General features: G+C 36.6%; 1 protein-coding gene across 4 annotated transcripts; it reads left to right on the top strand.

Annotated features, from left to right (window-relative positions):
- Positions 1 to 12072: 12072 nt before the first annotated feature.
- SREK1 (splicing regulatory glutamic acid and lysine rich protein 1) lies at positions 12073 to 53980 on the top strand. 4 transcript variants are annotated; one of them, XM_081053439.1, is made up of 13 exons: positions 12073 to 12403; positions 21280 to 21307; positions 21385 to 21413; positions 27045 to 27160; positions 31853 to 32017; positions 32160 to 32338; positions 33541 to 33671; positions 34529 to 34643; positions 39608 to 39727; positions 40096 to 40458; positions 44531 to 44626; positions 50583 to 50727; positions 51816 to 53980. In XM_081053439.1, exons 4-13 carry the CDS (start codon positions 27098 to 27100, stop codon positions 51963 to 51965), a joined length of 1527 nt encoding a protein of 508 aa, XP_080909565.1. In that variant the 5' UTR covers positions 12073 to 12403; positions 21280 to 21307; positions 21385 to 21413; positions 27045 to 27097; the 3' UTR covers positions 51966 to 53980. The 4 variants fall into 4 exon arrangements, with proteins under 4 accessions (XP_080909565.1, XP_080909562.1, XP_080909564.1 ...); XM_081053436.1 differs by having other exon boundaries at positions 21280 to 21413; XM_081053438.1 differs by lacking the exon at positions 12073 to 12403 and adding an exon at positions 26635 to 26758 and having other exon boundaries at positions 21281 to 21413.
- Positions 53981 to 72089: the final 18109 nt, after the last annotated feature.

The raw sequence follows: 72089 nt of genomic DNA, 5'->3' as shown, positions 1-72089 counted from the left end.
CTTATTGATTTCATAATGTTATGTGTATTATTTAGTCTCATTTCCCAAATTATTAGAAACTCCTTGATGGAAGACTTATGTCCATTCTGGCAGGCAGTAGGTACTCAACACAGTAGGAAGGACCATTTGTTCCCCTACAATGGAATTTTACATTTCATCCACACATGAAGAGAGAGAGAAAGAGGTGCCAAGACGTCAGAAATACAAGGGAAGTTTGTCTAGGGTCTGTGAGGCTATTGTAAGGATGACTTTGGTTTTTCCTCTGCGGGGGAGAGGATAAAATGAAAGTGGTAAATGCCAGGAAGAGGTGCGGGAGTAAGAGTTATGCTGACCCGCGGCATAACCAGCTTTGAAAACAAAAGATTTGTTATGTACATATTTAAGCACTCAGCATTTGAGTTCAATAAATACTTCTGGATGATGAATACATTATACATGTGCTGTTCAGATGGTGACATAATACCATCTGAATAGTAACATTTCACATTAGCAATATTCCCAGGCGTGAACATACATTCATTGAAAAACTGACATCAGCTGACTGTCAAAAGGGAATCCTAAATTGGCTGCTTGGCACCATATGAGGTTATAATGAAGTTGCTCTTGCTTTAAGAAGTAGTTAAGATGTCTTCTGACTGGCAAATCCTGCATGGCACTTATTTGATTGAGGTATTATCAGCACTGTGTGCTAAAACGTTAGCCAGCTCCTGCTGCTGACAGACTTGCCTGTTCTTTGCCAAAAATCCCATCTGCTCTCTAATCTTAGTTTCTTCACAACCCAACAGCATGTTTGTTATCTTTAGGAACAAAATCAAAATTATCTCTTACGTTAATCACCGTATTCGTGATTTAAAAATGAATTGGACTTATAACTGGTTAAGTTTTTCAAGAATTATATATGGATACATTAGGCAACTGTACAAATGTCAGGGTACAGAAAATCTGCTTTTCTACCTCTGTTTTTGAAAACTTTCTTGCTACTATGTTAAGGAAATGGTATTTAGCTGTACATAATCTTCTGTTTTTAAATATTATTTGTGCTACAGCTTTGGAGATACTAATTTATCAAGCATGAATTTTATTATAAAATATATTGGCAAAATCCAGTTTGTATCAAAACATTTAAAAAGAGAAAAAGATTCTACTGGATTAGTACATTAGGCAAAATCAAATGTTCATTTTTCCATCACTGAAAATCCAGAAAAAGCTTTCTATAAAAATAACTGGATATTACTTAATTATAGACTATTTCTAAAAGTCTGTATTGTCTAGTTTGCTTTAAATACTGCTAACTATAAAAGAGGATACAAATCAGAATATTGACTTTAAAATTGGTTGTCATCAGACAAGGATTACTGACGTCACTGAGCCTTACAAAGTTATTTTGATGTTCATGGCAGTATTACATGTAAAAGCAAAAACTGGTAGCAACCCAAATGTGCAATAATATAAGAATAATTAAATCAGATACTTGGTCTACTCTATAAATCATTAAAATGATATTTAGGAAAATAAGAAGGGAACAGAGGAAAATAGGGTGGCAACATAGATGAACAGAAATTTTGGAGCTGAAGAAATAATGACTAAACTAAAGAATTCAATAGCGTCAAGAGCCTTCTTAATCATTCAGAAGAAAGAATGAGTGAGCTAATAGACAGATCAGTTGACATTATCCAATCAGAAAAGCAAACAAAAAAGAATGAAAGGGAATGAAGAAAGAAAGTCATTGCACTTATGGGATACCATTAAGAGAAACTACAGATTATATATATATATATATATATATATATATATATATATAAAATCTGTAGTTTTATATGTATACATATACATACATACATATATATATGTATGTATGTATATGTATACATATAAATATATATTTATTAATTAATATATATTATATATATTATATATCATTAGCGTCCCAGAAGGAGAAGAGGGAGCAAAGGGTAGAAAGCTTATTTACAAAAATAGTGGCTGAGAACTGCCCAAACCTGGAGAAAGATTTGGACATCTAAGTTTATAAAGCCAGTAGATCTCCCCATATTTTCAATACCATAATTTTCTCCAAGACACATTATAATAAAACTGTCTAAAATCAAATACAAAACATTTTAAAAGCAGCAAGAGAAAAAAGAAATATTTGAGATGGGGCAATCCCCTTTTGGCTACCGGCAAATTTCTCATCAGAGAATTTGAAGGTCCAGAGAATGTAGGATGATATATTAAAAGTGCTGAAAGAAAGAAACTGCTAACCAAGAATACTATAACCAGCAAGGCTTTCCTTCAGAAATGAAGAGATTTAAAAAATTTCTAAATAGAGATCAGAGCAGAAATAAATGAAATGGAGACCAGAAAAAACAATAGGAAAGATCAAAAAAGCCATGGCCTGTTTTTTTTCAAAAAGCAACAAAATTGACAAACCTGTAGCTCCACTAAGAAAAAAAGAGAGAAGACACATAAATATCAGAAATGAAAGAGGAGGCATTACAACTGATAATAAATTAAATACAAAGGATCATAAAAGATAATGAACAACCATATGCCTACAAATTGGATAACCTAGAAGAAATAAATTTCTAGAAACATACAACCTAGTAAGACTGAATCATAAGGAAATAGAAAATCTGAACAGACCTATAACTAGTAAGAAGATTGAATCAGTAATCCAAAACCTCCCAATACATAAATACAGATGGTTTTACTGGAGAATTCCACCAAACACTTAAAGAAGAATCAACACCAATCCTTCTCAGTCACCAAAAAACTGGACAGGAGGGAACACTCTCAAACTTATTTTATGAGGCCAGAATTATTCCTGGTGCCAAATCCAGACAAGGACACTACAAGAAAAGAGAATTACAGGCCAATATCCCTGATGAACATAGATGCAAAGTTCTCAACAAAATATTGGTAAACTGAATTCAAGAGCACATGAGATCCTACACCATGATCAAGTGGATTTATCTTTGGAATGCAAGGATGGTTCAAAAAATGATAGACTACATTAACAGAATGAAAAGATAGATATATGATCATCTTGATAGATGTAGAAAAGTCATTTGACAAAATGTAGTATCTTTTCATTATAAAAGCACTCAACAAATTGGGTATAGAAGGAACATAACATAATAAAGGGCATATGTGACAAACCCACATCTAACATCATACTTACCAAGTACGGTATCAAGTAGGACTGAAGTCCTGAACAGAGAAATCAGGAAAGGAAAAGAAATAAAAGGTATCCACATCAGAAAGGAAGAAGTTAAATTATGTTTATAGATGATATGATCTTATATATAGAAAATCCTAAAGACTCTACCAAAAAACTTTTAGAACTAATTAACGAATTCAGTACAGTTGTATACAAAGTCAGCATACAGAAATCAGTTGTATTTCTGCTCACTAACAATAAAACATCTTTTAAAAAATGAAGAGACCAATCCCATTCACAATAGCATCAAAAACAATAAACTACTTATGGGGATAATTTAAACTAAGAAGATGAAACATCTATGCATTGAAAACTACAAGAATTTGGTGAAAGAAACTGAATACACACAAAGAATGGAGAGAGAGGTATCTTGTGTTCAGTACCAGAAAAATCAATATTGTTTAAATATCCATACTACCCAAAGCCATCTATAAATTCAATGTAATCCCTGTCAAAATTCTAATGACTTTTTTTCCCACAGAAATAGGATGAAAAATCCTAAAATTTGTATGGAACCACAAAGACTGCAAATAGCCAAAGCAATCATGAAAAAGAAGAAACTAAAGGCATCCCACTTCCTGATTTCAAACTATGGTCATGACCTGCATAACAATGTTTTTGTCAATGATAGACCATATATGTGATGGTGGCCCCATGTGATTATAATGGACATAAAAAATTCCTATCACTTAGTGTAGCCATTCTAACATCGCAGTGCAACACATTATTTACAAGTTGGTGGTGACGCTGGTATAAGCAAACCTACCGCACTGCCAGTCATACAACGGTATAGTACCTACAATTATGTACAGTACATAATACTTAATCATGATAATAAATGACTACGCTACTGGTTTTGTATTTACTATGCTTTCTATATTTTGGAGTGTCATCTTTCTACTTATAAAAAAAAAGTTTGCTCTCAAAAAGGATACTGTTACAGCAGCTACCTCATACATCTTGTGTTTATCACATCTCTTGATTGTATCATTTTCTCTTGTGCTTGATTTAATTTCATGTTGTTGTATACATTTACTGTGGTCTAAGTGTACAGTGTTTACAAAGCCTACAGCAGTGTCCAGTCATGTCCGTGGCTATCCCATTCACTCACCACTCATTAACTCACCCAGAGCAACTTCCAGTCGTGCAGCTCCATTCATGTCAAGTGCCCCATACAGGTGTACCACGTTTATCTTTTATGCTGTATTTTTATTTATTGGGGTGACAATTGTTAGTGAAATTACAGAGATTTTAGGTGTACAATTCTGTATTACATCATCTATAAATCTATACTGTATTTTTAACCATACCTTCTCTATGTTTAGATATATTTAGACACAAGAATACTTACTATACTAATGACATTTCTCAGAATGTATCCCTGTCATTAAGCAGCGCATGACTCTATACTACAAAGCTATTGTAATAAAAACAATATGATGCTAGTGTAAAAATAGACACATAGACCAATGAAACAGAATCAAGCACCCAGAAACAAACCCTTACATGTATAGTCAACTCGTACGTGACAAGGGAGCCAAGGCTACTCAGTAGGGAAAGAGTATTCTTTTCAATAAATTGTGTTGGGAAAACTGGTAACCACACGCAGAAGAATAACATTAGATCACTATCTTATGTCACTCACAAAAATTAACTCGAAATACATTAAAGACTTAAACATAAGGCTTGAAACCATAAAATTCCTAGAAGAAAGCATAGGGGAAAAAAACTCCTTGACAAGAATCTTGAGAGTAATCTTTGGATATGATACCTAAAGCACAAGCAATAGAATTAAAAATAAACAAGTGGGACTACATCAAACTAAAAAGTTTTTGTACAGCAAAAAAAAAAAAAGAAAAAAAGCGGTCAACAAAATGAAATGGCAACCTACAGAGTGAGAAAATATTTGTAAATCCTATATCTGATAAGTGGTTAATATCCAAAACATATAAGAAATTCATATAACTCAATAGCAAAAAACCAAAACCAACAGAACAAAAAAGGTCTGATTTTAAATCAGACAGAGGAACTGAATAGATACCTCTCCAAAGAAGACATACAAATCGCCAACATGAAAATGTACATGAAAAGGTACTCGATAGTAGTAATCATCAGGGAAATGTAAAGAAAAACCACAATGAAATATCACCTCACACCTGTTAGAATGGCTTTCCTCGAAAAGACAAAAGATAACTTGTATTGACAAGGATGTAGAGAAAAGGGAACCCTTGTGCAATGTTGGTAGGAATGTAAATTGGCACTGCCACTATGGAAAACAGTATGGAGCTTCCTCAAAAAATTAAAAATAGAACTACCATATGACCCAGCAATCTCAGTTCTGGGTATGTACCCAAAGGAAATGAAATCAGGATCTTAAAAAGATATCTGCACTCTCATGGTCATTGCAGTATTATTCACCATAGCCAAGATATAGAAACAAACTAAGTGTCTGTTAATGGATAAATGGATAAAGATGATAGAGATAGAGATAGAGATATATATAAAATTGAGTATTATTTAGCCACGAGAAGGAAGAAAATCCTGCCATTTGTGACAGTATGGTTGGACCTTGAGAGTATTGTGCTAAATGAAATAAGTCAGACAGAGAAAGACAAATACTGTATGCCATCACTTATAAGTGGAATCTAACAAAGCCAAACACTTAGAAACAGAAAGAAAATGGTGAAGAGGTGGGGTAAATGGGGAAATGTTCGTGAAAGTGTACAGACTTCCAGTTACGACAAATAAGTTGTGGGGATCTAATATATAGCCTGGTGATCCACGTTAATAATACTGTATGTATTACATACCTGAAGGTTTCCAAGCCTTTTTTAACGCTCAGTTCAAATGGACTTTTGATAATACAAAAAAGTAATCACTGAAAAACATAATACTCATCAGAAAAGAGCACAACTTAAACAGCTGTATTACATAACTGTTGCAAAGTTTGGAAAAAATGCAGACTTAGAACATACAGTTATTTAAAAAAAAAAGAAAGAAAGAAAACCCTACATGTAAAAAGAGTACATGTGTCAATGTTCTCACCACAAAAAGAAATGGTAATTATGTGAGGTGATGGAGGTGTTAGCTAATGCTATGGTGGTCATGTTGGAATACAGAAGTGTATCAAATCAACACCTTTAATTCCTTTAATTCACACAATCTTTTATGTCAATGAATATAAATAAATATCTCAAAAAGGTGGCAAAAAAATTGAAAGCAGGCATTGCATATGATTGAAAACCAAATATGATATTTAAGATACAGTTCTTTTGAAAAAGATTGCAATATTTCTATAAATATGCTTTTGAATTCACTATGCAAGAAAGAGAATTATTTTCCATACTAAATTTTTTCTTTTAATTTTCCTAATATTCTTTATATTTTCAGTTTGTGAGTTCATCAACATATCCACTTTGTAATTCAACTTGCTCACCTTGAATGTTTGCACAAACACCCTCTGTGACACATAAGGTGACATTTGGTTTATTATGGTCTAATTATAAGCCTGAAGGGCTCTGCCATATGTCATTGGAAAGTTGTTTTTCCGTAGAGTTCCATTAGATCCCAGGTCCTATCTGAATTGTTTGTGGTAAAGATGTTCCTGAGGCAGTTTCTAAACTAAAAGAAAATGTAATTTAGCTTGTTTTGTGCTTCATCAGATTCTAGAATAAAGTTAAATATTAAACATTTTATGAAGTCTCAGGTTGGACACTGGTGGGTTAAATCAGAATGTGGCCCTATTCCATCTCTGATACAGTGGTCAGCATGTGTGCAGGACGGCCATAACCTTCACAGGCATCTAGACTATATGGAGTCTATTGTCATTTTTAAGTTGTCAATTTAATAATCCAATAATGAGATGACAGTGACTACAACTTCCTTGTGTGGCATTTGGTAAAAGATTTTCTGAGCTTTCCTTACTTTTGTTCACTTTGGTAGGTGAGTTTTCAAATATAATAAATTTCTCATTCCCAGAGATTTCCCCGCTTTGCTTTCTCCCACCCCCTTGATCTACAACCAATGGATTTCATGTAACCTTCCTCCTTTGATTCTTTTAAAACAAATTTACTGAACTAATAAATAGTGAGTCCTTTAAGATCAGAGAGTTATCTTATTCATTTTTGTTTTTTGCTGGCACCAAACATAGTATGTGTCTTATATGAAAGGATGAATTAATACTGTTAAATTGAATTGTGTCTTTAAGAAAGGATTGTCTCCTTAAAAGTATTTTATTGTCGAGGCCAGCACTGACCAATAGGACTTACCGAAATGATGGATATGCTTTATATCTGTGCTGTGCAATATGGTAGCCAATGGCTACATTTCTTCCACTCCCTGAATTAAACTTGCCATTATTGTCTACTTTCCTTTCTGTTTAAGCTAAGTAAAATAATTTTTTAGTAATTAAAAAAAAAGTTAGGCCAGTGTTGAGGTTCCAGAGCTAGCCTACTAGAGATATCATTCTGGATACTGAAAGAGGGTGATGTGCTTTAGCACAGGAAAAGACTAAGAGTGTCTCCTTCATTTCTGCATGAGTTCTGTTTTGAAACACACTACACACATGCACACATACTCGTATACACATACACTAGTACACTCATGCATGCACAGTTCTCACTCCTTCTCTGATTCTTTTTATTATAACCTATTAACCTTTCTTCCAGTGCTTTCTTGTCTTTGGACTATAATCAGCACTCTTCCTTCAAAGATAGGGCCACTAACATATCCTTCCTAACCTGAAATTACTTTTAAATTATTCTCTATCAAAATTCCCTTTAAAATTCCATAGATTCTTAGCAGATCTCACTTGTTCAAAAAGCAAAACAAGAAGACTAAACAAAGGCATCAAAACCGTTTCTTGTTAGTACAGACTCACCTGCATACCTCCACAGCTCAAGCATTCCCTTCCTGTCTCTGTACTTCACAGGAGTGCTGTCTTCAAAGTTACCTCATGGTTCTAAATCTGATAATTGCATACATTTTAAATGCATATCTTTTTCCTTTTTTGCTGTTAATTTATTTACTGGAGTTTATCTTTCTTATTTTTTGGGTTCTGGTTTATCTTATGGGTCTGAGCCTACTTGTGAGATGCCCCTCTCTTTCTGCACTGAAACTTTTATCACTGCTTGTCTTATTGTTTTAGAAGATGTTGGTTCAGTCAGTAGGCAGATGAAACCAAGAGGACTAGTAGAGAAGAAATATATGCAAATTGGGGCCATGAAAGTGATTACAGAGGTTGCAGCTCTAAAATTTATTTCAGAGGAGCAGGGTTGAGCAGTCTGCAATTGGCCAGGGTGGCATGGCTAAGTTAGGCCCAGGGTTGGGAACTCTTGCTGGGAGATTCAGAGAGGCATCAATGGAAGTAAAGCTACATGTATCAGTTTAGAGAAGCAAATCAGTTTAGAGACAGTTTAGAGAAGCGGCCTTTGCTTCTCTAAACTGATTCATGTAGCTTTTTGTCTCAGTAAATCACATTATGTCTATCAATAGACACATTTTATCCCTGATTTTGGCATCTTTGCAGAATTTGACACCCTCCTCATTCTTTCCTCCCGACTCTTCACTTTTTCCTTAAAACTTTTCTTCCCTAATTTTTTGTGACTATCCTCCCTCCTGTTTTCCCTCCTGGCTTGGTTTTGTTTTTGGCTGTTTATTGTATTTGTCCCTTTAATGTTGCTCACTGTATTTCTCCTACTGCATGTGTGGCTAGAATAACTATGTCTATTCTCAAGCTTAAATCACATACTATTATCTTAGTGCTAGACAATTTCCCTACATTTTTATTTCAGGAACTTGTCTGTAATAGATCCCAGTATTTTCTGCTCCTTCCTCAGAAAGCTGCTCTTCCTTCTCATGTTTGGTGCTAAATCATGGCACAATCCTCCAGGCCAGAAACATAAATTCCTCCTTCTGCTTTACCATCAACAGAAGATTACTAAATTTACTATGTACTGCTTTTAGAACTGTGGACGGAAAAGGGCCCACATGTTAAACCTGAAAAGCTCAGGAGACTGAAAATAACCACATAGAATGTTGTGAACATAAAAATTCCTAACTAAGGTGGGCCTTGGAGGGAAGTCATATCCTTGGCCTGTAGCTTTCTTGACAAAGGTCAATTTTTACCTTAAGTGAGCCTGTCTGTTGTCTTTTTGCTTCTAAGATAACATACCCTTGGAATGTAAGAGTAATCCCTTTCCAGACCGCCCAGGGGACACAACCCACCACACTAGAGCAGAAAACTACAAAATCCCTCAATATTATCTTGTTCCCCCAATACTATCTCTCTGTCCTATTAACTATCCTGTACCCACCAATGTAAAAGAAGTGTGTCTCTCCATTTTGCTTTTTATCCAATCCCAGAGATTCTCCACCCCACCCCCGACCCCCGCTTTGTTTTCTCCCACCCCCTTAATCTACAACCAATGGATTTCATGTAACCTTCCTTCTTTGATTATAATGTATAAAATAAGTTGCAAAACAGCCATTTTCCATAGCGTTTTTTTAATCCCTTGAGACTTTGCTTCCTGGCAATTGTCATCAGCTTGGCTCAAATAAACTCTTACAAGCTTTCTCTTTGGCTGGATGTTTTTTTACAGAAGCTTCTAAACCAGCGATTTTCAAGGTGGGGTTCTCAAATCACCACCAGCAGCATCACCTGGGAACTTGTTAAAAATTAAAATTTCCAGGCCCCACTATAGACCTAGTAAATCAGAAACTCTGGGGATAGAGCCAGCAATCTATTTTAATGTGTCCTCTAGGTGATTTTGATGCAAGTCTAAGGATCAGTATTCTACGTTAACCTTAGGGATCCATGGTAGGGCTTCAGGAGGACCAAAAGCACCTATAATAACGATTATAGGATTCAGGATTCAGGTGTCTGGTACCCAGAGATCATGGTCTCACATAACCGAAGAATGAGAACGCCAACTCGGAAGGAGAGGTAGAGGAGGAAAGATTTTTATTAAAGCGAAAGTGCAGCTCCCTTAGGAGAGGGAGTCCCCGAACCTGGGATGCCCACTGGCTAAGGCAAAAAGCTCTTATTTTTATACTTTCTCTTGCATGCTTGGGGAAGGGAGTTGGTGGCCTTCTAATGGATTTTGTCTCAGATTCCCTTTGTTGCACAGCCTAAGGGGATTTACGAGATAACCCATTACCTCCTAGAGTGCAATTACATTTTTGCCCTGTAGTGAATGAATCATTTCAGATCTTGGAGTTCCAAGATAAGGCTGCCTTTGTTTATTCTATCAGGGACTTCTCTATTTACCTAACAACATGCTAGCTAACCTGTCTCAATTATGTCTAAAACTGAATGTGTATATATATATGTATATATGTATGCTCACTATTCTTTTTTTTTTTAAAAAAAACTTTTATTTATTTGTGTTTTTCCAGGACCCATCAGGTCCAAGTCAAGTAGTTTCAATCGAGTTGTGGAGGGTGTAGCTCACAGTGGCCCATGTGGGGATCAAACCAGCAACCTTGTTGTTGAGCACTGCACTCTAACCAACTGAGCTAACAGGCCACCCGCCATATATGTATTTTTTGAGTCGAGAGCTTTTATTCCTTTTACTTTTAAATGGGTTCAAGGAATCCCACATTTGAGACTGTTCCTTGCTTTCCGTTACTACCATCACTTACCCTTTGAACCACTTGTACGTTGAGTTGCAGAGATCTTCCCAGTGTTCACATATTTTGTTTAATGTCAAAAATACATTTGTTAACATCACTGATATTTTTAGCAGAAAAGTCTTTTAAGTACTGGAAAACTGTCAAGATGATGCATATGTTTTACAAAATTTGGATTTTTCCAGGAAAAATTCATTTATAACAAATGTTTTTTTTGGCAGACAACCATTTTACTTGGGCACGGAGCAGAAGTACTCACCATTACTTCACACATGTGAAAACGACAGGTATGCTAGGGTGAAGACTTAATAAATTTTAACTCCTTTGTCAAGGTCATTCTTAAGTTAAACTAATTTAGTATAAAAATCTTAAATTTTGTGTGCTGTGAGTGCAAGGAGGTGAAGAATACAAAGTCCTGCTAGGTATTAGTGCAGTTTGGTGCCACTACCTCGATTCTTGCTAGGGTGCCAGCAGTCTAATCGACTATTACTTTTATGCCGTCAGTACAAGCGTTCACAACGTGAAAAAGGTAAAGTCTTAGTTTTATTATAAAAATTGGCCTTGCGGACGCACTGAAACTTGCCTCCAGGACCCTCAGAATCCTGCAGCTGGCACTCGGGGCGCAGCCGGCCTGGTTTCACATACTAGTTACTTGTCTCTCACTGGATAGCAAGTTCTATGTGGACTGTCTGTAACTTGCTTTCATGTGCCCTCGTCTAACAGCGTCTGGTGTATAAAACACTGAATAAATGTCAATACCTGCGGAATGAGCGAATAACTGACAAGTTACAAAACAATGATCGCCCCGTCTTCATCTTACTACCTATATCTTTAATAAGTCACATTTGGCAAAGTTTTCCAAGTTTTTTCACAACTGTGACGCTGGCCAATTTCTTAATGCTTCCAGCTGCCTGGATGCAAGAATGACGCGTTCTAGTTCACCGTATCTGTGATACCCGGGAGTCATTCCTCCTTGGAAGCTCCGCACCAGCAGCAGGTCAGGCCTTTCCGTTCCCCAGTCCTCCTTCAAGATCAAAAACAGCTGAGTCTCCCACGTTTACTGGAGTACAAGCATTCGACCAAGTGGCAGCGGGGTGCAAAAAAAGATAACCGTAGAGAGGAGAAGAGGAAAGCGCAAGAACTACAGCTCCGGGGACCTCGCCCCCATCGCCCCACCGCAATCTCGCGAGATCCGCCGGGTTGCCGGAGCGACGCTTCCGGCTGGCGCGCGCAGCCCCGGGAGCAGGAGAGTTGGGAAATGGGCGGCTAGACCTGCCCGTCGCCGTGAATCCGCCTGCGGGAGCGCGCTCGCGGCCGCGCGTGCTCCGCTCTCCCGGCTCCGTCGCTGACGCGTCGTAGACGTTGGGGAGTGGGAGGGAGCGGCAGAGGGGTCGGGATGAACAGCGGCGGCGGCTTCGGTTTGGGCTTAGGCTTCAGCCTCACCCCTACGGCGGTGATTCAGGTGACCAATCTGTCGTCGGCGGTGACCAGCGAGCAGATGCGGACGCTGTTTTCCTTCCTAGGAGAAATCGAGGAGCTGCGGCTCTATCCCCCAGAGTAAGTGCTCGAGCCCGGTTGGGGGAGGGGCGCGGGCGCCATAGAGATCTGGGGGACCGAGGCGCGGGGGAGAGCGTGGACGGCGGCGCGCGGTGCTCGCCACGTGACCGCCGGGGCTGACCTCGGTGCCCACGTTTGATTTGGGCACCGAAACCCGGAGCCCGTCGGGCGTGCCCTCCTTGTTCGTCGGACCTCAGGGGTCCTACCGCTGCACTGAGCCCTTACGCAGGTTGCCTGCTCCGTGCCTCCCCGACCTGCCGCCGCCGAGGTCTCGAATTCCCTGCCTCCCGCGACGATTTTTTTTCCCGCACTTAAGATGGCCGCAGGTGGGCCCCGAGTAGTCCCGGCGCGCGCCTGCCGGGCCGCGGGAAAAGCGCGGAGGCCGCCTGAGAAGCTGTGCGGTTGTTAGGGCCTCGTGTCCGGCCGTTGTTGCCGAGGAGGACCCCTGGACCCAGCGCCGCGCTCGTCCCCAGGGCGGTGTCCACACAGGCAGCATCCTTTTGGTTAATTTGACCCGAGCCCATCCGCGGTATTGAAAGATCATGTCCATTCACCCTTTTGGCCACAGATCACAATCTCCTCCCGGAAGGTCACACCGTCCCAAACCTTCCAGAAAACGCGTCAGTAGGTGCGGGATTGTCTGCCGCACACCTTTCACACTCTGGATTTCGACTGGCGTTCGCCGGTCGCCGCCACTTCCCAAGCGGTGTGTTTGGAAGTTAAGACGTCCCGTGTACGGTGCTGTCTCCCCACGGACTTGCAGGGGGGTTGCGGGTTCAGAGTCCTACAGGCATAAACTTTTTTTAAAAACAGAGTTTTCAAAATCTTAAAATCCTGAGTATTTTGTTGACGGTGTCTAAATCCTTTGAAAGGAGGAGAGTAATTGGTTGCCCAAGATTTTTTTTTGTTTTGTTTGTTTGTTTGTTTTAAAAATGTGTATTTGACTTTTTTGGTTTCTTTCGTAGTGATACGTGTAAGGGGGTGCTTTTTAATTTTCTGTCTGAGTATATCTCGTGGCTGCTGCCTAGATAGTATAGTGATAAAAGTTGGCGTTGGGATTTAAACATTTTACTGTTTAAGTGTTTCCCCTCTACTTCTTGTTTTGAAGTAATTCACGCACACAGAAAAGTTGAATGAATCCCCATATTCCCGGCAGCTGCGTTCATCGTTTGCCACAGTTGGTTTCTATCTTTCTCTGTCCCCCTCCATCTTTACACGCACACACTGGTCCTCCTTCCCATCCGTTTGCAAGTATGTAGTTGCAGACACTGACTGTTCTTCCTTCAGCACTTAAGTATAAGAACAAATAAATTCTCCGAAATACCACGAGAAATTTGATGTTGATAAAATAGTATATAATGTAGTGTAGAGTTAAGTTTTGCCAAATAGTCTGACAATTGCCTTTTTCCCTTTTCTCGGTCTAGAATGTAATGAGAGACCACCCACTGCATTTAGTTATCCCCTTACTCTGGAACAGCCCCGCCATCACCTTTTAAAAAGTCTTTTATGACATCGATACTTTGTCTTGTAGTTTGCTTTGTAGAATGACTCATGATCTGGTTTTATATACATTGTTTCTACATGGTTAGATTCAGGTAATACATTTTCGTCAATACTACACAAGTGAGCGCACATAAATCATTGTTGACTAGCTGTGTCATATAAGCTTTGAGTATCTTTTCTTTTGAAAATGCTTTCAGCTGTCTTTTCAATTAAACACTCAGAACATTTTTTTCTTTTTTTTAAATACTAGCATCTTTTTTTTTTTTTTTTTTTTAAGATTTTACTGGGGAAGGGGAACAGGACTTTATTGGGGAACAGTGTGTACTTCCAGGACTTTTTCCTAGTCAAGTTGTTGTCCTTTCAATCTTAGTTGTGGAGGGTGCCGTTCAGCTTCAAGTTGTTGTCCTTTTCAGTCTCAGTTGTGGAGGGCGCAGCTCAGCTCCAGGTCCATTTGCCATTTTCTAGTTGCAGGGGGCACAGCCCACCACCATCCCTTAACGGGAGTCGAACTGGCAACCTTGTGGTTGAGAGGACGCGCTCCAACCAACGGAGCCATCCGGGAGCTCAGAGGCAGCTCAGCTCAAGGTGCCGTGTTCAATCTTAGTTGCAGGGGAGCCCACCATCCCTTGCGGGACTCGAGGAATCGAACTGGCAACCTTGTGGTTGAGAGCCCACTGGCCCATGTGGGAATCGAACGAGCAGCCTTCAGAGTTAGGAGCATGGAGCTCCAACCGCCTGAGCCACGGGGCTGGCCCAGTAATGGGCTGTTTTTTGAAATCAAATGTTAATTTCAGTTTAAAATCAAAGAGAATAAAAAGCTCTTAAACATGGTGCATTAATATGTAGTGAATGTGTCACAAACTGTAATATATTTTGCAAAATTGTAACATAAATATAACATATATGGGCCAGACAAAATCCTTAACCGGGTTTTCTTTCCACAAGTTCAGTCCCTTATTCCTGTTTTTCAAAGATATTGACATGCTTTACTAACCGCATGTTTTCTGCTCTGTAATGAAGCTGTTATAACGCAGTCCTTATAATAAGGATGTATTTGAAAATTTGGTCCGAAATGGATAAAAATGCCATACTGTGTTTCCACAGAAATAAGACCTAGCTGGACAATCAGCTCTAAAGCGACTTTTGGAGCAAAAATTAATATAAAACCAGGTTGGCATGGTCGTATGTAATGTGAGACCGGGTCTTATATTAATTTTTGCTCCAAAAGATGCATTAGAGCTGATTGTCCGGCTAGGTCTTATTTTTGGGGAAACACGGTATTTAGTAGTTGTACTTAAGACAGATAATTGTTTGCAGTGTTGCGGAAACAGTATTTTATGATTAATCTTTGGAAGCTGAGTAGAAATTCATTTGTTTTAAATTTGGAAATATATTTCTTTAATAGAATGGAAAATAGTTTCTCATTAACATTTTAATAATTCAGTTGCTAATGTGAAAATTCAGTATTTAAATTTAATTCTTTTGCATGAGGCAGTGATTCAGTTCTTAACCATTAAGAATTAGTGTAAACGTTCATTGTAAACAGAATCTTGTTTGTCATCTTTTTTTGTGCAGCCAGATGATAAATATCCAGAATTTCTTTAACTTTTTCCACAATAAATTAATTTCGTATGTTCTGAAAATCTTTTTATAGCAGCAAGAAATCTTTGTAGTTTTCCATTAAGCTTTTTATTGAGGTAAAAGACGCATACAGAAAAATGCATGGGTAAGTGTAGAGCCCTACGGATTTTCACAAAGTGAGCATAGCTGTGTAACCAGCATCCAGATCAGGAATTTCAACACCCTAGCTGTGCCCCTGGGCCTTCCTTTAAAGCAGGGGTGTCCAAACTGCGGCCCGCGGGGCCAACTGCAGCCCATGATCCATTGTTAATTGGCCCACAGCAAATTCCAAAAATATATTTAGTTTACTTAAATAAACCAGGTGAGGGAATACATACTTCACCTCGAGTGAGTGGCCCGGCTGTTTGTGTATTTTACCGCATATGGCCCTTGGTGAAAAACGTTGAAAAAAGTTTGGACACCCTGCTTTAAAGGGTGATCATATTCTGATTTCTAACACTATGTTTAATACCAACACCAGTGTTGATTTTTTTGCTTGGTTTTCTTCTCTGGTCTTCAGAAATAGTCATAAGAAAGGCAAAATCTTATTTAAGTTTAGTTAAAAATATTAATGTAGTCAATGTAGTTACTTTATGAGAAATAGAGAAAAACACCATTTGTGATCCTATCCCTCTATCAAAACCTTTGTCCATTTCCATACCTTTTCCTCCAGCTGTTTTTATATATGTTTATTTTAATACGGTATAATCAAAGGATTTATAAACCGTGATTATAAACTCTTCTATGTTCAACTTGTAATAAGCATTTTTCATATTGCTGTTTGGTGTATAATAATACTTAAAAGACTGTATCAACTGTCCTAACTGTGTTTTTGAAATTCTGTCATTGGAGATATATTGGTTGCTTTTTTTTTTTTTGGTGTGTGATACAAGTCAGTGAATTTTAGAAGCACTTGAAAATGTGTCCTTTTTTGATTGTCATCAGTGATTTGGAGAGCATTCTGGCATTTACTGGGTGTCAATCATTCATAAGAAAGTCTTATACAAGGAAGAAGTGTGCCATCCAGAGTACCTCTGGAGCCCTACTGAGAAGCCCTGTTACAGTTTGTGTCAATATTTCCATACATAAAACTACATACTTTGTCCATATTTTGGATTATATCCTTTTTGATAGATCCTCAAAGGGTGTATATTAATATAATATTGAACATGTTATTTCCACATTGATTTTTAAGAAAATTGTGCAGTGCCATCACCATGTTTAATGAAAAAAATAACCAGTTAGGGCCCAGGAAATTTGAAGTTCATAAAATTGATTCTGTGATTTCTGCATTAAACTCTCAGAATTACTGATTATTTTGAAAAATGATTGGTGGAAAGTTTTATCTTTAAAAAATCAAAACTTGATTCAACAAATGAGATCAAAGTAAAATCTGCTTTCTTTAGAGGCATACATTTGGACAAATGGAATATGTAACCCCGACTTTTAAAAATTAGAACTTTAATTCAAAAATACATTTTAAAATGATAATTCTATTTAATTAAAAGCATAAATCTATTTAATAGCTTAGCGGTACTAGAGAGAAAGCTCTAAATGTAAGATTTGGAAACATACTGATTAATAAATAAAATACACATTTGTTTACTGAAATTCATCATCTGCATTTAGGCTTGTGTCATATTTTAGCCTATAATGTTCAAAATAAAGTAATGTTACTGCCTCTCCTGAAAAGCTCAAATGTTTACATTTGTATAAACTAAATATACGTTGATCTTTGCTCTCTCTTTTCAGGAAGGTAATTGGAGACGAAGGTGAAGACAGTTGCTTAAAGCAGTGGAATAGCCATGTCTAGTATCCACGCTCCTATGATAATGCTGTTCAGCACAGACCATAATTTTTTCATCAGTTTCTGGGTTTCTCAAATCTTGCTTTGCTAACCAGGCTCACATTTCCTATACCTGTTTTAAATTTAAAATACCGGTTTTAAGTAGGGGTATTTGGAAATGTAGCTTCAGTGGTGGCTTATCAGATTCTGGAAGATTTCAGTGTTAAAAGAGAGTACATTTGTTGGAATTGCTAGGGCTTTAGTAGTTCATTGTAATCATAGATATTTTTGGTTCAAAAGACAGAAACAGTGCTATCCAACTTAGCTTAAGGAGAGACATTATTGAAAAGATGAAGATTTTTCTAAATTGGAGAATAAAGACTACATAGTACAGCCGGGCCTCATGGGACCTGGGACTGGGAACCAGAAGGGTGTCAGAATACAAGGTATAAGGCTTCTCAGAGGCTTTGTCAACTCAATTTATTTCTGTGTATTTGTTCAGTTTCTTTATAGATCTATTCTGTACTCATCTAGCATCTGGCTCTTAAGTGACTTTCCCGCCCAAGAGAGAGAATCTGCTTGTTCACCCAGTTCGTTTGGTCAAGCCAATCAAATTACAGATTGCTACTTAGTCAGTGAAATGGGCCCTGGTGTCATGTGGCTAGTCACTGGCTAGCAGCTTACAAGATCTGTTGAGGGTTTCGCATAAGACAACTGGTAAGGCCTGCACTAAAAGTATATAGAGTGTCTTGGTAGCACATGTAGGAGAGGTACCAAATCACTTTGATATCTTAAAATGGCTTTCCAGAAGACTTGGAAACTTGATCCTTGAAAAAAAATGGAATTAACATCCAAGAAGAGACTTAAAGAGGACATCTTAAACAAATGGAACAACATGTATAAAGATGGCCCAGATGTTCTGGATATGTTCTGGGAACCATAAGTATTCTATGCCTGGATTTGGGGTGCATTTAGGTGATAAAGCAAGAACAGAAGGGTGCCTTGAGGAAATTGAAGCAGTGGCAAGACATGATAAAATTTACAGTTTAGAAAGATCACTCTGGCAGCTTTTGTAGAAGACCCTTATTAAGGAGTTGAGATTGGAGGCAATGTGGTTAGGAGCCATTGTAGTAGTAATACAGATGGGAAATGATGAGGGCCTGAATGAAGGCGTTGATAATGGGAATTATGAAAGAATTAATGAGACAAATATTTGAGGCGCAGTCTTCACAGGATTTAATAAACAGTGGAATTGAAGATGGAAGGGTTAAAGACGGACTCCACATCTCAGAAGTTTAGTCAAAATGGATTATTTCTTAATACTAAACTGGTAGGGTAGGAAACTACGGTGTATGTTCATTCTCTCTGGGATCAAGCTGATGTACGCATCAGCCACCCATCTCTGGAATGTTGTCGATCACTATGGCAGATAAAAAGAGCTCAGCAAAGGCCCTTAAAGCTATGGAATAATGACACATGTCAGTTCTGCTCGTAGGTAGCCAAAGCAAGTTGCGTGGCTATATTTCAAGGAACAAAGAAGTGGAATTTTTACTGTGTAACCAGAAGATTTGGAAATGTTTGGTGAACAGTACTAATGGCGGTCACATTAGTGGCTGCCAGATTTCTGACTTGGGTAATTGGGTGGTGTCTTTAAACTGAGATATGACATATAGGGCAGTGGGCAGGACAGGTGAAGACGAGTGTTGAATTTAAGACTTAAGACTGGGCCCGATGACTTTCAACTTGGATCTAAAAGTCTAGAGCTCAGGAGAGGCCTAAATTGGAGATTTGGTAATGTGAAGGTGGGTTAAGTCTGGATGCGAATGTATTTGCCTCGGTGACGAATACAAGTGCTTGACTTGTGCTTGATGTTGAGTAGGGGGATAGTTGGAGTGGTCTGGCCTGAAGCCTGAATTGATGGCCTTAGAGGTGGGTTGAGTTGGATTGAGTGAGGAAGAGATAGAGTTTTATCTTTATTTTTGCAACTTTAATTAGCCCGACTAATTATGTTAACAATAACAAATAATTGGAAGTTTTAAATGCAGATATATTTCATTATCAAATGTTGGATCGATAGTATAAATATGTATATTTAGCCGTTATCAATATGGGTTTTTTGCTATATGAAAGATTTTCTTCAAAATATTGAATATTTGTGGAATTACTGATTAAATAGTACATTAAAATTGTTTTAAAATTTTTATCAGCTTCAGGTGTACGAAAGAACATAATGGTTAGACATTTACACACCTCACCAAAAGTGATAACCCCACCAAATCTACTATCTCTCTGACACCATACATAGCTATTACAATACCATGAACTGTATTCCCTGTGCTGTACTTTACATCCTATGAGTGTGTGTGAGTGTGTGTGTACACACATACACATAAAATTATAGTTGACATTTAGCATTATTTTATATTAGTTTCAGGTGTATAGCGCAGTGGTTAAGCATTTGTATAATCTATGAAGTGATCCCCTGATAAGTCCAGTACCCACCTGACACCCTACATAGTCTTTAAAACATTATTGACTATATTCCTGATACTCTGTTTCACATCCCTGCGACTATTTTGTAACTCCCAATTTCTATTTCCTAATCCCTTCACCTTTCTCACTGAGCCCCCAACCCCGTCTCATCTGGCAACCATCAGTTTGTTCTCTGTATCTGAGTCTATTTCTGTTTTATTTGTTCGTTTATTCTGTTCTTTAGATTCCACATATAAGTGAGATCATATGGTATTTGTCTTTCTCCGACTGACTTATTCACTTAGCATAATATTCTCTAGGTCCATCCATGTTGATGCTTAAACTTCTTGATTAATTGATAAAGTTTGCATTAGATTTGGAATTAGATGATTATACTTTAAGTCCCATCTTTGCCATTTACTAGATCTAGGATTATGATCAACTTCCTTGATCTGTTTTGTAAACTAAATTACTGTTATTGCACAAGGCATATGTGATATTTTTCAAATGATCTCTTTTAGTATGAAAAATATTAGTGTTTTAAAGTATTGTACAGTTATATATTAGGTATATATTTAGTTTGGGCTTTTTTTTTCCTTACTAAAGGCAATTAAAGACTTTAATTGAAAGTAATTATGGACTGGTTGACAAAATGATTGTTCTTGAAGATAGCATATTTTGGAATCTTAACAAGATGGATTCACATTATGCAAAAATTGCTTTCATCTGTGCTGTGTGGTTTCTATTTACTGTTGGCCTGCCTAGACTGAACTGAATCTAGTTGGACTTGTAAGAGTCTTTTCTCTTTTGCATATATAAAATATGCAAAATTTTGTTTGTGAAATCTTTTGTCTGGAAAATCATAATGCTCTTGCCTAGCCTGAAGTAGTCTAGTATATGTAAAAGACCTTAATTTTGATTCCATGTTATCTCATTGTTTCTAAGAGCGTTAAGAAGTTTTTAGTGATTTAAATGTGTCAGGGAATCACATTAGGGAGGGTTAGAAGTGGTTACAAAATTTGAAATCTTGGGGTGGCTGTTTAGCTCAGTTGGTTAGAGCCTGGTGCTAATAACACCAAGGTTGCCGTTTCTATCCCCGCATGGGCCACTGTGAGCTAGCCCTTCTTTTTTTAAAAAAAATTGAAGTCTTGAGGATTGGGGCTTTTAAAAAGGGATTTTTGCCTGTTGATAATGATACAGTGGTTGAACATCTTTGGGTTCAGTCAGCTGTTTTCACTGAGATTAAGAATTTATTAATTTAAATTTCAAATTTTTGCAAATAAGACTATAGGCCTGCCTAGATTGCCTTCAGTCATTGTATACAAATCACCATTAAAAGAATGTTTTGCTGTTTCATGTCATACTGATCCTTAGCAACAGAAATTCATAAGTCTTGATTATGTAAGAATATGGAAAGGGCTAAGAAAAATTAGTGGAAATGACAAAAACCAACCAAATGTTTATTAGCCTAACTGTTTTTCTTTTTATTTTGCAGCAACGCACCTCTTGCTTTTTCTTCCAAAGTATGTTATGTTAAGTTTCGTGACCCATCAAGTGTTGGCGTGGCCCAGCATCTAACTAACACGGTTTTTATTGACAGAGCTCTGATAGTTGTTCCTTGTGCAGAAGGTTGGTATCTCACATGTTTTTTTATTTTAATCTCTGTCCTGTCTATTACTACCTTTGGCTTTTCTAGAAATTGGCAAGTAGATAGTACTCTGGTGTGTGTGTTTGTGTGTGTGTGTGTGTGTGTATGCATGAGAGAATGAACTCTGGAGAAGGAAAGAATTTTTAATCAAATATATTAAAATGGTTTATTTATTAAGTTTGAGGAATAGGTAAACATTTAAAAATTTATAAATGACTTCTGGTTTGCTTTGGCTTTCTGTAGTCAATGTGCAAGTTATAAATAAAGCTTTCTGAAATTAAAAAAAATTAAGGTCGTAGGGGAAATTATTTTAAATGTGTAAATAAGCATTTACCTTGGTGTATACAACATTAATATTATATAAATAACAAGTGTACACATTTTGCCAGGTTGGGGTTAAGTGATATTTATGTTCATAAGAAGAATATTCATAATTTAAGCTTTAAAGTATCCTATTAAGGTAATTTACCTTAATTGTCACTGAGAGTATTACTTCATATTCAGTGTATATATTTACTGTGCAACTGGAATTTTTTTCTCTTAACTGGCTTTTTTTGGGGGGAGGATTGTAATTGAAGAAAAATCATGAAAAACAAATTTCCTTCATCCGGAGAAAGTTGTTGAAGATGTGAACATGGCCAAAGCCTTGTAGTTATTTGTTAAATTTTATTACTTAACCTGCTTTAAGAGCTAATTATTACTAATAATTTATTTTTTTAGTAACTTCTATTTACAGAACCACTCATATAATAGGCTGTGCCGAATTTGACAGTTCCGGTGTGTAATTAACTTTTATTCAGAGTACTGACTATGGCATGTGTACATGGATTTTAGAATTGAGTTATAATTAAAATGTCTTTAAAATATATTTTCACTAGTGGATGTTTTTTACAACATAAAATTACCTGAAACAATTTAATGTGCTTTCATATGTAATGTTTTAAAACCTCTTTTAGAAATCAAGTTAATATTAAAATAACTTAGTGTATAATAAAGTGTGTTGCACTTTCAAGATTTTATGCTTATTTCAGAATGCCTATTCTGGGATGTCAAAAACATTACCATTAAGACAGTGAGTATCATTCTGTTATTTTTAAAGTCCCAGAATAGGACATTCTGGATTTTTTGCAGATAAATTTGAAAGTATTTTTCTTATGCCTGGGGTTTAGAGTGGGGTAGAGAGAATAAAAATGGATTAAAGTTAATTACCTGCTAAATCTGTCCTTATCTACTCATCTGTAAGGGGACAGTGAGCCCAGAATTGGAGAGCAAGGTGAGAGAAGAGCTGGTAATGGTTTATTTAGTTCTGCAAACCAAGTTCATACCAATTTCATACCAAGTAAACTGCACGGGACAAAAGAAATCAGGTAGTTGTATTAAATGGGCATATTATTTATATCAGAAAATTATGTCACCAGCAGCACAGAATCTTGTAATATGTTAGCTTATTACTGAATTGGAAGGAAGAATTTCTATCATTGTTGCTTTGTTGGAATCTTACTATATTCCCATAGAAATTTTATATAGTATTTGAGAAGCCCTGACCATAATTTATCATAAATATTCAAAGTTATGGTCATGTAGAGGTTCTTTATTTTGTTTGTTTTACTTGATAGAGATGAGTAAATGCACATAAATTACAGGTTTTGAATATTTCTAATATTACTATTTTGAGATGAAGTTTTGCTAGTTTTGAACATGAAACTGTAAATATTTTTATTGCAGTTCAGTTGTAAGTATTTTAGAACACTTACCTATAAAATAATTGAATATTAGAAAAACATTCTAATATTCATTCTAATATTCTAGATACACATTTTTCATTACACTAAATACAACGGATAAATTTATAGAACATAAAGAACGTCGTAGTGCGCTGTTAAAGATCTGATTATGCACTGCAAGCAAAGTAATAATGTATTATATTCCTATATTGTACCAAAAAAGATAGCAAAGTGAGTTTGAAATAAACCAAAGGAAAGAGTTCCAGTGTAGTAAATTCTATAAGAGAAATGTGCTGTGGTGCTGTAAGCAGTCGTCTGTTTACTTCACTGATTGCATTCTTTCTTGATGTTATAGGAACAGCGTTATGAAAGAAATGAGAAAACCATAGAAAAAATTTAAGTTTTTTCTTTTCTTTCAATTGCTGTTTGGTTTTAATGCAGGCAGTATTGTGAGAGGATCCTAAACTATAGAAGTAATGTTTGATGTGTAAGTTTCATGCATATTAAGTATTAGCTATTGTCAATAAAACATGCCATTTGAAAATAAAATATATTTTCATTTTACTTGTCCAAATATGACTTCTTTTTGTTGTTGCGTGCATCTCAGATTTATTTTTTATAAATGTTAACACTTATAAAAAGATAAGGTCAAACATAACAAGGGTGTCAACTTAACCATCAGTCATAACTTTATGTCCACATTTTCTGGTAGATGGATTTTGACTATTAATTTGGTTTTGTATGTTTTCTCTATGTGATATTTGTGCATTATTAGATGACTAGACTGGCCAAGGCAGACCTGTTACACTTGCCTGAGTTAGGCATTGTTTGCCATGCCACTAAACCTGCCGTCAAGTGAAACCTTCATTGGGGAAATGAGATCGGAGTCTGAACCGCAGAAGATGGACGCCCTGTCTCTGTTTTTTATTGTTTTACTTTCATTTCTTTTTCTTTATTTTGTCCCTTTTTTTTTTTGTTTGTTTTTGTTTTTGTTTTGTTAAATCTATTTCACTTTAACTTGTGAGCTGGTTTTCCAGTTCTTTGTAAATGGTATTCCATTAAGGGTTCATAACATTGCATTGCAAATTATATTGGGAGATGATCAGCAGAGCTCAACCTTAAGATAAAATAAATTATTCCCAGTACATTAGCATACAGTGTTGTGAGGCCCAATGTGAATCTTAATTGGTGTTTACAGACTGATGAGGTACATTTTATTCTTGAAACACTAAAACACTGATAAGATTCTTAGGAACACTTTCTGATATCAGTGCAACATTTTTGCAGTTTTTCTCCCAACAAAAACCAAAACCCCCTGATAGTATCTTTCTCCCTAGAATTTTAGACATACAAAATCAAGGAAAATAAGTACATTTCTTATAAAAATCTGGGGGTAGAAGACAAAAAGAGACTTTCACTTTTGTGGTAGTTATTCATTATAGAAAATAACTTATTTCCTTGATTTATAAAGACTTGTAGTTACCTATGTGGGGAATGGATATTTGAGAAACTGTTGAATACTTACTTGCGTGTATGTTTCTCTGCTTGAATTTTTTTTGTTGAAAAACATTCAGAGGTTACTAGATTTTAAATGGATTCTGAGATTAGAATTCGTACTTTCACTCTGTGAGAGACATTGTTTTTCCTCTCAGTTGCCAAACATAGTTTGAGAAAAATGTTAAATGCTTAATTTATACACTCAGATAGTATTTAGAAGGTAAATTTGATAGAGTTCTATCTTGGAAATTAAGCAATGAAACTTCTTTAAGTATCTTTAATAATAGTTGGAATAAGGAAAAAATAGTGTGCTTATAGTTAGACTTAAAATTTGTAATAGTTTTTTACTACTGTGAGAGGCAGTGCGAGTCAAAAAACCTACTGATACTTTATTTTTAAAGCCGAAAGTGAAAGGCTTTATAATAGTAAGTGATCAACTTTTGGCCTTTGTGGAATATACCCTTTTTGTTTGTGTAGTCTGTTATACTCTCTTGTATGAATAGTTTTGCTTATTTAAGTGATATTATTTTAAATTAGGACAATATTAGATTGGAAACCTTAATTTGTTTTTTAGGTGCGTAAATTAGGCTAGCAAAGTGTAGTGTTTGTACCTTAGGACCTCAGTTGATTTATTATATGTGTTCAGGTTTTACAAATGTTTAAAAAATAATACCTACTTATAACAAAACAGGTCTTATAGCAATATAAATAGTTTAGTATATATGTGGGTATACAGTTACATGTGTTAATATTAGTAACTAATAAAATTAATTATTTGATGTCTTCAGTAAGGCCTACTTACCTTTTATCTATATGCATGTTAAAGTCTGGGCTTATGCAGAATTTACAGAAATAAAATGACTTTCTTTTTGAAATTAGTAACAGATTTAGATGTTGCAAAGCTTAGAAAAAAGTAGGCATTTGCTAAAGCTAATAAAATGTAATTTTTCTGTTCCTATAAATAAGGTAACCATTATTTAAGGCAAGTTTTAAAGTCTGTCTTGCATTCCATTCATTTTTAGAGATATATTTAGATAATATTGTTTAGAAGTTTATACCTGCACATCTGGTTGTTACAGAATTTTACCCCTAAAACCCAGCATGGTGCTTTTGAAAATTTACTCCATATGCGATTTTCATTTTAGCGTGATTTTGTACCCTGTGTTTTAAATTATTTTTGAAGAATTTGTGATGAAAATGTATAGCCAACTAATACGTAATTATGAATAGTTCTTCTAGAAAAGCTTATATGTAGACAACTTTTTTAGAAACTTTTTTGGTTAGGGGGAATAAGAGAAGATCAGGAAAAATGCATTAAAGTTGCAGTCATTATCAAAATTAGTTGAGTAGAATTCAGTAATTAAACACAGCAAATTCATGTAGTTATTTCAGATTTCATTTTTAAGTTTTTAATTGTAGCAATTTTTTTTCTTAGTGTTTAATATTATTTTAGTGTTGTTGTTATTAGGCAGGTAAGATGTTTATAAGCAAGTATTGAGGCATTAACTACCCGTCTTCAGATAAGTATACATAAAATTGGTTCTAAAAGTCAAGGGTTTGAGAAGTTTCCTGAGACTAGGGAAACTTTTATGTTAGTTATTGTCACAAATTTTAGCAGTTTCCGAAGGCATATTTGGAACTGGATTCTTTTGGGCATCTCTCACGTTGATGAGGTGCTGCCTTATTAATGGAATGGATGTAGGCTTCCTTTTAAATTGAAGTTGATTATATGCAGTAGGTTTTTGTTTTTTTCCGTCTACTTGAAATTAAATGAAATTTATTGGAAGGTTTATCAAAATTGTTTGCATCACAATAGGTAGTTTCAATAACAAGATAGGGGCACTCAGGAACAAATTTAAATTCGCACATATTTGTTTTTTCTTTTTCTTTTTTTTGACTAATTTGGTTATTTGCCATTTCTGGGGATTAAACTTTAAAAAATGTTCTTCTTTTCTGTATCTGATGTTCTGTGTGCTATTAGTGATGCAGCCAACACGAACGGTTGTCATGTGTAACACAACTTTCGATCAGCGCGAAAACACCGTCCTGGGAAAGCGTCCATGCTTGATATCGTTTGGTTCATGAACATTAAGTTTCCAGTACAGGTGACCCATAGCTCAAAGTGTTAAATAATTGTCTACATTATTCAATTTTTAAAATAATATTCCATTAATGAGATTGTTAGTCTTTGAAGTTTTGCTCACTTTTATTTTTCCTAGTAGAGCAGGATAAAAGGAAAGACTTAAGTTCTAATTTGTTTCTTTATACGGATCTGATAGATAGATTCATTTATTATTATTATTTTTTAAGTGCAAGGGTAATTGTAAAATCATAGTGTAAAGTTTATGTGGTGTTTCTGCTTTCTGTAATGTTTGGAACTTGCCTCTGCAGGTAAAATCCCCGAGGAATCCAAAGCCCTGTCTTTATTGGCTCCCGCTCCAACCATGACAAGTCTGATGCCTGGTGCGGGCTTGCTTCCCATACCGACTCCAAATCCCTTGACTACAGTAAGTACTACACACTTTCTCCTATGAGGGGTAAATGTTCAACTGTGCCATCAGTTGACTAAAGAACCTAGAAAATTCTTATTTTAAATCTTTTTTTAAATGGAGAGGATTTGAAATGTCTACTTAATTTTTTGTCCTCACTTTGTCACTGACTTAAACTACCTTTTGGAATTCCTTCTGAAGTAATGAGATTGATTTAAATTTGAGAACTAAAGTTGATTATTCACTAGAAAATCAGTTACTGAAACAGCATTTTAGATAGCATGGTGAATTGGAGAATCCAGGTAACTATTTCCTGGTTCATGAGGACTAAATTTATTTTTAAAATATGAAATGACGCACAGCTGTGTCTCAGAAGCATTTGTCTGATTAAGAAAACAAGGTAAAAACATGGCAAAATTTTTTTTGATTAAGTCTCTGAAGTTATCAAAATTGTTTGCATCACAATAGGTAGTTTCAATAACAAGATAGGGGCACTCAGGAACAAATTTAAATTCGCACGTATTTGTTTTTTCTTTAATGCCGCCTCTGATTTCTTCTTTAATGCCGCCTCTGATTTCTGAGTGGGGTTAAGAGATTTTGCTGTTACTGGACTCGTGGTTTTTATGTAAAAGACTGGTCATATTTATTTTAAAAGAAGGGTCTTTTTTCTTCAAAAATAAATCCAAGACAAAACATAAAACTCAACTGTAATTGAAAGTTTTGTTTAGCTTTGTGATACTGGATTATTAGGGGGTGAGCTGATGAGCTTTACGATTGTAGTTAATTTATCCAAGTTACAAGAGTGGTTTCTGAAACTTTGGAGTGCAAAATTTCAGGTCTTTTAATTTTTACATTACATTGTTTTGCTGGAGACCTGCATTGTGATCCAAAGAGGAAATGCTTTTTAATTGAATATTTGATCATTTGAATTGAGCTTTCCTGAAATTTTATTTTCGGTACGTTCTGGTATGTTTTAACATGTTAATTCCTGGGTCATCACCCCTTCAGAAAAATGTTTTCTTGATGTCTTGAAAATTCTTAAGGTTTATGAAGTTTTACTGTTTGTTGCCCTAAGGGGGAAATGGTTTTCTCTTAATTCAGCTGTAGATAGCTGTTATAAAATTTAATTTAGGAGGAATAACGTCAAGTAGGCAACAGGCGAAAGGTGGCCCACTGTGTTTTGGCTCCTGGCTCCCTCCATGACCTGTTTTCCTACCTGTTTCCCTAGCTAGCCCTACTTCAGCGACATTATATTGGCTTTGTCGATTCTTCGATATGCCGGCATATTTCTGCCTTACAGCTTTTGCACTTATTCATCCCCTGCCTAGAACTTTATTTTTCAGACATTAAAAAGGTTCACTTTTAAACTCTTTCACATGGGTGAAACTGTTTATCAGGTTTCTATTTAAAAGTCACATTTTCAGGGAGGCCAGTTTCTATGTCAGAGGGCAAAAGTTTTACATCTGGAGTCCAGATCATCTAACCTACCAAAGATGAAAAGGGCAGCTAGGCAGCTAAATACTTAGGTTTCTTAGACCAGTACTAGAAGTGGATTAATCTGAAGGAGGGTAAGTGTATTGTTACAAAGCTGCCACATCCAACACAACTTTCTGCTGTGATGGAAATGTCTGTATCTGTACCATTGAGTATGGCAGCCACCAGCAGTGGAGCTAGTGAGCACTTGAAATGTGGGTAGTGTGACTGAGGCACTGAATTTTAATTAATTAAAATTCAAATAACCATATGTGATTAGTGACTACCATATTATATTAGCACAGGTTTAGAAGAATGAAAAGAAGAGACAGGAAAAATTATGTAGAAAAGAACTGAATGATCTTTAAATTTGAAAAACAAAGGGATTGGATTAGGTGATTTGAAAAAGCTCATTCCAGATCTATAATTAATATTTCTAGTGGAGAGATTTGCAGATCAAAGGGGTTGACAGTTGAGAATACCTGGAAAGGCCTGTTTAATGTTTTAAATCCATGCAAAGCTAACAAATAGTAAGACTCATATTTGTGATTTAGCTTAACTGTATATAATTCTTTTTCATAGTAAAAATAAAATTAAGGTATGGTCCTCAATTATCTGTGTACATCAGACCATAGAAGACAAAGTGGGGTTGGAAAAGGAGTAATTGTAGAATCAACATGTGGATAGAGGCCAGGCTCAGAGGGTGGTAGCCTTGACTTTCATAGATTACTCACCCTTTTGGAACTAAGATGTTTTCTACAGCTTTATGATAACTTGAGATGGTGATAGTGAGCAACAAATCTAAGATCTGTTAGTAAGAAGATACAGATTATAATAAATACTATGAGTAATGTTTTAGAGACTAAATGAGATTTCATATAAGGTCAGGGAAAGCCTCTTGGAGGGGATGATTGATCTGATGATGCTTCAAGGATTCAGCTGGTAGAAGCAGGGGGAAGAGCTTTCTAGGCAGAAGGAGCACCATGTGGAAAGCCCTAAGGTGGGACATACACCTGTACAGAATGGCAGTCAGTGTGGTGGAAGCATAGAGAGGGGAGGGTAGTATGGTTTTGAGATTGGAGGGTTGGTTGGGCACTGATCACATTGGTTGGTTGGGCTTTTAGACCATAGAAAGGAGTTTGAATTTTATTCTAAAGGTACTTAGAAGCCACTGAGGAGTTTTAGGCAGGAGTGAGACATGATTCCCGCCCCCCTTCTTCTGCCTCCCTCCCCCCACATTCTGGTTCAAGCCGTTGTTTCTCAGTCTAGTTGTATAGGACACAGCTCCCTGGCCCATGCTGGTATTATGAGCCTTGAGCTCCCCATGCTCCCGGCTGAGTCTGAGGCAGTCAGTCCAAGGCCATCAGTCGCTGGTCAGCCGCTCACAGCAGCTCATGGCAGCTCTCGCTGGGTGATGGCCACTCACGATGTCTGCCAGACACTCACGCTGACCGCCGGCCGCTCATGGCAGCACACGGTAGCTCATGCCGACCTCTGGCTGCTCACAGCAGCCCAGCTCCAGGGAGAGCTGTTGTTCACAATCTTAGCTGTAGAGGGTGCAGCTCACTGGCCCATGTGGGAATCGAACCGGCGATCTGGGCTTTAGGAGCACGGTGCTCCAACTGCCTGAGCCGGCAGGCCGGACCTTAAACATGATTTGACGTTTTTAAAAGACCATACACTGACTGATATGACAAGCGTATGTGATAGTCCTTTTATAAACTTGTATTTTCACCTTTAGGAAGTGTTATTAACAGCTGTTAAATCTTAGTAGTTTTGCAACAATGTAATACGTAAATGTTCAAAATTTTCTTAAGTTGTATCAATGGAAATGAAAATGGTAGTTTTTTTTTCCTTGAAAGGTCTTTCTGTTAATTTAGCAAAACTTTCTAATTTCAAATTCTGAGCTTTCTCTTTTTTAGGTTAAGTTTTCATTAAAAACATGTTCCTTAATGTTTGAACTAAAAACTGAATTTAGTAACGCTATAGGAGATCAGTCAAGGTTTTTTTTCCTTTTCTTGTAATAGTATGAGTAAGGGTTTAATATTTTAGGCTTCTTTTCTTAGGTAAACTTTGATCCTGTTTTACTTTTAGTCTGTGCATGGTGGTACCCTTCTTTGACCACTTGGTAGCTGAATAGCTTTAGGAAAATTAATTTCTTGATGTCTTTTTATCTGTGAAATTAGCATAATAGTAACACCTATCTCTTAGGGTTGATACGAGGATTAAGAACCCAGCAAAAATTAAGTGCTTTGATCATTGTTAACTATTAGGAAGTTGGTTACACATCAGTGTTGAATGGCCAAGGTACAGTTGGTTTTCATTATTTGTGAATTCACTCACTATCTAAAATGTATTTGAAACCTCAAAATCAATACTGGTGGCACTGATGCTGTACAGGTACACATCATTTTATTGTGCTCCGCCTTACTGTGCTTCACAGATGTTGTGTTTTTATTGCAAGTTGAAGGGAAGACCCTCCACCAGCAAAAAGATAACTTGCTTTGTTGTGGTCATCTGGAACTGAACCCCTAATGTCTCCGGGGTATTCCTATAAATAAGTGTCCTTTTTGTGGTCTGGTTTAGTGCCATGCTTTTTCACATTTTTATACTTTTTCTTAGTGATTTCATTGTTTACGTTAGCCTCCAAGTGTAGTGCTAAAGTGCTGTCTAGTGTTTCTAAGGACTGGAAGGCTGTGATGCGCCTTATAGAGGAAATAAGTGTCAGGGTTCATTCAGGAATGAGTTCACAGTGCTTACGGCTATGAGTTCAGTGTTCATGAATCACAGTATATGCTAAATAATACGTTTTTAAGCAGAAATACACATAAAACAAGGCTATGTGTCTATCGGTTGATAAAAATACTGTGACCAAAGGATTTTAGGAACCTAGCCCTGTGTTTTCTGTAGGAGCAATGATTCAGTATTTAATAATTCAGTATTTGTGGCAATTTTATAGGACATAACTACTCTAAATAATGAGAGTTGACTCTGCTTTTAGTATTAAGTTTAAAAGTCGTGAAACTATCTGGATAGTTAAGAAATATTTTGCATTTCTAATTACATTTGAAATATTGTGTCCTCAGGTATAATTCAGGCATATACCTGGTTTACAGTTAGGCATTTCTAGTTTCTTCCCATTCTTGTTGAGGTGATCATTTCTTTTCAAGATTAGAGAATGGTAAATTTTTTTTTGATATTAACACGAAATGTTTTTGTTTTTGTTTTTTTAAATAGCTGGGTGTTTCCCTTAGCAGTTTGGGAGCTATACCAGCAGCAGCACTAGACCCCAACATTGCAACACTTGGAGAGATACCACAGCCACCACTTATGGGAAATGTGGATCCTTCTAAAATTGATGAAATTAGGAGAACTGTCTACGTTGGCAATTTGAATTCCCAGGTAACTAATTTAGAAGAAACTGAGTGGTAGGACCTCATACTCTTTTGCTCTTCTAAAAATCATGTTGATTGATAAAGTAATATTTATCTGATTTTTTTTTTAAAAGAATATACTTTACTAAAGTGTTACTTTGTTTCTTCAGACAACGACAGCTGATCAACTACTTGAATTTTTTAAACAAGTTGGAGAAGTGAAGTTTGTGCGGATGGCAGGTGATGAGACTCAGCCAACTCGGTTTGCTTTTGTGGAATTTGCAGACCAAAATTCTGTACCAAGGGCCCTTGCTTTTAATGGAGTTATGTTTGGAGACAGGCCACTGAAGTAAGAAACCCTAAACGAAGACATTTTAATGATTTTGAAAATCTTTAAGTATTTTTCATGTAATTAAGGCTTTTTTTTTCTTTTTAATAGTAATTGGCAATTTGTGGAAAGGAAGACTTTGTGTTAAGTATAAATGAGTACCTGAGATAACTTATCATTTTAGTCTTTAAGGTTGTATTTGAAGACATCTTATTTCCTGTATTATAAGGTCTTAATTCAATGTTAGCATTATTTGTATACGTTACATAACGATTGTAGGTCTTTTTACATAAGCTTCAACAAAAGTCAGGTTGGTTTTGCATTCTGACTAAACTAATGGATAATTTAGCACATGGGTTGAACTTTAGTAATACAATAATAAGAATTTTGGTAAATCCAAAATCCCAGGAAGAAAATGATATTAAGTACTCAGAAATGTTTCAAATTATACATTTTGAGTTTAAGGTTTGCTTATATCCATTTTTGCAAAGTGAAATATTGATGTAGCCTGTCAGATACTCAAGACAGAAATTCTATCTCATGCAGATTGTTGAGGTAACAGTTTTATCTGAATTTCATAGGTAATTGCCTTAGTTCTACAGTTTTATCACGATTCTGCTATTAAAGGATAAATACATGTTCTTAGTAAATTGCTTGTTTTCTCAGTGCGGAAGGGGTAAAGCGAGACACACCAAATTCATTTATGTGCATCAGAGAAACCACTCTTGACCTAGTAGGAAAAGAGTTTTATTAAATATCTCCCAAATTCAAAGCTGTGTCTGATTCAGCCGTGGTCCAAGGTTGATTAAAATGATGCACATAATATACAGTTTCCCCTTAATCCTCCCGGGATGCAGAGGTTATCAACAACATCTTAAATCTAAGAATAGAAATGATTTATTGTGATATTGGTAAGCATTTTAATTTATTATAATTCTGAGCTGTGTGGAAAAGCACTTGTCCTGGTCTATTCGAGTTGTTAAAGAAGTCAGCTAGAGTTCAGTTTTGTTTCCCTTGCTTTTGGCTTAGTTAGCAAGAGATGATGGCAGGTGAGAATGAGATTAATCATAGTTTTCAGGTTGGTTTTTGTTATTCTGTATTTAGTTATATTCTTACTGTGCTATCGAGATGTCCATTTATAAATGCGTGTATCACGTAAGCATTTGTTTCATGTTTTGTAAAATATAGTGTGCATTTGTGATATGCTAATGTTTTTAATTTAGAATAAATCACTCCAACAATGCAATAGTAAAACCCCCTGAGATGACACCTCAGGCTGCAGCTAAGGAGTTAGAAGAAGTAATGAAGCGAGTACGAGAGGCTCAGTCATTTATCTCAGCAGCTATTGAACCAGGTAAGGCCTTAGTGTTGTTTCGTAGGTCATAGTTTAAGATCATAGAATGTTAGAACTGGGAGGAATTGTAGAAGTTATTGTTCAGTTCCTTCATTTTACAAACAAGAAGACTGAAACTCAAGAAAGAGTAAGTGACTTACTAGTGTCAAAGGTCAACGAACTGCTTAGCACAATGTTGTCTTTTCCCACGATGCAGAATTGAGACACATTAGCCTGAGTTGATCAGTTTTTTTAATATTTTTGGGCAAAGTAGTGCTCAAAACTGGTTTGCTTAAAGCAAAGTATAAATATTATTGTGAAGCTAAAAAAATGATAAATATATTTAGTGTTATGATTAAGCAGATTCACTTTTCTTTAATTTAAAAAAATTAAAAAGAGAGCCCGTGATTTAGGAAAAATACATTCTGTTTTAGCACGGTAAAGAAACCTCTTCAAACTTTTGTGTTGCTAACTAAAATTTTAAAATCCAATCTAAAAATGTCTAGATGGTTTACATTTGAGCAGATTTTCTAAATTAGCACTCAGAATTTAGGCTTCAATTCTAGCAAAATAAAGGATTTGAAATCACTGTCATAGGAATTGCAGACATGTTATAATCGTACATTATGGCAGCAACAAAATTTTACGAACAGCTGTTTATAATCATCTGGTTTATATGTACTGCTGCAGGGTGGCTGCACTCAACGAGTTTATGCAATGACTTTCTTGGATGTTTCTGAAGGATAATTGCACAGGAGGAGGATGTACAGAGAGTAGGCCCCTTGCACTATATGTGGTACATTCCACTTGTGCCTGATTATTAACTGGGATCTTTAATTGTTCTGAGCTTACACTGCAAAGTGGTTTTTTCCTCCCAGAGTCTGGAAAGAGCAATGAAAGAAAAGGCGGTCGATCTCGTTCCCACACTCGTTCAAAGTCCAGGTCTAGCTCAAAATCCCATTCTAGAAGGAAAAGGTCGCAGTCAAAACACAGGTGAGAAGTTCTACTGTCATTTAAAATTTTTTTGGTTTTGTGTTTAAAATAGTTAAGATTTCTGAGTTTTTGCCTAAATATCAGAATTTAGAAATTTCAGTAGAGTTCCCCAAGAAGTATGGTTATCATTAAATATTGCTTTCGTTATAATACTATAGAATGAAATCTTAATTAACATGTAATTTTTATTCAATTTTCAGTTTTAAAAGTTGGTTTTCTAAAGATGCTCTGTATCTAATTTTTAAAGAGTAAACTATAGTCTTCATACCGAACTGGAAGAAACTTTTCATATTGAGGAAAGGGAACATTTATGATGATGCTGAAAATATTGCAACTTCTCCCCCACCCCCCAGTTCACAAAAGGGCTGGGGAGTTACCAGATCTTGATTTCAAGTAGTTACCTATCTCCAGTACCACGAGTCAAATGGGACTGTTTAAGTCCTTGGTACTCTTGGTATTAAGTGCCTCCTTCACCCACTTTGGGACAGGAAACACGAGTAATTTGCAGCTTTATCTCCAACTATTGTATGGTGCTTAAGCTCTGTGTCTGTTCTATCTTACTTTTGAACATAGCTCTGTTATTTTAATTTTCTTTTTAAATCTGTCGTGTTATGTTTGGTGCAGAGTGGACCTCAAAATGTAAACTTGCAACATCATTTTGATTGGAAGTGCCGTAAGAATCATGTCTAAAAGTGTTAGGTTTTATTGTCTTCTTTAAGATGTGGAGGGGGTGTTATTGGAATGTGAAAATGTATATACTGGATCCGAGCTCCATGCTATATGTGCACACATACTTAGTCTAAAGAGAAGAGGTAGAGAAAGGTGTGTGTGCATGTAGATGTGGGGTTATTAGAAAAGAAGGGAGGGTTTGAGGGGAAGGTACCAGTGCGCTGTATGTTGAACCTCATCAGCAAGCTTAGTTTAGACTGTTTTTCTGTGATGATCAAGGTGATTGAAACAATGAGATAGGAAAATCTGATATTTTTTCTTTGACTCTAGTAGGCTATATACTTCTTGCTATGTACTAGTGTGTACTTCTCTATTATTAGTTTGCAAAACCTTTTTTGGGATATGGTTTTACTGTCCTTTCATTCAAAGCTTACAGTAAGGCAAGTTCAGATCCAAGTGAAGGATATTGTTTTATGTTCAAGGAATGAGGTAGTGCGGCAGAAGCCAGAATTGAAGAAGGAAAGTGGTATAGAACCAGTGGTATTGGATTGTGGATATTTTCATAGGTTGACAGGATGTTGTGAATATAAATGAGACAAAGAAGTACAGAATTAAGCTGAGGAGTAACGGCTTCTCTGACGGAAAGAGCCATGCTCCAAAGCTAATACATTAGTGGTTTTCTAAGACTAAAATAAAGCAAAACTTGATGATTAGCATCATTGTTTCCTTGATAATCTCTGGGAAGCTTTATCAGTTGGGGCAGATAGTTTATCCACTTTAAGGTTTTTGCTCTGTCTATAATTTTAGGAATGTGTCTGAATATTTTCCCCCTCCAATAGTTAGTGGGGGTTGGGGATGGGGTGGGAGGCTTATTCAGTCTAAAATGAAATTTGTTAATTATTCACAGATCTAAAATGTAGATCTATCTATGTAGCATTATTAATAACTTATTTTTGGCATGCATACAATTGATCCTTCAACAATGTGGGTTTGAACTGTGTGGGTCCGCTTACGTGGGGATTCTTTTCAGTAAATATATGGCTGGCTCTCCATATCCACGAGCTTAGGATCTGTAGATTCAACCAACTGCAGATGCAAGACAGTGTTTTCGATCTGCAGTTGGGAATCCACAGATGTGAAAGACCGACCATATGCATTGTTCTTTATCATTTTATATAAGGGACTTGAGCATTTGTGGATTTTGGTGTCTGCGGGGGCGGGGGTAGCAGGGGTTCTGGAACTAATCCCCCACAGATAATAAAGGATGACTGAAGTTTTTGAGGAGTCAAGATTTTCAACTGTGTGGGTGTCAGCACTGTGTGTGTGTGTGTGTGTGTGTGTGTGTGGATAAATCTGCATATATACATGTATATGTACACACATATACATAGACACTTACGTACACATTTCTTTTTGTAAGCATACACCATTTTTATACATGGTTTATAGAAACACATGTACTTTTTACTAAGTTCTTTAAGAAATAAATAAGAGGATGAGTTCTATTTAAAGGGAATAAAACCCTTACCCAAAAAACACTTGACTTAAGGATCTTGACATGGAAGGAACTTCCTCCACCTCCTTAGGGGAGAGCAGCCTTTCTTGGCTTCCCCTCCCCTGCTGGTGGGATTTGATACCCTCAGCTCTGGCACACTGCACTGGACCTAGCAGGAGTGGGTGCAGGCCCTTACTCTTGAAGCTTCCCCGCACCCTGTCCCTGTGCTTCCCATTTTATGTTAGGAGGGAGGCAGGCGTTCCTTGTCACTTGGACCTGGGCTAGAACTGGGAAGATGTGTTTCCACTTTTTGCTTCCAAATTTTTATGTGTTTTTTTTCATAGGGACAGTGTTAGAAAAGGTGGATAGTACTATAATTATTATTATTTTAAAGTAAGTAACCTTTACAGACCAGCATAGGAGCTATAAGACATTTTACAGTATTTTAATGAGAGACAACTGACTTACAAATGAACTTTGATGCAACATGATGGTAAGTTGCCTTTTATTCACAGTTTAATTTACAAATGCAATTTTGCATATTTTGGTAAAATGGGAACTCCTAACATTAACTCCGATTTTTATCTTTGGTTGGATTGGATTTGCTCTTGATCTGAAGCTTTTAACATTCCTAGTCAGAAAACTTGCAGACAACTAGTGGGTGAGATAGAGGCATGAAAATATTTAATGTCAGAATCAAAATATAGTATTTTATATATTTTAATATATTTAATATATATTTAATATATTTATATTATATATAAAATACAGTATTTTTTCTTGGGTAATAACTTTCAGACTTCGGATTTACAGGGTAAGTTGCAAAGCCAAGTAGTCAGTGCTTTTTATTACTTTTATTTATTAGGGTCATGCTTACATTTTTAAAAGGAGAGTCTTTGCTTAATTAAGGTTGAAAAGCACTGTTTGAGTTAAAACAAATTATTTATATTTTTAGCAAGGTTATTGCAAGAAATTGTAAGACCTTTTATTTCATAGAAGCGAAAGCCCTTTAAAATATGTGGATGTCTAAATGGACTGAAAGTGTTCTAAGTTTTGCATTTTTGCTTTAATACTTACTACTTAGGTTATTAGTGAAAGGTTTCAACAAACTATGAATTATCTTATTAAAAATGTGTTATGAAGATAAATGCATAATTTTGTAAGGCACATAATAGATGAGTGATTCACTTGAAAAGTAGCTGTTGGGAAACACATTTTAACTAACTGAAAATGTGTTTAAAAACAAGATTTCGGTCAGTGATGTGATGGCATGTATTAGCTGAGTCCAAAGTTGATGAAAATTCTGAAATGACACTGAGACCTTGGGTAAAAAACAAAACAAAACAAAACACAAAACCACAAGATTTCATTATCAATTGAGGGTTTTCTGGAGGTTTTTCTGGTTTCATAGCATACCACAAGCATTTAACTATATGTGTTTCTTTTATAGATACTTGTTTTAATTTAATTTATGAAAACATGACTATCAAGATGAGTTTTAATTATAAACATACTTGTAGAAGTTCATTTGACCTCCTTGGAATAAATAAAGATGGAATTTAAAGTTTTCATTTATATTAATTCTTGATGATGATGGTGTTGTGAGTTGAAGAGTTCTAAGCATTTACTCTGTGCCAGAGACTGCTAGACCATCAGTTTTCACACATCATCTGATTTAATCCTCATTGATAGCCCTAGGAAATATAAGTGATACATGATTCTTTCTATACCGTATAGATGATGAAATTTAGGCTTAGAGAGATTACGTGGCTAGCCAGAGTTCTCAACAGCTTGTGTGTGGCAGAGCTGAGTGTCAGGGCCATATTGTCTGACTCCAGAGCTGGTGAGTCTCATAAATTTGTTATTAAAGTTGTGTGTATTGAATTTTGTTACATTTTAATACACAGTTCCTAGGATACTTCATTATGGGAAAAAAACCACATCATATAAGCAGTTATTTCAGTGGGGAGAAGGAATGTTGAGAATTTCACAATTGAAATAACAGTTATTTTTCCTGCAAGAATTCCAGTGATAAAGGTTTCTTTTGATAGCGATGTTTATACAGTTAAAGAACCAAGGCCACGCAAATCCAACATTTGATTATATCTAGCTTTAACTCGTGAGTAATGATGTTTATTTTCCCGTCACACTAGTACAGTTGTTAGTACTTACTACTTACTTATAGATTCTTCTTAGCATGTGTTATGACAAATAGCACACAGCAATTTATAGAAACTATTGAACTGTTAACTTCCTGTCAAGATAAGTTATAACCACAAGCAGTCATATTACATGCAAGCCTAGAGTTAAAGAAAAGATATAGTACGGAAACTTGGACCATAGGGGGAAAAGTCTTCTCTACTAACTGAGCATATAATAATAAGCAAGAGAAATTTGTATGAAGAGACAGTTCATATAGCTATTAGCATTATTTTACATTCTGTCTTCACAGATGTATATTCTATTGTTTTGTAAGACATTCTCAGAAAAAAGTTAAAGAAAAAAAATTAGTAAAAGAAAGCCACATCTGAAAATATCAGTTTAAGTTTGACATAGGAAATAAGTTCTTTCTCTGTTTTTATCTTTGTATTCTGGACAATGACCTATTTGGTAAAGTTTCCAGGAAATGAATTTATTTCAGATAATTTAACTGAAGTATTATATAATATAGAATTTTAAAATACTGTTATATATTTGTGGGATAGGGTTTAAATTTTTCTTATTTGGTAGACGTTCTAAATTTTTAAAAATTGAAATTCTAAGAAAAAGGTTTGACATTCTAAATTTTGTTTTTCTTTAGGAGTAGATCCCATAATAGATCACGTTCAAGACAAAAAGATAGACGTAGATCTAAGAGCCCACATAAAAAACGATCTAAATCAAGAGAGAGACGGAAATCAAGGAGTCGTTCGCATTCACGGTGAGTTTTTGGAAAATTGAGGTAATTTTTTTTCATGACTTCATTTGTTAAAAATCTGTTGTGGTTTAGGTTTTTAATGAGAGAAAATAAACTTTTTCCTGATTGTTTTAGTAATGATTAATACTGGTTGCCATTGATTTGAATCTGGTTGCCATTATGACTCATGAGGTTTCCAGGCTACTGTACTTAATTTTGCCTGGTAATTGTTTCATTTAACAGCTTCATGTACAACTGAGTTACATATAAATTTATATGTAATGTCTTATAACTATCATAAATTTTGTGTTAATTATTGAGGAAGAAGAGGGAGGTCCTTTTTGGGAGTGGAATTATTTCAGTTGTAAATTTATTTATTTTTGTTTTTAAAGGGACAAGCGAAAAGACAACCGAGAAAAGATCAAGGAAAAGGAAAGAGTGAAAGAAAAAGATAGAGAAAAAGAAAGGGAAAGAGAGAGAGACAGGGAAAAGGAACGTGAAAAAGAAAAGGAACGGGGTAAAAACAAAGAACGGGAAAAGGACCGAGATAAAGACAAGGAAAAGGACAGAGAGAGAGAGCGGGAAAAAGAGCATGAAAAGGAGCGAGACAAAGAGAAGGAAAAGGAACAGGATAAAGAAAAGGAACGAGAAAAGGACAGATCCAAAGAGATAGATGAGAAAAGAAAGAAGGATAAAAAATCCAGAACACCACCCAGAAGTTACAATGCATCCAGAAGATCTCGTAGTACCAGCAGGTTTGATATACTTTAATTTTTTACCCAGGGGTTTAACTGATTTCAAATGAAAACATATATTTTAACTGAGGAAAAAATTGTGCACGTGGAATCAGTATAATAATATCAGAACAGTTTCCTCTACTTGCAGAGTAAGTGTGTCTCTAACAGGGGGCTTGACACAGTATTGAACCAATTTGAAAAGTTTTAACTATTCTTTGTAATTCATTAGTTTAACCTGGTGGTGGTGGCAGTGGGCTGCTGCTGATTTTCTTGGAGGGTGGAATAGCAGGGGCAAAGTTTTTTTTTTAAATGTAGAAGAATTGATCTCTCAGGCTTCTGTATTTCTTTGGATTGGTGGTGTGTTAATATGTAAAATGATTTCTAAAGTTGCAGTGTTAGTCCTTTCTGTCATTTAAGTTAATTTTTACTGCACTGTTTCATTGAGTGCATGGCATTTAAAATTTGGTTTTCTTTTATTTGTCAATTTTAAGGTTTTGCTTTCTTTTTAGGACTGTTCTTTCAATATATTAATAGGTACACTGCCAACAAGTGGCAGCAGGTTGCCATAGTAACAGTGGCAAAATCAGGACCTTCATTGATTCAAGATTATCTAAACCTACATCCATTTCTCCAGATGATAACCATGACTAAATAAATGGAAGTTCCTAACTTGTGTTAAACTATATATTAAAAAGACTAAAGAGTATATATACATATACTTTAGCAAGTTTTAAAGATAAACATAATTTTTCAGAGACAATATTATCTGAGACAGGAATGTGTGTCTGTCATATATATTAAACTGTTTTTTTTAAAGGTCTTAGGGAGACCCAACCATTTCCAAAACATATGTGTTTTTTAAAGATTTTATTGGGGAAGGGAACAGGATTTTATTGGGGAACAGTGTGTACTTCTGGGATTTTTTTCCAAGTCAAGTTGTTGTCCTTTCAGTCGTCGTTGTGGAGGATGCAGCTCAGCTCCAGGTCCAATTGCTATTGTTAGTTGGAGGATGCGCTCCAACCAACTGTGCCATCCGGGAGCTCAGCGGCAGCTCAGCTGCAGGTGCCCTGTTTAATCTTACTTTCGGGGGCAGAGCCCACCATCTCTTGTGGGAGTCAGATCGCAACCTTGTGGTTGAGAGCCCACTGGCCCATGTGGAAATCGAACTGGCAGCCTTTGGTGTTAGGAGCACGGAGCTCCAACCACCTGAGCCAACGGGCCGACCCCCTGTATTAAACTGTTTTAATAGCTTTTTTAAAAAATTTTTTTATGAGTTTATTTTGTCTTTACATCTCTTTTTATTGGTGAATATTGGGAAACTGTTTCTCCAGGTCCCATCGGCTCCAACTCGTCCTTCAATCTAGTTGTGGAGGGCTCAGCTCACTGGCCCACGTGGGAATCGAACCAGCAACCCTGTTGTTCAGAGCTCACGCTCTAACCAACTGAGCCATCCGGTCACCCATAATAGCTGATTCTTAATGCTAGTATTTGGTTAGGTAATTGCAAATGTTAATTGAGTGCTTTTACTATATACCAGATTTTATGTCTCAGCAGTTTTTCATGACTAACCTTATTTAACCCTCACAGTAAGTCTGTCACAACTGTTATTTTACCGTGGTTTTAAAACATGAGGAAACTGAAGCTTAGAGGAAACTTTCCGTCCTCTCTGTATTTCAGTATTAGAAGTATACTAGCTCTTTTTGTTTTTTAGAGATTAAGGATGAGAATGCTCTGACCAGTACATGCTACCTGCTTTAAAAAACTTTCTCAGAAGCATAAAGTTGAAAGCAACAGTAAATGTTAAAATGGGGCTTAAAATAAACCAGATCACTGCCATATTTTAGCACATTGAACCAAAAACTAAAGAATTAATTTAACCTCATTTACTGTGGGTATCAGTTGAGTCTTGCAACCGCACATACACTGCACAGTGTTTTTATTGATTGTATGTCACGCATTCTTTTGTGTTTATATGATTGTCTAGACATTTCACAACACCAAATAATGTTTTGATTCCTTTTAAATTCAGTTGAATTTATTTTTTCTGATGACTGAAATGTTTAATTTTTTTATGGCCTATTTAAAAGGCTCTTGATATTAAGAAAGTTCAGATGTTCACGTTTATTCCTAAACATATTCTTAAATAACCACTGGGGCCTGGAGAATAAATTCTGACTAACATTAGTTCCTAAAGGTTCAGTAGTTTGAAATGTTTCATGCTTTCGGAAGAGCATGTTGAAGAGTTACAATTTCTCTACTTTTAGCATTTTTCTGCTTTTAAAGTGCTGTTGATTGTTTAGTAAATGGGAAATATTTTAACTATTCAGAAAAATAGTCTGCTTATTATTTTTATTTCCAACATTGTCTCCTAATCTACATTTTTAAAGAAAATTTTGGTATTTAAAAAGTGTTTAATGCCTGAAAGCTACTATCAGTAAAGGTGAGTCCAAGAAAGGGAAGAAAATATTTATTGAGTACCTATCTTGTGCCAGACACTATGCTTGGTACTTTACTAGTATTATCCTAAATCCTCATAACAACACTGTAAGGCTTGTGTTATCTCCATTTTCTAGTTGGAAAAACTGAGATTCAGATGAAAAGTAATATGATCCCAGTTGTGCAGCTCGTAAGGTGTGGAACTAAAATTTAAATCTAATTCTAACCAATTCTAGTTTATCGTACAACTGGCTGCTTTTTCTCAAGTAACTGATAATTCTAGGTTGCTGCCTATCCAGTCTTAGCTCTCATTATCACCAGCTGGTAGTTATTAGATATCCATCTGTATATAGTACTTTCCGGATATACCAGTAAAGTTACACTGGTGAAGGCAGGGCCATTTCATGTAAACTGAAAGTCTGGAATATACTGACTTTCTCTTGCTGTGAATAAGTACTTCAGGTTTTTTCACTGAGCTATTACAGAATAGCATTGATTGAATAGAATATTGTTGTCTAAGTTCCTCATTAGGAAGTATAGTTTTGAGATGTTCTTGAAATAAAATTGTACTGGAGGAGACAGTACAATGTACTGGCCTTAGGTAGAGTTGGAATTGACTTACTTGTGTTCGCAAAGTTTTTGAGCTTTTCGGTTTTAACATCTGCCGTATATACCCACATCTGAGCATTATTTAGGTTGTAATTTTATAAATGAAAAACAGACAAAATGTTTCATTAATCTAGAGTCAGTGTACTGAGGTGGTAAGAAGAACTTCAGTTCTAGAAGATTTGATGCTTTCAGCTATGTGGTCACTAATTATTGGCTTCTTGTGAGACTGATCACTGTATATATCAATCATTTAATAAATATATCCTCATCTCCTGAATTATGGACATCTTGAAATTCATTGTTTCTAAGTTGACCACCCTTAGAAATGAAGTAGTTAAGAGTATGCATATTTGCTAATATGTTAAGCAAAGTAGTTTTTAATAATAGCTACTAATTATTTTTTACTTTGTTATATTTAAATCCCAGGTTTTAAATATTTTACTTATATCTAAGTACTCAATTTTAAATTAATAGAACAACAGCAATGAAATGGTAGGAGATTTGAGGGTAAAGCAGTTTCTTCTAAGGTGAATTGATGTAAATACTTTTTTAGAGATCTTCTAAGTACTTAGGTCTAGAAAGTTCACATTTTGCAAGCCAACTTATCTTTCATTTCTTGAAAAGGCCTTGTTACCTTGCTACAAAATAATCCACAGTGGGGCAGCAAGGAGCTACATGCATGACAAAGGATCTGATAAGCAAAACATGGTTTAGATGCTAAGGAAAAACATACTTAACTTGCTTGAGAGATTATGAAACATCCATTAATATTTTTTTCTACTCAGGAAATTATTGTTCAAATGAACTAGGTGAAACGAAGATCCTCTGTCCTTTCTTATATGAAATCTTTTCATCAGTCTGCAAAATTTATGGTTCATAATTTGACCTGCATTAAAATTAGATAATAGAATGTGCTCAAAAATGACGTAAGTTTAAACTGGCCTCTGAAGAATACTATTTACTTGAGAGCATTAAGAACCCTTCTGCTTTTGCATATTTGAATTGCCCTTTATTTAAATTGCTGTTTTTTTGTCTTGACTTTTAGGGAAAGGCGTAGGAGGAGGAGCCGGAGTTCTTCCAGATCCCCAAGAACATCCAAAACCATAAAAAGGAAATCTTCTAGGTCTCCATCCCCAAGGAGGTAAGTTGAAAGCATGTGCTAAAACTGAGGAGGAAGCACGGGGAAGAAGTTTTCCCTTCAGTCTTGTTTTTAAACTTTATGTTTTGAGGCTGTAATACGTAATACGTTTGGATGGTTCAGAAATCAAAACAGTATAAAAGTTATACATTGATAGGTCTTAATTTCCACTTACGTGCCCATCTGCTCTGTCCCCATAAATAATGACTTTTTTTTGTATGTCCTTCTAGTTTTGTATACATACAAGATGAGGATATATAGTTTTTATTTTCATCTTTCTTATAAAAAGGTAGCACAACATATACACTGTTGTTCACTAGCTGTTATCACTTAACTACCAGATCCTTCCATATTCATCAGAGAGAACTGCTTCATTCTTTTTAACAACTGCATGGACTTCTGTTATGTGATAGTACCTTAGTTTATTTAACCATCCTTCAGTAGAATGGGTTTCCTTAATTTTCCTATTATAAATTATACAATGCTGTAATGAGTAGCTTTGGACTTACATCATTTTGTAGTGTGCAGGTATGTAGGAAATTTTTCCAGAAATGGTAACGTTGAGTCAGAGCATAAGTGTGTGTGCAATTTTGAGTGCTATTTCCATATTGCCCTCCATAAGGGTTGGCAGCACCTTGTACTTCAACCAGCTGCGTATGAGAGTCCTGTTTCCCTTTAGCTGTGTCATGTTATATAATCAAAGTTGTAGAATTTTTGTCCATCTGATAGACAAAAAGTGGTACCAACATATAGTAATTTTAGTTGCATTTCTCTTAAAAGTAATAATCTTTTCATACAGAGATTGAAAGCCACTTGTATTTCCTTTTCTGTGAATTGTCTGTATACTTTGCCTATTTTTCTACGGAGTCTGTTTTTTACTATTTTCAAAAAGGAGCTCATTTGGTATTAGGGAGATCATTCTTTAGTAATTTGATTTCATCATTCCTAGTTTGTCATTTCTTTTTAGAAATTGTTTATGAAACTTGATTTTATAAATGTTTTTGATTTTTATATAATTTAATCTCCCATTTTCTTTCTTTTATGACTTCTAGATTTTGAGTCATAAATTTTAAAAGGTCTTTTCCTATTGCAAGGTTATGACTAATTTTCACATTGTTTCTTCTTGTACTTTTATCGTTTTATTTTTACATTTAAATCTGACCCATCAGGAGTTTATCCATTTGGTGCATATGGCTTATGGGTCCAATTTTATTTTACTTTTCCAAATGCTTCTCTATTGTTATAATACCACTTATTAAAAACTCAGTTTTTTTCTTGGGACGGCCGGTTAGCTCAGTTGGTTAGAGCGCAGTGCTCTTAACAAGGTTGCCAGTTCGATCCCCACATCAGTCACTGTGAGCTATGCCCTCCACAACTAGATTGAAACAACTACTTGACTTGGAGCTGATGGGTCCTGGAAAAACACACTTAAATAAATAAAAGTAAAAAACAAACAAACAAACAAAATCTCAGTTTTTCTAACACTAGTTTGATATGTTGCCTTTGTCATGTACTAAATTTTCTGTCTGTTGGTGTTTATATCTGGGCCTTCTGTGCTGTTGGATTGGTCAGTGTCTCAAGCTTTTAATTATTCAGGTTGTACAGTATTTCTTAGTATCTAGTAAGGCCTGTTCTTCGCCACACCCCTGTTGTTCTTTTTTGAGCCTTCCTGACCATTGCATGTTTATTTTTCCATTTGAGCATAAGAGTCAGTTGTCTAGGTTCTAGAAATAAAACCTATTGATGATTTACTACAGTTGTATTACGTTTATTAGAGAAAGTTGATAAGTAGCTTTATTAACTGATAAAGCTTTATGATGGTGAATGTTTCTATCCAGGAACATGATATAGCTTTCTGCTTATTAGGCCCATCTTGAGTGTTTTCCAATGTTGGTTTCATGTAGATTTTATGTGTTTCCTAGGTTATTTTTACTTTTTTGTTGCTCTTGTAAATGAGGTCTTTTCTTTCATTATGTCATCTAATTGGATGTTGAGTTTCTACATAGGAAGGTATTGATTTTTGTATATTTATTTTTTCATACAACTAACTTACTGATAAGTCATAGTTATTCAGTTGGTTTTCTGTGGTTTTTCTAGGTATAGAAAAGAGAAATTTATAAAAAGCTTTGCATAGTGTAAGGAACATATTTCCCAGCAGGGGTCATTTGTTTATTTGCTTGTGGGTTATTGTTTTTAGGTGAGAATAATGGAAGGCATAGGATGCTATAGAAATGGCCATATTAGTATTTTTTAAAAAAATTGCTAAGAAAGTCAAAACTTTTCTCAGGGCGGCTGGATGGCTCAGTTGGTTAAGTAGCGCAAGCTCTCAACAAGGTTACTGGTTCAATTCCCGCATGGGATGGTGGGCTGCGCCCCTGCAACCAAGATTGAAAACAGCTACTGGACTTGGAGCTAAGCTGCGCCCTCCACAACTAGATTGAAAAACACCGAACTGGAGCTGATGGGCCCTGGAGAAACACACTGTTCCCCAATTAAAAAAATAAAATTATATATTAAAAAACTTTTCTCAGTTGCAAACTTAAATTAGACAAAAAGATGTATATTCACGAGGTGTCACTCCCTCCCATATTCGTTTTACCTTGTTTTCGCTTCACCTTCTATAAGGACCACTTGTTTATTTTAGCATTCCTTTCTTTTTGCAAAATTAAGCAGATACATATACTTGAATTTCTCCTTTCTTCACAAAAGACAGTATATAATATATACACTGTGTGTGTGTTGGGGGGCGCAGTGACTGTATCAAGCACTACCTTCACCCTGAGTAACTTTTTAAAATGAGAAATCACATCATAAAATTTACCGCTTTAACTGGTTTTCAATGCGTTTTTTTTTGTATGTTCACTGTGTTATGTAACCATCACTGCTACTTAATTTCAGAACATTTTTCATTTCAAAGAAAGCTCATATCCATTAGGAGTTACTCTCCGTAGCTCCTGAGAGCCACTAATTTATTTGCTGTCTCTGTAGATTTGCCTCATATAATATGTGTGGTCTTTTGTGTCTGTCTTCTTTGAATGTAATGTTTTTAAGTTTCATGCATATCGTAACATGAATTATTCCTTTTTATGGGTGAATCATATTCCAATGTGTGGATACAACCATGTTTTATTTATGCATTCATTAGATGATGGATATTTAGTATTGTTTCAATTTTTTTTGGATATTATGAATAATACTGCTATGTACATTCATGTACAAGTTTTTGTGTGGACCCATGTTTTCATTTCTCTTGGGTATATACCCAGGAGTGGTAATTGCTGAGCCACAGTTACACTCTCTTTATCTTTTTGACAAACAAACTGCTTTCTAAAGTAGCTACGCCAGTTTACATTCCTGTCAGCAAAGTACAGGGTTCCAGTTGCTTCCACATGCTCACTGACACTTGTTCTTGTTTGTCTCTGATTATAGCCATTCTAGTGAGTGTATAGTGGTGTCTCATTGTGCTTTTAATTTACATTTCTTTCATGATTAGTGATGCTGAATGAGCTTTTTTTCCCCCTGTGCTTATTGTCCATTTCTGTATCTTAGGAGAAATCTCTATTCAAGTTTTCTGTCCATTTTGAATTGGGTTGGTTTTTGTGTTTAAGTTGTAGGAATTCTTGTATTCTGGATATTAATCCCTTACCAGATACATGATTTAAAACTATTTTCTCCCATTCTGTGGGTTATCTTTTCACTTACTTGATAGTGTCCTTTGCACAAAAGTTTTTAATTTTGATGAAGTCTAATTTATTTCTCCCTTCGTTGCCTTTGCTTTTGGTGTCATATCCAAGAATTCATTGCTAAATTCAATGCCATAAAGATTTCCCCTATGTTTTCTTCTAAGAGTTTTATAGTTTTAGCTTACATGTTTAGGTCTTTGATCCATTTTGAGTTAATTTTTATATGTGGTGTAAAGTAAGGGTTCAACTTCAATCTTTGTATATGGATGTTCAGTTTCCCACCACAATTTGTTGAAAAGGTTGTCTTCTTCCCATAGAATGGGTCTTGGCACTCTAATAAAAAATCATATGACCATACATGTGAGTTTGTTTTGGGGCTTTCTATTCTGTTCCATTGGTCTGTACAAGATGTGATCAACTAATACGGTGAATGTTTAAATAAAAATTTTTTTTACAGTAAAAGTCATGGTGCCATTAATCCCCCTCAAAATACACCCACCCCCATACATCAAACACTTACCTCATCGTTCTTGCCACTTTCTGAAGCATTTCTGGAATATTCTGTTACGTCTTTAGTTCAGCTGTCATGACTGCCTTGATGGCCTGAATTGATTCAAAATATTTACCTTTCATGGTCATTTTCACTTTGGGGAAGAGCCAGAAGTCGCACAGTGCCAGATCCGGTGAATAACATAGATGAGGATACACCGTAATGTTTTTATTTGACAGAAATTGCCGTACCAGAAGCGAAATAGTTTTACATATTGACCATTTTGAATTAATTCCAGACATCCAGGCAACCACAACAGCGCAACTAAAGACACTTATCACAGAGGACTTCCAGAACTGCTTCAGAAAGGGGCAAGAACGATGGGATAAGTTTGTTCGAAGCAAGGGGGAGTACTTTGAGGGGGATTAAATGACAATGTGTCTTTTACAGTAATAATTCTTTGAGTATAATTCTTTGAGTATAATTGAGTAATAATTCTTTACTCTTATCTTAACAATATTTAACTCTTCTGTTCTATGAACGTGGAATGTCTTCACATTTATTTGTCTTTATTTCTTTCAGCTTTTTTTCCCCCTTGGTTAAATTTATTGCTAAGAATGTTCTTAGGAATGTTGGATGAGGTTGTTTTCTTGACTTGAGGAGTTATGTGTAAAGATAAACATACACACACAAATATGTTGCAAATGTATTTTCTTGATTTGTCATTTTTCTTTTGAATATGCTAATAGTGTTTTTTTACCTTGCAAGATTTATGTAAGGCAAATCTTTTCTTTTATTGGACCTGAAATTTGGTTATGGTTAAAAAAATCTTTCCTTCACTCACGTTATAAAGAAATTTGACCATATATTGTTTCATTTGAAAAACTTAGGTCTTCAATCCATTTGTATTAATTTATATGGAATGAGATATGGATCCAGTTTTATTACTTAATCAAATAATAATCCAGCAGTCTCCAAACCTTTTATTTATAAATCATCATCTTTTCCCTAGTGATTTGAAATGCCACTTTGTTATACTAAATTTTATTATGAATTTGGGTTTGTTTCCTAAGTGTCTTTATTTGTTCCACCTTTCTTTGTGTTTATTTTTAAACTATTCATAATTAAGAGAAGAAAGTTGAGAATTCCATATTAGGGTTAACTATTTTGAGTAGAAGCTATCTATATGCTTCTGATGTGAAATGCATCATTTTTTCCCTCTAATTTTAAGGGTCTGTTATTTTTACAAACAGAACTTGATCTTTCCATCTTCTGCTTAACTTTTGCTCTTGAATTGCGGGGCTTCTTTGTAATGGTGAATGCTTAGGGCACATGGAACGATAGGTTATTTGAAGTTCCAATTTTCCTAATAGTCATTCAGTCTTACCTGGGAGCCACATCTTATTCTTTATCTTTTTCATTCCTTTGTGCTAATTCATTTTTTGCTTTGAAAAGGTGGGTTAAAAAGTTATATTTGGCTTTATTTTATCCTTACTACAGTAGATAAATAAATCTCAAAAGTTTCAAAACTAATTGAAAATACCAAATTGTGTTTTATGTGAATATAGGAGGCCTCTGTGAAAATAACTTGTGAATCTTTAAAAAATTAATTAGGGTATGGGTGGAGTAGGTTGGATTATAGGTCCCATTTATGTTACTTGGTCAAACCAGGTTACTGATAGGCTTATTTATAATGCATTAGTGTTAGATAAGACTGTATTGTCAACAACATAGCAGGTCTTTAAGTTCTTAAAAGTTAACTGACGTATTATCAATATTCTTACAGCAGAAATAAGAAGGATAAAAAGAGAGAGAAAGAAAAGGATCATATAAGTGAAAGAAGAGAGAGAGAACGTTCAACCTCTACAAGGAAGAATTCTAATGACAGAGATGGGAAGGAAAAGTTGGAGAAGAACAATACTTCACTTAAAGTAAGCAACCGTCATTCAGTGTTTAGGTTTTGAATAATTAATAATTGAGATTCTTTATTGCGTAGAAGAAATTTTAGGCTAAAATAGCTCCTTGAGGGCAACAGCATCTTGTATGTTTTTGCTGTTCTTTGATATTTGTTAAATTGACAATCTTTTAAAACTAAATTTTGAAGTGATAAGAGCTAACTAAAATTTAAACAATTACATTCCTTATTTTAGAAAGTCAGAATGGCATACAATAAGAAAATTTTTAGACTGTCTACATATAACAAATGTATTTGATTTTATGCTAAGATTTCTACTCGATGCCATTTTCTTCATTATATTTGTTTCAGCAAATGTGACAGATGCTCTTTCGTTACTGGTTTTGTAATATATACTGAAATTAGGTTTGTTGAATTAGAATGATTAATGGAAAGCCAAATTCCATTGGTTTATTTTATTAACTGTTCCATTGACCATTTTAAGGGCTTGTGAATTACGTTAATTCCCTTATACTGGTAAAATTTGTATTCAGAAATCAGTTACAGTTTTGTTACTCTCATACCGATAGAGGTTTGTCATCATTGTCAATAACATTGATCACATGTGTCTCGTGAGCACTCAGTATGTGCCAAGCACTCTTCTACATGTTCTCATTTAGTTCTCCCTTCAGCTAAGGGCAGAATTTGGACTGTTCTTGAACAGTCTTTGTTGGCAGGAAGAGAGATATCCTTTTTCACATTCCCTTATTTTTGCTTCTTTGGTATCCAGATTGTAAATCTACCCTGGCATCTTTGGGAGCTATTTTACTCTTTCAGCAGACCTGTCCCACTTTTTGACGTCAGTGAGCAGCACTTACTGAACACTTCCTTAGAATTTCTGTTCATCTATTTTATTCTAACTTAATTTCTATGGAGTATCCATCTTTTATTAGAAATACAGAAGACATATTGATACACGTTTGTATAACCTATTTATATGAAAAGGTTATGGGAGAAAATATCCAGGTTTATTCAGAAAAGATATAGTTACATATTTTAGCTATAAGCAGATGTAGTAGCAGGCAACTCAAGAAAAATAAATGTTTATCTTAACATTCATTGCAGGAGAAAGAGCACAATAAAGAGCCAGAACCCAGCGTGGGCAAAGAAGTAGATGACAAGGATGCCCCAAGGACTGAGGAGAACAAAGTGCAGCAAAATGGGAACTGTCAGCCAAACGAAGAAAACCTCGCCACCAAAACAGAAGTGGTATAGGACCAACGGACGCACCTCACCACACACGCTGGAATCACATCCAAAGCTTTTCATTCTCTTAACAAGTTCAACAGTGAAGAAATCCAGTTGAGCAAAAAGATAGGAGCTAACAGCTTTTCTAGTTGTTAGGTGACTTTGGCCATCTTGTTACTAAGAAAATAAAGCATGGACACCATGAAAGTAACATATGTTATACCCAAACTCATCTTCTAAAATCTGTACATTTCCATGGTGGCTGACACACTTGTCGTGTGGTTTGTTAGTGTTTGCAAGAAACATTACAAATAAATGGGACAAGGATCCAAGTGTGTATTATCCATAAAGACTGGAGATAAGCATCGGAGGCTCTTTTAAAAAGTGCTAGTTACTGAATTTTGTATTGTTTTACCTTTTTTTTTTTAATTTCAATATATGCAGATTGATGATGTGCTTGAAATCAGTGCAAATATATACCCACCCTTGTCAGTGCAGAATATGTAAGAAGTTTTAACATTTACTTCACAGGATTTATAGTGATTGTGTTAAATTCTCACTATTGTGTTTTCCTTTCCTCACTGTTTAGGACAGCAGTTTTCCTTTAAGATAGTGTTACATATTAAATTGCTTAAATAAGTGGATTAAAAAACAACTGATGATGCATGCTACTACTGTTCTCTTTCAAAAGGAAGAACAGCAGCTGTGTTTGGATACTAATAACAATGCATTAGTATTCAGTGTTTAGATTCATTGGGTTTCCCCACAAAGTAAGCACTTCTTTTTGAACTTTTCTTGACATTTCCAAGCTTTATTATGAATAATACTGCAGTGTGTATGGTCAGCTGTAGGTGGCAAAAGTGTCATTATAAAAAGAAAACTGGGTTTTCAGAATGGGCTATGGGAGCACAAGCTGAAGCTTTAGTGCCTTCTACAATGCGGTATACTGTTTGCTAGAATTTTATATGTGCTAGTCATTCTCAGTTCATATGGAATTTAGATGGATATTCCATTCACTCCTGCAGAGAAGTGTGCAAGTCATATGTCAGAAGAGGGTCTTAGTTCTAATATGAGAGGGAGGTCCTGTTTTCAAGAATGACTTTAGAGCTTAAAATGACAGTGCAGTTTTGGGACCATCAGTTTTATACTGTGATTGAAAATGAAGCATGTTCTTAATTTACTTAAAGCAAACTGTTTAGTTGTCTACATTGGATGGCCTTAATTATTACCTCTCAATCATCTTCTCATAAGTGATGTTATACAGAAACTGTACTTATAGGAGAATGTGTGAGGTTATTTGTTTTATGTTTAAGGATATGTTTACTTGAGTTTAAAATATAGGTCATCCATTATTCTTAGATTCACTTTTCGCAGAAAGTATGTAAGTAGTAAAATGAAAACATTGCTATTTGCCCCCAAAACCGTAACTGATGGTGTCAGAATTCTTTTCATTATTGTTATATTTCCAGAAAAGTTAAACCTTTTAATTAGCATGTTACTGAAAAATCAAGTATAATTATTTTAATGCACTCTAATACAATCAAATTACTCAGTTGCCTTACCTCATGGGAAGTTATTTATAGATTTAAAAAGCTAAGTAGCACATCAATTACTTGGTTTCAACTTGAGTTTTTTTTTAGTGTTAATACTATTGAAACTTAAGTATTTGGTGGAGAATGGAAATTCCCTTATTGCAAGTAATGAAGCCTGGTTTGATTATGAAGCTGCTTAATTACTCTTCATGTGTCCAGAATTACTGTGGTATTTTTTTCCTTTTTGTCACTGTGTACATTAAAAAGTTTGGAAATGCTTTACTATGTAAAGTATAGATGGTCATTTTAATCATTCAACCACATACGGTTGGCTGGTAAACAGCTTATTCTGATACAAGAATGCTTGGTGTATATGGAAAGATCGGGAAGGAGTGTGTCTTGCATCAACAGCTGTCTTATTTATGATATGTAAGTAGAATAGAGCAAATGTTTGAATCTTTGTTATTTTTAGTACCATTTCTCTAATAAAGCTAAGTATTTTAGAGGAAAGTATTTGTTTATGCATTTCAAACAGCATCTTAGTGTTATCCTGTTCTTATTTTAGTTGCCATAGAATTTGTTTTGACATGGAGAGTGCATGTTTGTGTGGTGTCTATAAAAACAATCATTTAAAGTTTGAGTGTTTTCTTGTACTCTGGACTCTATTAAATGTTTTTTATGTTGTAATTAACATTTAATTTGGGTCCTGCTAATTATTTTTCTTGATATTTATTTAGCTTCTTTAAAATAATGAAAGACACTAATATGTAAAGTTGGGCATGAGTAGGAATACAAGAGATCTGGAGAAAGTGAACTCATTTTCTTAAACGTGCTTATCGAAGCATGGCTTTCTAGGGTCTTGAAATATATTGGGGTGTGTGTGTGAGAGTATATTTTCTCTTTTTTCACTTATAAAAGCTGATATATTTTTATGTTTATTATTTTCTTTCAAGATATTTTATTTTTTCTCTAAGATTTCCTTTTTATCCCAGGTAGATGTTGTCAGAAAAACTTGAGGTAAGGCCAAGAAGACAGCCATTTTATATTTGTTAACCTTCTGTAATTATCATTTTTAGCTTGATCATACAGAGAGTGCACTCTGTTCCTTAAATTGTAATGGCTCTTCATCGTTCCAGACAAATTCTGTTAGTCCTCTTGTTCTTGTTTTTTTTATCATGCACCTTGAACTGGTAATGTAAGATGCTCCTTCATAAAAGGCAGCCCGTTTCATGTGAGAAAACAAGTATAAATCTTTAACTTATGCAACTATCTCTTTAGTTATTATTTTCTATCTAATCTAACTTAAAATTGCAAACATTAATGAGCTTATGATTTTGTTTAGAATTCTTTGTCTCAGTAGGTTCAGTGTGTACTATGTCAATCTTCAGAAGTGTTAGAGGCCCAAATTTTGACATGCCCAATTAAAAACAAACTGGCATACAGAAGCAATATTTTTGTCAAAAAAAAAAATAGTATCTTGTGATATTTTTAGGACCTCCATTCATACATAGTGTTTACCTGAAAATAGGACCTAGCCGAACAATCAGCTCTAATGCGTCTTTTGGAGCAAAAATTAATATAAGACCTGGTATTATATCATATATCATACCCAGTCTTATAGTAAAATAAGATTGGGCCTTATATTAATTTTTGCTACAAAAGATGGCATTAGAGCTCGTTGTCCGGCTAGGTCTTACTTTCGGGAAAACATGGTAAGTGTATATATCATTTATATATATACATATATATATGTGTGTATGTTGCTATCTTTATCTGAAAACTTAGAAAACTTGATATAAATCTTTCAAGTGAAGATAGTATTCAAATTTAAGGATTATAATATATAGTAATAGGCTTTTAAAAGTTAAAAATATCTATTAGAAATAATATGATTTTATTGAAATCTTCAGTAGTTGAGAGTCCTTTTGAAAGGATGTATTGAATAACATTTCAACGAGTCACTTCTTATTTTCACTAAAAGATAGTATCTGAATTTAATTGGGTGGGTTATAAAGTAGAGCAACTTCAACAAAGTAATTATGTTCCTTATGTGTTTAAATTTTTAAAAAATTTTCACTAATGTGTTTATTTTCTCATGTTTATTTACTAATTCATTTAACATTGAATTGTTCTCAAATTTAAAAAGTTTTCGAATTTGAAAAGTGTTCTTCAAAGGACTAAATTATATTTCTGGACGCAGAAGTCTAGTATACGAGGTGTGATAAAAAACTATGGTGAATGTTTGCATTTATTACAATAAAAGACACATTGCCATTAATCCCCCTCAGAGTACTCCCTTTTGCTTCGAACACATTTATCCCATCGTTCTTGCCTTTTCTGAAACAGTTTTGGGAGTCCTCTGTTGTGTCTTTAGTTGCGCTGTCGTGGCTGCCACGATGTCCTGAATCTTTTTGACTTTGGGGCAGAGCCAAAAGTTGCATGGTGCCATATCCAGTGAAGAAGGTGGATGAGGACACACCGTAATGTTTTTATTTGACAGAAATTGTTGTATACCAGAAGTGATGTGTGACACACAGCATTGTCATGATAGAGGATGATTTACAGCACACTTTAAAACACACCTCTCAACCGTATATGACTGACTGCACCGAACCAGTTAAAACTTGTCACACACTGTTAACTAAGGTTTGATGCACTACTTCCTGTATTGAAGATCCCTGCCTTTTCATTGGACGGCACAGCATTTGCCGTATTGTTTGATCATGATGGAAAGGCTCCATGTCACACATCGCTTCTGGTACGGCAGTTTTTGTCAAAAACATCAGTGTGTGTCATCACCTACCTTACTCACCAAATCTGGCATTGTGTGACCTCTGGCTCTCCCTCAAAGTTAAAATGACCATGAAAGGTTAAATATTTTTAATCAGTTCAGGACATCGAGGCAGCCACGACAGTGCAAATAAAGACACAAAAGAGGACTTCCGGAACTACTTAAGAAAGTGGCAAGAATGATGGGATAAGTGTGTTTGAAGCAAAGGGGAGAATTTTGAGGGGGATAAATGCCAATGTGTCTTTCACTGTAACAGATTTTTCTGTTTTAAACATTCACCGTATTGTTTGACCTCACCTCGTAAATGTAATAAAATAATCTTTTCAAATAAAATTGACTTTCCTACTTAATCTTGGGTTTGTGGGTGAATTTGTTTTCCTAGGTACATTTTTATCGGTGATTCTTCCTAGAGACCAATACATTATTTCAAAAACAAAAGCTAAAGCTAGGAGTGATTTTTGGTCCATATTCTGTTAGGTTGGATTTAGTAGCTAATAACTAGACTTTTTTTCCCATTCTATTTTAATATACTTTTATAGTTTCTAACAATTTATTATGATTTTTAGTTTATATCTAATATACCATTCCTTAATCTTTTGATTTTAGAAGCAAGTTTGTAGTCTGTTGCCTGAGTTTTGAATTTAGTTGTGAATCTAGCTAATGTTTTAATTTTGAAAATAGGCGACTTTTGGGAAACCACATATTTTACAGCTGATATTTCCTTTCCCAGGATTGGAATGAATAACAGTTCCCTCCATTCTTGATTAACCTTTCTTTATTTCCTAAACGGATGATTTCTTAACTATATTAAGTTCAAATTCATGAAAATAATACCGAGAGAATTAAGAGTTGGAAAAGGTTGAGTTCTACTAGTTTAAGGTTACTAGTAGGCAGAAAACTTGAGGAACAGTCCAGAATTCCCTCACTTCCACAGATTACATTTGGTGTATTGTGTAGGTGTGTAGGTAGTTCAGTTTCATGGTTAGATAATCAGTCTTAATTAGGTTACTACAATAGTGCTCTTTACATAATGCTGTGGATTATCAAGGGAAGAGTGTAAAACTTGAACATGAAGATGCTGCATAGGTGGTGTACATTTATGTGAGTAGAACTGCTAAATGGTACTAGTAAAGATTTACCAAATGCTGCTGCTATTGTGTTGTTATATTTTTAATAAAATTAAAATCTTAAAGTCTTGCCACTCTTGAGTACTAATTTCACCTATTTCTGACATTTATTTGCAGATTTACAGCTTATTTTTATAACTGAAATGTAATAATACATTATTCCAGGGTTTTAAAATTACTACCAAAATAGAGGTATTTGAACATTGGCCAATCTTCATGTTCTGTGGCAATAACTTTGCTCAAAGGCTTTGCTTATTAAGGATTTTGGAGTGTTCTAGTAAGTGATAACTGATTTTGAAATCTCCCTTTTGTTTTCAGAATCAGATTCTTAGTAGGGTATTTGTGCAATGAAAATTGTCACTGCTTGTCTTTTAAAGCAATTGGAATGCCTTCTCCCATTTATCAGAAGTATAGGTCCCTATTTGGTGAATGAACTGTGTACTAAGGGTGGTCATTTAAATGAGACAACCTATTAGTCAAAAGTGCCTCTTTTAAAAAATGAGACAGCTATCAGACATGTAAATTGGAATTCTGATGGTTTCATTGGTCCACAGATGGTGATGCTGTATGCTTGTATGCATTGATTTCTCTATGTAGGCCAGCTGTTTTAGCTGCCTTCTGTGATTAAAAGCCATGAGCCGTTTTGGTTTCCAAATGTGAAACTACATGCATGGAGATGGGTGGGGGTGAGCAGAGAGACCTTTAAAGTGTACTCCTTACCAGTAGTGGGTTTGAGTTTCTCCAGGACTTCTTAAAGGAATGCTAGGTTGGGTAGTAGCAGTGTTTGACAACAGACTTCCAAACAAAATGGCTCTTACATTGCATTATTTTTGTTGCAAATGGTTACTATTAAATAGTAATTACTTAAGGAGTATAGTTATAGAACATTTAATTTTTATAGTTATCATTTTCTTACATTAGGAATGACATCCTAAGATTCACTGAAAAGAGTAGTGAAGTCTTAAAAAGTATTCTACTCTAATGTAGTAAAGCCACAGTGTGATAATCAGAGGTGGTAAATGGAATCAGGTATGTAGGCATGACCTCTAGTATTTCCCTTTCTCCTGAGCTCCTGTCTTAAAATCCAGCTACCTTCTACTCAGCACCTGGCACAAAGCATTCATTGAGTATTAACCTTTATAATGCCGGATATCTTACTAACACTACATTTATCCTGTTCCAAACAAAACATTGAAATTTCCAATTTTACGTCTGCCTCTGCTGTATTATTTTTCACCAGAACTGACAGTTTTCTGGTTTTGCATTGCCACTATTAATTTCTGTCTTGACCCCCATCCTCAATCCATTTGCTAAGTCCTAGTTGTGCATTTCCTCTGCAATATTTTAGATGTACCATTGTATCAGTCCTGGTTCTTAGTTGTGTGAAACAGAATCCACCCTAGCAGAAAATTAATTATGGTATTAGAATTAAGACTCTTTTCCTTTTAGTCTATTTCTGTAGCCTACTAATTTGTCTTCCAACCTCAGGACTTTTTCCAAATTCATTTCAACTCGTATGTTGCTACTTAAATCCCTTTAAATTGGTCTGTAGTTTTGTAATATCTGTCTGGTTTGGGGATAAGGGTTGTGCTACCTTTCTTCATAAACATTAGACTTCTCCAATAAAGCCAACCTGAGTTTGAATTTCCATTTTATACTACAAGTTCAATTTAAAAAGTTGATTTAGGGTTACTTATGTTACTTAATTCTTAAGTGAGCTTTGGTGGTGTGTCTTCAAAGGAATTTGTCCATTTTTTCTTTTGAATTAATTGGCATAAAGTTGTTGAGGATATTCCCTTATCTTTTAATGTATGTTAAGATCTATAATGATGTATTCTCTCATTCCTAATATTGTTGACATAAGTCTTTTTTATCCTGATCAGTCTAGCTAGACGTTGATTAATCTTACTGATTTTCTCAAGTAATAGATTTTTATTTTCATCAGATTTTTAAAATCTGCTTTTGATTTCATTGATTTCTACTCTATGATTTCTTCTGCTTTAGATTTAGTTTGCTCTTTTTTTCTAGTTTAAAGTGTGAGCTTGAGACCATTTTTTTCTAATATAGAATTTTAATGCTATAAATTTTTCTCCAAGCACTGCTTTAGCTGGGTTCCAATGAATTTTGATGCATGTGTCTTCATTTTCATTCTGTTCAAAACACTATAATTTTCCATGTGGCATTGTCTTTGATCCATTGGCTATCTTATTTATTAAAGTATAGTTGGCCTACAATATTAACTTCAGGTATACAACACAGTGATTCGACATTTATATAACTTGATGTGAGATCCATGGGTTATTTTAAAAGTATTATTAACTGTCCAAAATTTGGGAATTTCCAAAGATCTTTGTTACTGATTTCTGACTCTTAATTCCATTATGGTTAGGAAGAACTTATAAGATTTGATTCCTTTTAAATTTTCTAAGACTAGCTTTATAGCCCACAAATAATACATCTTTGTAAGTGTTCCATTGAAAACACATCTTCTGTTGGATGAAGTAATCTATAATGCCCTATAAGGTCCTGTTGGTTGGTGGTAGTGTTCAAGTTTTCTATATAGTATCCTTATTGTCTGCTTTTTCTATCGCTGAATGAGAGAGGTCTTGAAATCCGAGTAGATTGTGGATTTGTCTATTTCTCATTTTCGTTCTATCTGGTTTTGCTTTATGTATTTTGAAGCTCTGTATACGTGTTTAGGATTACTATGTCCTCATATTGAATTGACCTTTTTATTATTAAATTATCCTTTTTATTTCTGGTAACATTCTTTGAACTTTTTTCCTTAATACTAGCAGTCCAGTTAAATGAAAAATAGCATACTATTATCTTTTCCTATCCTTTTACTTCAGTCCTGTTTGTGTGTTTATATTTAAAGTTTGCTTCTTGTGGGCAGCATATAGTTTGGTCTTGCTTTCTTTTGAAATCCAGTATGACAGCCACATAGTTGGAGGTTAGACCAGTCAGTTACATTGAGGCTGATTATTGATGTCATTGGCTTTGTCTACTGTCTTGCTGTTCATTCTCTAGCTCCTCTGTTTTCATTCCCTTTTTCCTCTTTATCTGCCTTCTTTTGGACGAATTGAATACTTTTTTCCCATTTCATTTTTGTTGGTTTATTAGCTATGATTCTTTTTAATTTTAAGTGGTTTTAGGGTTTATTGTGTGCATTTTAATTTATCACAGTCCATTCAGTAATATACCACTTATGTATATAGTATAAGAACCTTAGAGTAATATTCTTTCATTTTCCCACTCCTAGGTTTGTGCTATTTTTGTCAAACATTTTACTTAAAACGTGTTAAAATCGCCACAACATGGTTGTTTTTTTCTTCAAATTTTAAGGAGACTTTAAAGAAGAAAAAAAATCTCATCTTTACTCACAGATTTACAATTTATAGTGCTCTTTATTTCTTTGTGTAGATCCAGATTTCTACTTGATACTATTTTCCTTCTGCCTGAAGACATCCTTTAACATTTCTTATAGTTCAGGTCTGCTGGTGATGGATTTTTTTTTTCACCTTTTGCATGCTGAAGTTTTTATTTCAAATTAATATTTTAAACTTTTTGGTGCATATAGACTTTTACATTGATGGGGTGATTTTTTTTCCTTTTAGTGCTTTAAAGATGTGGCTCTATTGTCCTCAGCTTTACTTTGTTTTCAACAAGATGTCTGCTGTCATTCTTATTATTGCTCCTCTACACAGATGATGGCCTTTTTTTGTGTGGCCACTTTTAAGATTTTATTCTTTCATTGGTTTTGATCAATTTGATTATGATGTGCTTTGGTGTCACTTTATTCATGTTTCATGGCTATAGCTCCTTGAGAATCTTGGGTTTGTATGTTTAGAATTTTTATTAAATTTGGAAAATTTCCAACCATTATTTCTTCAAATATGTTTTCTTTTTCCTCCCTCCCCGCTTTATATAGTCTCCAATTACGAATATAATTTTCACTTGAAGTTGTCCAACAGCTCACTGATCCTCTGTTCATTTTTTTCAGCTTTTTTCTTTGTTTCATTTTGGATAGTTACACTCTTTTATCTCTGAGTTTATTAATCATTTTCTTTAGTAGAGTCTAATCTGTTTATCTTATCCAGTGTATCTTTAAAAAAGTCTCAGATACAGTATTTTGCAACTCTAGTTCAATTTAAGTCATTTTTATATCTTCCATGTTTCTACGTGTTTAAATGTAATTATAATTTAAACATATAAAATATATTGGTGACTTTTACCTTTTTGTGTGTGCCAAATATTTTCGTATCCTGTGGATACTCCGGAGCTTTGTTCTGAGATGCACTTAATTTCCTTGGGAACTGTTAGGGAGTACCAACTCAGCCATTTATCTAGGGCTGCTTTTGCCCCATTACTGAAGCAGTACTTGGTTCTGAGTACTTCATTCCCTGTGAATTATGCTTCCACCACGCTGTGCGCGCGCACACATGAACAATTTCCACTCTTATTTAATCTTTGGGGATTTTTCCCTTTGATCCATTCTGATGTTTTTTCCTGGGCCTCAGACAGCTTCTTCACTTGCATATGCTCATCATGACTCAACTGAAGAAACGAATGTCCCCATGTGCAGATCTGTGGAGCTCTTTCTCTCTGCAGCTCTGTACTCTGTCCTGTGATCTGTGGCCACCTTCTGAGTGGACTCCCAACATGATCTCCTCAACTCACAACACTGGGTTCTGCCTTGGTTCTCCATCCTCTCCATCCTGCCTTGGTTCTCCATCCTGATTCAGCCCGTAAACTTCCTGGCCAGTAAGTTGGGGCAATTATATGGCTTACCTCCTTTGTTGATCAGGGATCACTGACCTACATTGCCTGATGTCCAATGAAAACCATTGGTATGTATATTTATTTTTTGGTAATGTTTTCTTGTTTCAAGTGAAAGGATAAGCATAGTTCCTGTGATCCATCTTGTCCAAAAGTGCATGTCTGCTGTAATACTTTTTAACCTGCATTTTTTGCTACATACCTTTTTTTGTTGATGATATATATTACTCTCTACAAAAAAAAAAAGACTAGAATCTTGGAAAGGACTGGTGCAAGTGATCGGTCCTAAAGCTTAAACTGTATTGTCTTTACAGTAAATCCATCTTTGGATCTGATTTAAGAAACGAGGAAGGACGAGACGGAGGCTTCAATCCAGTCTGATTAGATTCTTCCCAAATGCAACATGGCCAGTGTCAACCAATGAAGTAGGTAGTGTTTACAAGGACTGATTTCTTAGCAGACTATCAAAACTTATTTGCTTAAAGATTCAGGAAGACCACTCAGCCAGAAGCTTGGACATAATGGATCTATTTGTCGCTCCAGGGTCAAGCAGCCTGGAGTTCCCGAGGGCTTAGGAGCGTATTGAGGAGGCGACCATCTCTCCATGAGGTTGCCCGCCTGCATGGGACAGGCCTTCCTTTACCACAGGAGCTGAGTCTGTGTTGCTTATCTTTATCTTTTTTTTATTTTTATTAGTTTCAGGTGTACAAAACAATGTGATAGACAATTACACCCCTCACAAAGTGATAATCCCCTTCCCCCAATCTACTCTGACATTGTATATAGCTACTACAATTCCACTGACTCTGTTCCCTATGCTGTACTCCACATCCTGGGATGGGGGAGAAGGAAAGGGAGGTAAAGAGATTAGAAAGTACAGTAGTACCTTGGTTTTCTAATGTCTCCGTTGACAAACATTTCACGCTGTTAACCTGGAAGTAAATGCTTTGGTTTTCCAACATGCCTCGGAAGTCGAACATGTCACGAACCTTCCATTGAGTGCAAGATCCTGAGGCCTAGCTGTTGGCTGTTTTCGAACATTTCAGAACTCCAGCGGTCATCCAGAACGGATTACATTCGAAAATCGAGGTACCACTGTACAAATTAGTAGCCACAATATTGCCATGGGGATATGAAAGACATACCTTTGTCTTTTGTTGTCCTAACTTCAAGCTTCTCCTCATTGCATGGAGAGCAAGCTAGTATCAGAAACTTGCAGAAGTTAAACCGAGATTAGGTTACCCTAATCAGGATAATGCAATTATAGAACAAATCATAAAACTAACAATTTAAGCTTAACAATTGAACCAAACTACAACTTAGCAACTTCGATTGTTATCATGTATAGAGTATGATGATACAAGAACTAGAATTTTGAAACTATATAGCCAGTTCAGTTTGAGAGCTCCCTAGGTTCATGTGCATGTAGGCTCTTCCGTTAGTTCTACAGAACACTGATAATTAACAGTAATAAATTAATAGCAATAATAAAGAATAACTGTATTCATTAACTGCTTTCTCTGAAACAGGAAAGGAATCTGGCAGCCTCTCAAAGGAACTATGAAATCCAGGGAGGTGGGAGCAGGGCTGCTGCAAGCCTCTTTGGTGACTTTGTGTGAGTTGGGAAAACTCTGCCTGTGGGTGCGACCTCATGGGTGCAAATGGAGCTCAGTTTGGTGTTCAGCCTCCCTTGTCTCCTGGTCGGGGAATCTCCATGCAGTAAGACTACACGATTGTCCATGGGTAAAAAGCTGCCTTCCTCCAGCCCCAGACTCTGACTGGCCTGTTTGTCAGGTAGAGGGACTAAGAGATCAGTGAGAACTTTATTAGCTTAAAAAAGGATAAAAGCCTAGCTATGAAATTCTGAGCCAATATAAATATGCCTCAGAGGAATAAGAATAAGGAGTCCACAGACATCAGTATTTTAGAGCTGGAATAATTTTTGGAAATGTATTAGATTGGTGCAAAAGTAATTGCGGCTTTTGCAATTATTTTTAACCTTTGAAACCACAATTACTTTTGCACCAACCTAATAGTTTTTCACTTTCTGCCCTTTAACAGATGAGGAATTCCAAAGCTCAAAGAGGAAGTGAGTAGGCCTAGGTCTCACCACTAAGCAGCAGAGTGTGGACAGGTCCTGAAGCCTGTGATTCTAGGCTGTGTTCTTTCCAGGACCCACCCAGTACTCTACCATCAGCAGTTTCCTTTCCAATACCATTTTTATAAATTAAAATTTGGATAGATTTCCTCCCCCAAAGTGCTACTTATATTACAACCCGAAATACATCTCGAAAATACAGATAAAAAGGTAAGTTCTCTGATTCAATGATTATAGGGCTTTCCAGCAAAGTTATTTATATATAGTATTTGGAAAAATACAGTTTCATTTCCATGTCAGAGGCCATGGATCATGGCCTCTGACAGTAATAATTCCATTACTCTTGGTGAACCGAGATATATGAGTTAATGCAATTTGTGTTTGAAGATGTCCTAAAAGGCCGATGTAACTTCATTATCAGTACATGACTTTTAAAAGTATTATACTTACTAAAACAAACAACGAGAACATCTAACATCACTCTAATATGATTTTCTGTTCTCCCAGTTCAAGTGGCAAAAGTTTAATGAGCAATTCACTTGCTTGATGAATCAAATATGTCTTATTTTTTGCTCCAAGTGTTCGGGTAACATTGCTTCATACGAAATATTAGAGTTTCAGTTAGAGCATTTTACCTTCAAGGAATAAAACCTGCCTTAGAAATCACCTCCAGGTTCTCCAAATCCTGTATTGTGCCCAACTTCACTCCCTCACTAATTACTATTCATAAAATCCAGAAGCTCTAGAGCTAGAGTTCATTTTAGAAACCGTTTAACATCAGCTCATTTTACTCAAGTGTCAGACAATATGGCTGCCATAACAAAGTTCCACAAACTGGGTGACTTAAAACACCAGAAATTCATTCTCTCTCAGTTCTGGAGGCTGGAAGTCTGAAATCCAGGTGTCGGCAGAGGCATGTTCTCTCTGAAACCTCTAGGGGAGGAGAATCTGTTCCAGGCCTTTCTTTTCGCTTCTGGTGCTGCTAGCAATCCTTGGCATTCTGTGGCTTGCAGATGCGTCTCTCCAGTCCCGTTGTCACAGGACATTCTCCCTGAATGTATCCCTATGTCTCTTATAAGGACATCCGTCATATTGGATGAAGGTCCCTTTTTAGTTCAGTATGACCTCATCTTAAAGAATTACATCTGCACCAACCCTATTTCTAAGTAGGGTTACATTCGCAGGTTTAGGACTTGAGCACATCTTTTTGGGGGACACAATTCTACCCACCACCACATGCAACACTTCTACTACTATGAGAACAAAGAGACGACTGGCAGCCATTAATCACCCTGCTTTCCTGTGGGCTCTTTGCGTCAGGTAAAAGTGGAGTTCAGGGAATCATTATTTACACAAACCATCCTTGTCATTACAAAGCTCATGGTCTCATGGAAAAACTGATGATAAACAAGTCCACCAATCGGTTTTCATTAGAAAAAATGAATATGCGTAGGACATGGTGTACACAGTGTGGCTCAGGGAGGCCTTTCTGAGGATATGACACTTGAAGGAACTGACACTTGAAGGATGACAAGGAGCTAGCCATGAGGAAGATACGAAGAATGTTCTAGGTGGAGGGTACAGCCAAACCTGAGGCTTGAAGTTGGGAAAGAGCTCAACAATCTCCAGGGACTGACGGAACTGAGAGGGAGATGATAGAAGATGAGATCAAAGACGTAGGCAGGAGCCATAACCTGATGGGCAGTGAGTGGCTGCCAAACTTTGATTGCACCCTGACAGCTAAGAAATACAGGTACATAGATGTGTACATACACAACTGGATGGTAAAAGAGAAGATACTGGGTAGTAGTTAGATTTTCAGTTACATCTGGAGGCAGCATCTCAGGATGCTGTAATACGTGTGGGAGGGTGAAGGAATTCAGGATGACGATCGGCATTTTCGTTTGAGCAGTTGCGTCAAAGGCAATGCCAGTCCATGAAATGGTGAAGCCTGAGGAAGGAAAAAGATTTTGTTGGAGAGGGAGGGGCTGTAAATAAACAGTTCAGTGTTTGACATATTCAATCTCAGACACTTACAAGTCATCCAAGTGGATTTGTCTCTGAAGCTCAGAGACAAGATCTGGCTGACAATATAAGTTTGGATGATAGAGTTTAAAGCTATGAGACTTGAGATTTGAGATTTGAGATTTGAGACATGAGATTTGAAGAAAGGGAGTAGAGGGAAGACAGTGTCATTTGGGGAAGTCTTAAGAAACTGAAAACAAGCCACGCAATCACTAAGTGTGTTAGTTACCGTTATTTTGTGCAGAACACAGATGTGCAAGGTAACAGTGAGTCAGATTGAGGACCCCCGCCAAACAGCGTGTAAATATTTGCCCTGGTTTGTCCTGGCTGTGTGACTAGAGCAAGCCATTTACTCTCTCGGAGCTTCTGTTCCCACACCTGCAAAATGAGACTAGCACCTACTTCACAGAGCCTCAGTAAGTGTTGGCTTCCTATCCCTTTCCTCATGGTCATATGTTTCAGAGCTGGGGCAATGAGGTGGAGGAGGGATGGCAAAAGAAAAAGATGTTTTGGAACAACTTGAACTTATTTAGGGCTTTGCTTAAAGTCATTTGAACAAAAATCGCATGACATGGGTATTTAATTTAATGCCTACCTAATTCCTCTGTTGAGGGCATGTGTGTTCCTTTATTCCTCTGTTGGTGTGAATTGGCAGAGCCTAATCTGCCTTCTGAGTGAGTCTTATTTTCTAATGCACTGTATGCTTCTTACTGGGATTCTGCATAATGATATTTATTTCTCATTTAAGAAAGCTCTTGAATGCGAGTCAGTTTCTTCATCTGGGACCCAACTGAGTAAACAGCCATCAAAAGCAATTTTGACTATCCCGGCCTTCAGATTTATTCACTTCAAGTACCTGCTGGTGCCATGCAATCATTGCATATTTGTTTAAAAGCCACTGGCAATAAAACAGATCACAGTTATTGTTCTTGTTTGTCAGGTCTCTGCTGAGTTCACACTAGAGAGTGAAGTTCATATAGCTTAGTTTTAACAAAACTAGGGGCCAATGAGTCAGAATGAGGCTTTTAAAGGGATGGAAGGAGGTGGGAATCTGATTTTCACAAAATTCCCTGGTGATTTTTGTGCAGATTGAAATTTGAGAACCATTTCTATATGCTGAAAAGTTGTTACCCATATTTGATCATTAAAATAATAATTTATTCCGTCCCCTATCATCACTAAATGAAGCTGACATGTAGAGTACGGTCTGTGTGAAGTATGTCTCACTTAGGAAAGGAATTGCCTCTGGTCTTTCACCATGAGTTTCTAAAATTTTTGGAACCATGAGAAACTGGACACAAATTAAATCTCAGGGAATAGTGAAATATAGAAATTACATATAGTAACAACAAATCACATTTTTCATCCTAAGAAAACAAAGCTTATTCTTTGCTCTTTTTCATAAAATAGTTTTTTGAAATGTGAATTACCTATTAAAGTTTTTGTTCTGTAAAAACAGATGTGAGTGTGTGTGTGTTTTACTGAAGCTTTCTAGAAGGCAATCCTGCCTCCATCTGAGTCACAAACCATCCATGCAGGCTCCCTGCCACCTGCTCAGAGTTGTCCTCTGCAGCCATAGGTGTTGTGATTGCATAGCCCTAGGGGGTGCCATTCACAAGGCAGTCATCACAGATTTGACCGTTTTCTGGCAGATGTCAGCCAAGTGTTTTGATGAAGGAGTGCCATTCTGTCCTCCACGTGAAAGCTCTGTGTGCCCAGCAGTAGTGCTGCCCCACAGGCCTCAAACACCCGAGTCTCAGCAGCGATTTTCCTTCCAGGATAACCTTGGTCTCAGTGTAATCAGGAAACCATAAACTTCTGCACTGGGGTTGGGCATGCTTTCAGGGGGCTTGGCTCAAACCCCTGGTCTGTGAGCACCCATACCTTCCTTGTGACTTCTCTGAATTTCTGACCTTCCTCAGGGTCTCCTGGAGTCAACTTCTGCATCCAAGTGTGCTGCTCAGTTTGGCCCCAGACGAGCCAGTCCATTAGCCTTGTTCTGGTCTTCTTTGTTGGTTTAGAAAGCCCTATTCCACTCCAGGCTGTGTGAGTTCAGAAATGCCGCTGAAGGTCTAAGGAGTCGCAGTGCCACGCGGGCACTACAGCTGCTTAGCACCACACTGGCTTTCTCACCTTTGGCTCCACCTGTCTCCCAAAGGTCCTCGTCCTGACCTCGGTCCCTTTCTCTGCTGCAGTCTGTAGACCAATACTTTCCCCCAGAAGTTTGCTTCTATTAGGCCCACCTTGCCTAGTCTACCTTGAAGTTCTGGTGAATAAAAAATGTTTTACATATAAATGTGTATTTTAAATTGTTTTACTTCATTTTGAATAGGTTCTACATTCATATAGTTTCCCTCCTCAATGACAAACAACGTAATTCATTTCTTGTGCATCATTCCAGAGATATTTTATTTATCAGCAAGCAAGTTAATTTATATTCATTTTCTCCCCCTTTACAATTAGTAGCTCACCACACACAGGGCTTTGCAAATAGCTTTTCCACTCAATATTACAGTGAAAGTTTTCCTGCCTCATTCCTGTCATGGACTGACATGGTGCAGCAGTGTCTGTCATCCAGGGAAAGCATCCACTCTGGGTGGATGCCAGGACTCACTGGGTGAGCAAGGCTGTCCCTCAGGTCAGGGGCCAGGGTGCGGGGGGGAGGTGATAACGGGCTCAGACTCTCAAATCCCAGAGGCCTGGCTTGGGTTTTCAGAAGGTTCCTAGGAGAAGGTGGGATTTGGCTGGGGTGTTAAAGGAACTGGAGAGAGAACATGCCTATCATTGCCTTTCTCCCATCCCCAGGTGACACAAGCCAGCAGGAATGAAGCCCTCTAATCTTCCTGAGGAGCATGCAAGGGATTTTCTAGGGATTCAGACTCAGGCATTCTCTGGTAAGTGCCGGGTTGGGGCACTTGAAATATTTTAGGACTTCAAATCCTTCATTTTTGGGTTTGGGGAAAAAAAAAGTGAGTGGAAAGATGGGGTGTATTGGGGATAAGTGGCTAGTGTAAACGAGGGCACCAGGAGCTGCTTTTGGAATTTTCCATTTTGTCCTGAGGTTCAGTAACCCAAACAAACTGTCTCCTAAACATCCATTTTGCTGGCCCAGGATGACTGGGTAGCTAGTTGCATCTAAGATCTTGTAATGCAGGGTCTCAGCTCCCGTTCCCCGCACAAGAACACAGGATATGGTGAGGCCAAAAAGGAACACCCACGGAGCCATGGATAGGGGGTTCATACCATTATATTCTTGCTGGTGGCTGGTCGAGACACAAAAGCAAATATCCGCCAGTACCCCAACAGGAGGGTCTTCCTGCACCCTCCCATTCCTCCACCCTCCCTTCACAGGCGGCTGGGCAGATACAGGAAGTAGGATCAACACGATCCGCAATCCACAATCCACTTGCTAACTGCACTTGCTAGCTGCAATCCGCGGTCCGCTTCTCTGCCAACCAACCCCCGACCATAGCCACCGCAGTTATATCAGTGGCTAATGGCTAACTGGTTACAGCTGATGGCCATCTACTACCCGAGCCGGCACCTTTCCATGTGAGGCTGAGAGCCTGGACACTGCTCTCTGGGGCTCTGTCCCCATCTCTTCAAAAGATGTTAAACTACTGAGATTAAAACCAGAGAGATTATCACTTCAGTAAAAGGAGGCAAGGTTCCTTCGCTGCTTTCATGCGGAAATAGCTCTGAAACTCAGTCTGCCATCTGTAAGTGTATGCATGTGTGTGCTGTGCCCAAGGGCTTTGCTGAGGTAAAGCAAAGTTCAGGAGCCGAGCGAGACTGAGCCGAGCTGTCCAAATTGGTTTCAGCTGACGGCCTTTGTTAGTGCAGGCCGCATGCCTGCTATACGTCTTGTTATTTTTTTCATTTTCTTTCTGAATTCATTTCTTGAGCTTGGGGCCTCCACAATAACAAGCTTTTAAAATGACTGAGTATGCTCTCAGGCTCCACGGAGCCCAACTTCCCCCACTTCCTGTTCTAAGGACTCTGGGTCCTCGTTTTCCAGAACCAAGTCCAATAGAACAGTGGCAGGGAGCCAAGTCTGTAAAACTTCTCAGCTGGGGGAGGAGGGCAATGAAGGTTGGGAGGGCAAGAATGGGAGGTGAAAGTGTGGGTCAGAGGCATGGGGAAAATGCTCACAAGTAATGATTATCTTTCAAAGCATTCTTGAGCAATCTTAAGATCGTACTTAAGTCTGAAATTGCTGAGCAAATGCCTTTTGGTAATAGATGCCTCTTCCGCTCTGGCTTATGGTCTCCTGGACCATGGCGGCTGGCACCTGCAGGAGCCTGCCAGGCACTTAGGCAGGCATGGCCTCCCAAGAGAGTGTTTGTTCTCCTCCAGAACCCCACCCCCCACCCCATCAAGATTTGCGTCTAGACAAGAACCAGTGAGAGTGAAGCACAACCCACAAGCACAGAGGGAATATCACATGTGCTGAAATAATTGCAAGGCCTAGGTCATGGTGACCACTGGCCCCGGGGGCTGTGTGTGTGTGGATGGGTCATGAGGGTTTGAAATGGGGATGGGGAGAATGTAAGGATGAAAGCGGGGAGCTTATTGGCAGGGGAGCCCTTCTTGCAAAGACATCTGGGCTGGTCCTGACAGGCTGCTTGCTTGCCCCTCGAGACAGGAACAAGCGTGGTAGCTGTAGCTAACCAGGTGGAAAGCACAGCGGCCTGAGCAGAGCGCGGAGGAAGGGCTTAGGTGCTCAGGGAGCCCGGATGTGAGAATGGATTTATTGGGTGAGGCCTGACTATGTTCCTCAAGAGACTTAGAGGACCCTTCCTTAAGGATAAGGGGTGCGCTGGCAAGGAGGGGCTGGGTATTTTTTGAGAAGCTCAAGGGTGGCTGTCATTGGCAGTGTGACATGCTGCCACTGACCTGGCCTCCCTAGTGTCAACGGGATGATGAGATCCCCAGAGGGCAGACACCAAGCGGAGAGCTAACCCAACAGGAGGGGGAAAAAGTCAACTCCTGTTTGTAATGATAAAGACCATAGAACTTTAGACTTAACCTTAAGAAAACACTCCTCATCCCATAGCCTGTCATCCATTGGCAGCTCAGAACGGAAAACTAACCAGTATCCCCGATATGTACTCCCACTACCACCAAGTCTTGCTCAGTGTGTAAACGGTCCTCACAGATGAGAAGCCCTCTCCATCCTCCTGCCTGGGACCAGGCCCTCATCCTTCTTGTTCTGATTATCCCAGGAGCCTCCTGTCTCTCTCCCTCCCTGTGAACTCGGCGCACAGTGGTCTTTCTAAACTCAAAGTTGCTCATGCCACATCTCTGCATAAAATCGTTCAGTAGCTTTCCGGTGCCCTCAGAACAGAGCCCCCTCTCTGGGGTGTGCATGCGGGCGGGGTGACTGAGCTGGCCTCGGCCTGCCTCTCCACGTGGTCTCTGCTCTGTACTCCAGCTATCCAGACCTGCCAGGCGGCTGCTGGCCCCCTCCCTCCATCCGCCCTGTTTCCTCAGCCTCAAACGTCTTTTTCGGTCTTGTGGATCTGGTCAGTACTTGCTCCTCTTTCAAGTCTCAGCACAACAAACGTCTTCTCAATGAAACTTTCCCGAGGCCCTCAGACAGAACTGCTTTCCTCTTGTGCCCTCACTGTACCCAGTTCATCCCCCTGTCCTAGCAAATCTGTCGTGTCCCAAGTCACCAGCTCAAGGTACAAAAAGGCACAATTTCTTTCCTTTACGATGTATATTTTTGCAATGCGTACGTGACAAATATATCTTCACTGCATAGGTATATTTTTATTACAAATGTAAAACTACTTG

The sequence above is a fragment of the Rhinolophus hipposideros genome (genome assembly GCF_964194185.1).
Source record: "Rhinolophus hipposideros genome assembly, chromosome: 7".
In the NCBI taxonomy this organism is placed as follows: domain Eukaryota; kingdom Metazoa; phylum Chordata; class Mammalia; order Chiroptera; family Rhinolophidae; genus Rhinolophus; species Rhinolophus hipposideros.
The sequence above is the reverse complement of the archived record's forward strand: the minus strand, read 5'-3'. Positions and strand labels throughout refer to the sequence as shown.

Coding starts and splice junctions, on each gene's coding strand:
- SREK1 (XM_081053436.1), top strand. CDS start 12,243: ATGAACAGCGGCGGCGGCTTCGGTTTGGGCTTAGGCTTCAGCCTCACC. Junction 32,018..32,159: donor TTGGCAATTTGAATTCCCAG/GTAACTAATTTA, acceptor TTGTTTCTTCAG/ACAACGACAGCTGATCAACT. Junction 50,728..51,815: donor AGAACAATACTTCACTTAAA/GTAAGCAACCGT, acceptor CATTCATTGCAG/GAGAAAGAGCACAATAAAGA.